General features: G+C 40.6%; 1 protein-coding gene and 1 pseudogene across 9 annotated transcripts; one reads left to right on the forward strand and one right to left on the reverse strand.

Moving 5' to 3' along the window:
* Nucleotides 1-24,710: 24,710 nt before the first annotated feature.
* ATP23 (ATP23 metallopeptidase and ATP synthase assembly factor homolog) lies at nt 24,711-46,279 on the reverse strand. 9 transcript variants are annotated; one of them, XM_036251693.1, is made up of 7 exons: nt 45,982-46,279; nt 42,439-42,484; nt 41,671-41,752; nt 37,932-37,940; nt 37,347-37,484; nt 28,722-28,805; nt 24,741-25,159 (listed from the first exon to the last, which is right to left on the reverse strand). In XM_036251693.1, the coding sequence occupies exons 1-7, from the start codon at nt 46,154-46,156 to the stop codon at nt 24,956-24,958; spliced, it is 738 nt and encodes a 245-aa protein (XP_036107586.1). In that variant the 5' UTR covers nt 46,157-46,279; the 3' UTR covers nt 24,741-24,955. The 9 variants fall into 9 exon arrangements, with proteins under 9 accessions (XP_036107587.1, XP_036107586.1, XP_036107588.1 ...); XM_036251695.1 differs by lacking the exon at nt 37,932-37,940 and adding an exon at nt 37,738-37,801 and having other exon boundaries at nt 45,982-46,019; XM_036251696.1 differs by lacking the exons at nt 37,932-37,940; nt 45,982-46,279 and adding exons at nt 37,738-37,801; nt 45,897-45,926.
* Nucleotides 33,870-35,470, forward strand: LOC118624686 (annotated as a pseudogene).
* Nucleotides 46,280-72,089: the final 25,810 nt, after the last annotated feature.

Consider the following 72,089-nt stretch of genomic DNA (forward strand, 5'->3'; position numbering starts at 1 on the left):
ACACCAATCAGGAAGAATATATGTACCCCCATGTTCATAGCAGCACTATTTACAATAGCTAAGATCTGGAAACAGCCCAAGTGTCCACCAGTAGACGAATGGATCAAAAAGCTGTGGTACATATACACAATGGAATACTATGCAGCGGTAAGAAAGAAAGATCTCTTATCTTTTGAGACGACATGGAGGGACCTGGAAAGTATTATCCTAAGTGAAAGAAGCCAAGCAGAAAAAGACAAATACCACATGATCTCACTTATATACGGAATATAATGAACATAACAGTCTGAGGAATACAGTAGACCCAGACACATGGAAGTAGGGCACAGACTGACATCCCTCAGAAGAGGGGATGGGGGGTGGGGGGGTGGGAAGAGATAAACCACAGAACTTATATGCATGTATGCATGACCAATGGACATGGACAACTAAGCCGGGGACAGGGTGGAGGGGGGTAGGGTGGGGGGTGCCAATGGGGTAAAAAGGTAAAATATCTGTAAGAAAAAATAAAATACAAAATGTATAATCATCATTTTATTATAACATCAGGCATTTCATGATTCATTGTTGAAAATGTTGTCTTTCACCCTGGCCGGTTTGACTCAGCGGTTGGAGCGTCGGCCTGTGGTCCAGAGAGACCCGGGTTCGGTTCCCGCTAAGGGCACTACCTCAGTTGCAGTTTGTCCCCGGCCCTGGTTGGTCGTGCGGGTGGCAGCCACTCGATGTGTCCCTTTCACGTCGATGTTTCTCTCTCTCTCTCCCTTCCTCTCTCTCCCCCTCCCGCTCTATCTGAACAAAAAAATGGAAAAACGTCCTCGGGTGAGGATTAAAAAAAAAAAAAAATGTTGTCTTTCATTTAACTATATTTTTTGAAGATTTAAAATGTGTCATTAAGTATATCAATATAATTTTTTATGGGTTTGTGATTTTTTTTATTTTACTTTAGGTTTTTCCATTATAAAAATATTTTTTAAATCCTCTCATGTCTGGCAAGTTTATCACTTTTTTTTTTTTTTTATCCTCACACAAGGATATTTATCTTTAGATAGAGCAGAAGGGAGAGAGGGAGGAAGAGAGAGAGAGAAACATCGATGTGAGAGAGACACATCGACTGGTTGCCACCCACGCAACCCCAACCGAAGCCAGGGACAAACTGCAACCGAGGTACATGCCCTTTGCAGGAACCAAACCCTGGACTGACGCTCTAACCGCTGAGCCAAACCGGCCAGGGCTGTCACTGTCTTTCTATTAACATCTTTGCTATCTCTGGGATTTATTTTGGTATAGGAATGAGTTAAGGATTTTACTTAATTTTCTCCAAATGTCCCCAGTTTTCCCCAAACCATTTACAGAATATTTCATTTTTTCCCACTAAGTTTACCTTTTTGATTTGAGACTCAGGTCACCTAGCTTCTCCTCTCCCTGGGAGTTGGATACAAGTTCCTTGGGAAGCAGGTAGTTTGTTCAACATTATCCCTTTCCAAAGCCCTTCTCCAACCGCCCCTGCCCCATCCTCAGGCCTTCACACAAAGGGTCCCCTATTGTCAGAAGTCTCCTTCCCCACCTCCTTAACTTCATACTTCAGGTCTCAGTTTAAATGTCACTTCCCCTAGGTTGGGTGCCATGTTATACATCACCAAATCACCCTGTACTTCTTCCTCTTTGGTGCAGCTGTTCCCACGATGACAAAGATCCGATCTACGTTGGTCACTTCAGTATCCCTAGTGCCTGCATCAGTACATAGCGGACAGTGAGTGCTCAGTAGATATTTGTTGAATGACTGCAGTGTCTATTTTTCCCTCAGAGTGATTCTCCTCCTCATTCTGTGGTTGGGAGAATGACGGGGGAGCTGTGGTTCCCAGTGAGCCCTGAGTCAACCTGACTCTTAGAGGCTCCTCGGGGCCTCCTACAAATAAGTAGCCACTCCAGTGGGCTGACTGGCCCCCTCCAGACACGTCTGGCTTCAACCCTACAGGCCCAGATCTGGAGGGTGCATATAGCTTTGGCCTTTGCTCTGGGACTCTGGGACTTACTAGTTTTCAGGAAAAAAAGCGTGATGTTAGGAGAGTTTCCTTAACCCAATTAGATTTTTTTTTTCCTCCTATTTTACCACCTTGGATGTGATGTAATATGAATGCAGTTAGCACTCAAGAGAAGCTGTCGCTTGCCACTTAGGATGTCACATGATTAATTTTTCCTTTTAACTAAGCATTGATACCTGTCGAATGAACAATATTGTCTTTCTTAAACCCCAGATATTCTACTTGGTAATTTTTATAGAACAAAATTCTGCTCTTGGGGACGCTAACACTTGCTTTGTAAAAGTTAGAAGTAGAAATCAGCAGGGAGGAGAAAGAAGAAAGACAATAATATGAAAACATGCAAATTATTAGCAGAATGCTTAGCTCTTGCTTCTCAAATATTTTAAATTCAGGAAAAAATGTATTTACGTACAATATTATTGTCAACATAAAGTAACATTTAATTAATTATACATTCAGGGTACTGCTCTGAAGGGAGTTTAATTAACAAACGACTAGGTTTGGTAATATCTTAGCTGGATATCTCTATCCCCTTGAGAAGGGGAAGTTGAATAGTTGAAATAGCATTGTCTGACTGCTGCAGACTAAGATTATCCTGTTTCATTCTCTGTCTGCCCTTCCTTCTCTCTCCCAAGGGCAGAAATGAACAAAAGAATGATTTTCTGATTGTTTAGCACTCAATTTTCTGCCTAGCAAAGACTGTGTGGTTAAGCTGTTTCTCATGTGATTTTAGTTTGTTCAAAAAAAAATTATTGCATTTAGAATTCAGTGCATATTAATCTTTAACTCATTTCCTCCAGTTTAAAAAAACAACTTAATTGTGGAAATTTTCAAACATGTCCGAAGTACACAGAATATTGTAAACTTAGATTTGACAATTATCAACATTATGCCATTCTGTTTAATCTATACCTCCACCTACTCTCTACCTGCCATTCAATCATTTTATTTAAGATCAATTTTACATATATTGAGATGCCCAAATGTTAACTGTACAACTCTGACAATGGATACACATGTGTAACCTACATCACAATGAAGATATAAAACACTCTCATCACCCCAAAAAGTTCCTTCTCCTTCGTCCCAGTCAATTTTTTGTCCTCTCCACCCACTCCTCCACCATGCCCCCAGGAAACCACTGTTCTGATTTTTTTCCAACATAAATTAGTTTTGCCTGTTCTATAATTTCATATGCAAAGAATCATCAAGTAAGTACTCTTTTGTATCTTAAGCTTCTTTTAATTAGCATATTGTCTGTGAGTTTCATTCATCTTATTGTATGTATCAGTAATTCATTCCTTTTTATTGCTGAGAAGTGTTCCATGATTTGAACATATTATAGTTTTTTTTATTTATTCTTCTGTTGGTAGCTATTTGGTCGTTTTCAGTTTTAAGGTTTTATAAATAAGGCTGTTATGAACATTCTTGTAAAAGTCTTTTTGTGGAAGTTTTCATTTCTCTTAAGTAAAATGCTTAGCTTGGAATAGCCAAGTCAAAGGATAGGTGTATGTTTAAGTTTACAAGAAACTGTTAAATCTTTTGTTGTTGTCGTTGTTGTTGTTTGTTGTTGTTCATCCTCATCCAAGGATATTTTTTCCATTGATTTTTTTAGAGAGAGTGGAAGGGATGGAGGGAGAGGGAGAGAGAGATAAAGAGAGAGAGAGAAACATCATTGTTAGAGAGGCACACTGATTGGTTGCCTCCCAAATGTGCCTCAACTGGGCCGGCGATCAAATCTGCATCCTAGGTACTGCCCTTGACCAGAAATCAAACTTGCAACCCTTAGGTGCGCGAGCCAAGCTCTAACCACTGAGCATCCCGGCCAGGGCTAAAACCTTTTTCCAAAGTGATTCTACTTATTGATGTTAGAGATAGAAAGGGAGCGGGAGAGAGAGATAAAAACACCCATGAGAGAGAACATTGATTGGCTGCCTCCTGCATGCCCCCACTGGGGATTTGGCCCACAACCTGGGCATGTGCCCTGACTGGGAACCGAACTGACCTCTTGGTGCATGGGTCAATGCTCAACCACTGAGCCACACCGGTCGGGCAATTCTACTACTTTACATTCTTTCCAGTAATGTATGAGAGTTTTGTTTGCCTCAAACCTAATAAATTTTTTCAGCAGTCTATTAAATTTTTTGCTTTTCTAGTGGGTGTGTAGTGATTTCAATTTCTATTTCTTTGATGACTAGTGATACTAAATATGTTTCATGTGTTCATTGTATTATGTGTTCAATTATGTATCATTCTATGTAAAGTGTGTTCAAGTGTTTTGCTATTTTTATTAGGTTGTTAGTGTTTTTGAGTTATGCAAAGTCTTTATATTTTCACATAAGAGGTCTTTCTCAGATATATACACATATTCTTCCAGTCCCTAGTTTGCCTATTCATTTTCTTAATACTTTTCAATAAACAGAAGTCTAATTGTTTTTCAATTTTTATTAATTTATTTTTCTTACAGATGTTTCTCTTATTCCCCCCTAGACATCCTCCTCCCATCCTCCCTCACCACTCCCCCCAGGATTGTTGTCTATGTCCACTGCTTATGCATACATGCATAAAAGTTCTTTGGTTTATGTCATCCATCCCCCCGCCCCCGCCCTCCTCCTCTGAGGTTTGTCAGTCTGAACTGTACTACTTTCTATGTCTCTGGGTCTATTATGTTCATTATATTCCACAAATAAATGAGATCATGTGGTATTTGTCTTTCTCTGATTGGCTTATTTCACTTAGCATAATGCTCTCCAGTTCCTCAATGTTGTCTCAAAGGATAAGAGATCTTTCTTTTCTACAGCTGCATAGTACTCCATTGTGTAAATGTACCACTGCTTTTTTATCCACTCATCTCCTGATGGACACTTGGGCTGTTTCCAGATCTTAGCTATTGTAAATAGTGCAGCTATGAACATGGGGGTACATATATTCTTTCTGATTGGTGTTTCAGGCTTCTCAGTGTATATTCCTAGAAGTGGGATCACTGGGTCAAATGGAAGATCAATTTTTAATTTTTTGAGGTAACACCATATTGTTTTTCATAGTGGCTGCACCAGTCTGCATTCCCACCAGCAGTGTATTAAAGTCCCCTTTTCTCCACACCTTCACCAACACTTGTTGTTTGATGATTTGTTGATGGCGGCCATTCTGGCAGGTGTGAAGTGATACCTCATAGTTGTTTTAATTTGCAGCTCTTTGATGATTAGTGATGTTGAGCATTGTTTTATGTCTCTTGGTCATGTATATGTCCTGTTTGGAGAGGTCTCTATTTAGGCCCTCTACCCATTTTTTAATTGGGTTCTTTGTCTTCCTTTTGTTGAGTTGTATGAGCACTCTATATATTTTGGACCTCATCTGATGTATCATTGGCGATTATGCTCTCCCACAGAGTGTGTTTCCTTTCCATTTTGATGATTGTTTCTTTCGCTGTGCAGAAGCTTTTTAATTTGATGTAGTCCCATGTGTTCATTTTCTCCTTTGTTTCTGTTGCCTTAGGTGATGTATCAGTGAAAATTCTGCTCTGTATGATGTCTGAACTTTTGTTGCCTACATGTTCTTCTGGGATTTTTATGGATTCACGGGTCACATTTAAGTCTTTTATCCATTTTTAGTTTATTTTTGTGTATGGTGTAAGTTGATGTTCTAGTTTCTTTTTTTTTTTTTCTTTTTTTTTGCATGTAGCGGTCCAATTTTCCCAACACCATTTATTAAGGAGGCTGTTTTTACTCCATTGTATGCTCTTGCCACCTTTGTCAAAAGTTAATTGAGCATAATGTCTTGGGTCAAATTCCAGGTTCTCTGTTCTGTTCCATTGATCTATATGCCTGTTCTTGTGCCAGTACCAGGCTGTTTTGATTACAATGACTTTGTAGTATAACCTGATATCTGGTATTGTGATCCCTCCTACTTTGTCCTTCTTTTTCAAGATTGCTGTGGCTATTTGGGGTCTTTTTTGATTTCATATGAACTTTTGAAGTATTTGTTCTAGTTCTGTGAAGTATGTCGTTGGTATTTTGATGGGGATTGCACTGAATCTGTAGATTGCTTTGGGTAGTATGGACATTTTAATGATGTAAATTCTTCCAATCCATGAACAAGGTTTTGCTGCCACTTTTTTATATCTTCCTCTATTTCTTTCTTCAATATCCTGCAGTTTTCTGCAAGTAGGTCCTTTACTTCTTTAGTTAAGTTTATTCCTAGGTATCTTAATTTTTTGCTGCAATGGAAATGGGATTGTTTTTTTAGTTTCTTCTTTGAGTTCATTATTGGTGTATAAGAATGCCGTCGCCCTGGCTGGTTTGGTTCAGCAGTTGGAGTGTCAGCCTGCGTTCCAGAGAGAGACCCGGGTTCGGTTCCCACTAAGGATGTGTACCTCAGTTGCAGTTTGTCCTAGCCCTGGTTGGTTGTGCGGATGGCAGCCACTCAATGTGTCCCTTTCACATCGATGTTTCTCTCTTTCTCTCTCTTCCTCTCTCTCCCTCCCATCCTGTCTGAACAAAAAATGGAAAAATCTCTTCGGGTGAGGATAAAAAAAAAAAAAGAATGCCGTCGATTTTCTTGTTTGTTTGTTTGTGGTATGTACCCCTAGTGGGAACCGAACCCAGACTCTCTGGTCCGCAGACAAAAGCTCAACCGCTGAGCCAAACTGGCCAGGACCAATTTCTTGATGTTAATTTTGTATCCTGCTATGTTGCTATATTTGTTTATTAAATCTAGTAGATTTTTGATGGAGTCCTTTTTTTGTTAATTTTTTATTTATTTTTTTGTTATAGATATTTCTCCTTTTTTACCCCATTGGCACAACCCTCCCGACCCCACAACCGCCCAGTCCCCGGCTTTGTTGTCTATGTCTATTGGTTATGTATACACGCATATAAGTTCTGTGGTTTATCTCTTCCTACCCCCCCCCACCCCCTCTTCTGAGGGATGTCAGTCTGTGCCCTAAATCCATGTTTCTGGGTCTACCGTATTCCTCAGACTGTTATGTTCATTATATTCCATATATAAGTGAGATCATGTGGTATTTGTCTTTTTCTGCTTGGCTTATTTCACTTAGGATAATACTTTCCAGGTCCCTCCATGTCATCTCAAAGGATAAGAGATCTTTCTTTCTTACCGCTGCATAGTACTCCATTGTGTATATGTACCACTGCTTTTTTATCCATTTGTCTACTGATGGACACTTGGGCTGTTTCCAGATCTTACCTATTATAAATAGTGCAGCTATGAACATGGGGGTACATATATTCTTCCTGATTGGTGTTTCAGGCTTCTTAGGGTATATCCTAGAAGTGGGATCACTGGGTCAAATGGAAGTTCAATTTTTAATTTTTTGAGGTAACACCATATTGTTTTTCATAGTGGCAGCACCAGTCTGCATTCCCACCAGCAGTGTATTAGAGTCCCCTTTTCTCCACACCTTCACCAACACTTGCTGTTTGATGATTTGTTGATGGCGGCCATTCTGACAGGTGTGAGGTGACACCTCATTGTTGTTTTTATGTGCATCTCTCTGATGATTAGTGATGTTGAGCATTTCTTCATATGTCTCATGGCCATTTGTATGTCCTGTTTGGAGAGGTGTCTATTCAGCTCCTCTGCCCATTTTTTAATTGGGTTCTTTGTCTTCCTTTTGTTGAGTTGTATGAGCATTCTATATATATTGGAAATTAACCCCTTATCTGATACATCACTGGCAATGATATTCTCCCATACGGTGGGTTGCCTTTCCATTTTGATGATTGTTTCTTTTACTGTGCAGAAGCTTTTTAGTTTGATGTAGTGCCATGTGTTCATTTTCTCCTTTGTTTCTGTTGCCTTAGATGATGTATCAGTGAAAATTTGCTTCATATGATGTCCGAAATTTTGTTGCCTACATTTTCTTCTAGAATTTTTATGGATTCACGGGTCACATTTAAGTCTTTTATCCATTTTGAGTTTATTTTTGTGTACGGTGTAAGTTGATGTTCTAGTTTTAGTTTTTTGCATGTAGCTGTCCAATTTTCCCAACACCATTTATTAAAGAGGCTGTCTTTACTCCACTCTATGTTCTTGCCACCTTTGTCAAATATTAATTGAGCATATTGCCTTGGGTCCATTTTTGGGTTTTCAGTTCTGTTCTACTGGTCTATATGCCTGTTCTTGTGTCAGTACCAGGCTGTTTTGATTATAGTTGCTTTTTAGTATAACCTGATATCTGGTATTGTGATCCCACCTACTTTGTCCTTCTTTTTCAAAATTGCTGTGGCTATTCGGGAACTTTTTTGGTTCCATATGAACTTTTGAAGTATTTGTTCTGTGAAATATGTCGTTGGTATTTTGATGAGGATTGCGTTGAATCTATAAATTTCTTTGGGTAGTATGGACATTTTAATGATGTTAATTCTTCCAATCCATGAACAAGGTATGTGCTTCCACTTTTTTATATCTTCCTCTATTTCTTTTTTCAATGTCCTGTAGTTTTCTACAAATAGGTCCTTTACTTCTTTGGTTAAGTTTATTCCTATGTATTCTAATTTTTTTGCCATGATGGTAAATGGGATTGTTTTTTCAGATTCTCTTTCTGTGAGTTCATCATTGGTGTACAAAAATGCCGTCGATTTCTTGACGTTGATTTTGTATCCTGCTACTTTGCCAAATTCATTTATTAAGTATAGTAGATTTTTGATGGAGTCTTTAGGGTTTTCTATGTATAATATCATGTCATCTGCAAATAATGACAGTTTCACTTCCTCCATCCGATTTGGATCCCTTTTATTTTTTCTTCATGTCTGATTGCTGTGGCTAAGACTTCCAGTACTATGTTAAATAAGAGTGGCAAAAGTGGACATCCCTGTCTTGTTCCTGTTCTTATTAGAAATGTTTTTAGTTTCTGTCCATTGAGTATGATGTTGGCTGTAGGTCTTTCATATATGGCCTTTATTATGTTGAGATATGATCCCTCTATTCCCACATTGCTGAGCGTTTTTATCAAAAATGGATGCTGGATTTTGTCTAATGCTTTTTTATTATCTATTGATATGATCATGTGGTTTTTATTCTTCATTTTGTTTATGTGGTGTTTCACATTTATCGATGTGCAAATATTGTACCAGGCTTGCGTCCCTGGAATGAATCCCACTTGGTCATGGTGAATAATTTTTTTGATGTATTGCTGGATCCGATTTGCTAATATTTTGTTCAGGATTTGGCGTCTAAGTTCATCAAGGATATTGGCCTGTAGTTTTCTTTTTTTGTAGTGTCTTTTTCTGGTTTTGGAATTAGAATTATGCTGGCCTCATAGAACGTGTTTGGAAGTCTTCCTTCTTCTTGAATTTTTTGAAATAGTTTGAGGAGAATGGGTGTTAGTTCTTTTTTGAATGTTCGGTAAAACTCCCCCGTGAAGACATCTGGGCCTGGGCTTTTGTTTGCTGGGAGAGTCTTGATTACTTCTTCAATTTCCTTAGTTGTTATTGGTCTTTTCAAGTTTTCTATCTCTTCTCGGTCCAGTTTTGGGAGACTGTGTGTTTCTAGAAATTTGTCCATTTCGCTTAGACTGTCGAATTTGTTGCCATATAGTTGTTCATGGTAGCTGTTAACAGATCTTTTTTATTTCTGTGGTGTTGGTTGTTACTTCTCTTTCATTTCTGATTTTGTGTTTTTGGGTTCTCTCTATTTCTTGGTGAGTCTAGCTAAGGGTCCATCGATCTTGTTTATCTTTTCGAAAAAAACAGCTCTTTGTTTCATCGATCCTTTGAATTGTTTTTTTGGTCTCTATGTCATTTATTTCTGCTCTGATCTTTACTATTTCCTTCCTTCTACTTGCTCTGGGGTTTTCTACTTGCTCTGTTTGCTTTCTAATTCTTTTTTTTGTTTGTTTGTTTGTTTTTTTTAATCCTCATCTGAGGACATTTCTCCATTTTTTGTACAGACAGAGTGGGAGGGAAAGAGAGGAAGAGAGAGAGAGGGAAACATCGACGTGAAAGGGACACATCGAGTGGCTGCCACCCGCACGACCAACCAGGGCCGGGGACAAACTGCAACTGAGGTACATGCCCTTAGCGGGAACTGAACCTGGGTCTCTCCGGACCGCAGGCAGACGCTCTAACCGCTGAACCAAACCAGCCAGGGCTGCTTTCTAATTCTTTAAGTTGTGAGGTTAGACAGTCAATTAAAAATTTTTCTTGTTTCTTGAGGTATGCCTGTAGTGCTATGAACTTCCCTCTCAGAACTGCTTTCGCTGCATCCCATAGATTTTGTGTTGTTGTGTGTTCATTTTCATTGGTTTCCAGGAAGTTTTTAATTTCTTCCTTGATCTCCTCGGTGACCCATTCATTGTATAATAACATGTTATTTAGCCTCCATGTGTTGAAATGTCTTTGCATGTTCTTGTTGCAATTGATTTCTAGTTTCATGCCATTGTGATCTGAGAAGATGCTTGATATGATTTCAATCTCCTTGAACTTGTAGAGATTTAGTTTGTGTCCTATCATGTGGTCTATCTTTGAGAATGTCCCATGTGCACTTGAGAAGAATGTGTATTCTGTAGTTTTGGGGTGTAAATCTCTGTAGATATCTATTAAATCTATTTGGTCTAGTGCTTCTTTTAGAGTCTCTGTTTCCTTGCTAATTTTTTGCCTAGAGGATCTATCCAGTGCTGTCAACGGGGTGTTGAAGTCCCCTGCTATGATTGTATTGCTGTCAATTTCTCCTTGGAAGTCCTCCAGAAGATTTTTAATATATTTTGGTGCTCCTATATTGGTTGCATATATGTTTACCAAGGTTGTATCTTCCTGTTGGATAGATCCTTTCAATATTTTGTAGTGGCCTTCTTTGTCTCTAGTTATGGCCTTCATTTTGAAATCTATTTTATCAGATATGAGTATTGCTACCTCAGCTTTTTGTTGTTGTTGTTGTTCAGGTAGAGTGGGAGGGAGAGAGAGGACCAGAGAGAGAGAGAGAAACATCGATGTGAAAGGACCACATCGAGTGGCTGCCACCCGCATGACTGACCAGAGCCGGGGACAAACTGCAACCGAGATACATGCCCTTAGCGGGAACCGAACCCGGGTCTCTCAGGACCGCAGGCCGACGCTTTAACCGCTGAGCCAAACCGGCCAGGGCTACCTCAGCTTTTTTTTGCTTTCCTTTTGCTTGGAAAATTTTTTTCCATCCCTTCACTTTCAACCTATGTGAGTCTTTTGTTGTGAGGTGGGTCTTTTATAAACAACATATAGATGAGTCATGTTTTCTTATCCAATCAGCTACTCTGTGTCTTTTCATGGGAGCATTCAATCCATTTACATTTAAGGTGATTATTTATATGTACTTATTTATTGCCATTTTTGTTTAGTGTGGTTCTATTTTTCTTCCCATTTCTACTGCTAATTACAGCAGTCCTTTTAACATTTCTTGCAGTGCTAGTTTGGTGCTAATGTATTCTCTTAGCCTTTTTTTGTCTGGGAAGCTCTTTATTTGACCTTCTATTTTGAATGATAGCCTTGCTGGGTAGAGTAGCCTTGGATTCAGATTCTCGTTTTTCATGACCTTGATTACTTCATGCCATTCCCTTCTGGCCTGTAGTGTTTCTTGTGAGAAGTCAGCTGAGAGCCTTATGGGGTTTCCTTTGTAAGGAACCTGTTGCTTATATCTTGCTGCTTTTAGGATTCACTCTTTGTCTTTAATTTTTGGCATTTTAATTACTATGTGTCTTGGTGTGGGCCTGTTTGGGTTCTTCTTACTTGGGACTCTCTGTGCTTCTTGAACTTGAATGCCTTCTTCCTTCACCAAATTAGGGAGGTTTTCTGTCACTATTTTTTTTAATATATTCTCTATCCCTTGCTCATTTTCTTCTTCTACAGGGACTCCTTTAATGCGAATATTATTACATTTCCAGTTGTCCCACAGTTCTCTTAAGCTGTCTTCCTGTTTTTTAATCGTTTTCTCCTTTTGCTTTTTCTGATTGGTTGATTTTTTTCTACCCTGTCTTCTAATTCACTGTTCCGGTCCTCTGCTTCCTCTACTCTGCTTTTTAAACCTTCCAATGTGTTTTTTATTTCTGATATGTCTTTTTTTTATCGCCTCTTGATGGGTTTTTTTTTTTATCCTCACCCGAGGATATTTTTCCATTTTTTGTACAGATAGAGTGGAAGGGAGAGAGAGGAAGGAGAGAGAGATAGAAACATCGACGTGAAGGGACACATCGAGTGGCTGCCACCCGCACGACCAACCAGGGCCGGGGACAAACTGCAACCGAAGTACGTGCCCTTAGCGAGAACCGAACCCGGGTCTCTCAGGACCGCAGGCCGACGCTCTAACCGCTGAGCCAAACTGGCCAGGGCTCTTGATGGTTTTTAATTTCCAATTGGCTTATTTTCAGTGTCTCTATGTCCTTACTCATGCTGTTGAGCTTCCTCAAGATCATGGCTCTGAATTCTAGCTCTGTTAACATGCCTAATTGTTCCACATTGATCTCATCTTTGGTGGAGGTCTCTCGTTCTTTCATATGGCTTCTGTTTCTGTATTTCACCATTTTTGCTATCACCATGGGCTTTGGAGCCTGTCAAGTTTTCCCTGTGGGTGTTGGTGTTCTGCTGTTTGTGGCTCCCTCTCCTGGGTTTAGATGAGCGAGGGAGGACCCATGTTAAACACCACTGTCAAGTCTTACTTTCCTGGTTAAAGTTGCTAGCCCAGGAAAGGTACTGTTATCCTCTAGCTTTTTGCCTGAGGCTAGCAGTCGAGGTTACTTGATGAGTTTTCGGTTGTCAGTTGATTGAAAAACTCCCTCAGGTGCTCAGCATAAGGGGATTTCACGAGGGTGGGGCAGATGCTGGTTGTTAATGAGCTTCAATTAGCACTTCAATGGCCCACAGGGTGGGGTTGGATCTCCGAGGGAGGGGCTGCTGCCTCTCCCCAGAGCCCTGGGAAGGAACAATATGGCCACCATCCTGTGTGGCTGCCACTCAGCAAAAGCTCTGAGTGCCCTCCAAATCCCGAGTGTCCCAACACAGTTCCAGTCCAGTCTGCCCTCTCTCTGCCAGAGCCAAAGGTGAGTGTCTGTGGCTGTTTTAGCCTCTGTCCCGGCTCTGCGCTGTGGAGCCGCCTGGGAGTGTAACGCGAGGGCACTGCTCCCAGCTGAGGCCGCTGCCGAGCTGCTGACCGTGGGCTCCCAGCCCCCGTCTCGCGCCTTCACAAGCCTACCGGGATCGAGTCAGTGTCCCTCGTTGTATGGTCCTCGCAAGCTGCTTTTCTGTTGGTTTTTCCCGTCGATTTGTCTGTTATAGTTGTAATTCCAGTTTGGTTCTGGGAGACGGTCTGTGTAGCTTCTGTTCACTCCGCCACCATTTTTGAATCCCCTTGATGGAGTCTTTAGAGTGTTCTATGTACAATATCATGTCATCTATGAACAATGACAGTTTCACTTTCTCCTTTCCAGTTTGGATCCCTTTTATTTTTTCTTCATGTCTAATTGCTGTGGCTAAGACTTCCTGTACTATGTTAAATAAGAGTGGTGAAAGTGGGCATCCCTGTCTTGTTCTTGTGTTGTTCTTGTTCTTAAGGGAAATGCTTTTAGTTTTTGCCCATTGAGTATAATGTTGGCTGTTGGTTTTTCATATATGGCCTTTATTATGTCAAGATATGATCCTTCACAATACCAGATTTCAGGTTATACTATAAAGCAACTGTAATCAAAACAGCCTGGTACTGGCACAAGAACAGTCATATAGACCAGTGGAACAGAACAGAGTACCCAGAAATGGACCAAGGCAATATCTCAATTAATATTTGACAAAGGTGGCAAGAGCATACAGTGGAGTAAGGACAGCCTCTTTAATAAATGGTGCTGGGAAAATTGGACAGCTACTTGCAGAAAAATGAAACTAGACCATCAACTTACACCCTACACGAGAATAAACTCAAAATGGATAAAAGGCCCTGGCCGGTTTGGTTCAGCGGTTAGCGCGTCGGCCTGCGGTCCTGAGAGACCCGGGTTCGGTTCCCGCTAGGGGCACGTACTTCGGTTGCAGTTTGTCCCCGGCCCTGGTCGGTTGTGTGGGTGGCAGCCACTCAATGTGTTCCTTTCACGTCGATGTTTCTCTCTCTCTCTCTGTTCCTCTCTCTCCCTCCCACTCTACCTGAACAAAAAATGGAAAAATGTCCTCAGGTGAGGATTAAAAAAAAAAAAAAAAAAAGGATAAAAGACTTAAATGTAACTCATAAATCCATAAAAATCCTAGAAGAGACTGTAGGCAACAAAATTTCAGATATCATACGCAGCAGAATTTTTACTGACACATCACCTAAGGCAATAGAAACAAAGGAGAAAATGAACACATGGGACTACATCAAACTCAAAAGCTTCTGCACAGCGAAAGATACAATCATCAAAACGGAAAGGCTACCCACTGTATGGGAGAGCATAATTGCCAATGATATATCAGATAAGGGGTTAATTTCCAATACATATAGAGTGCTCATACAACTCCACAAAGGAAGACAAAGAATCCAATTAAAAAATGGACAGAGGAACTAGACACCTCTCCAAACAGGACATACAAATGGCTAAGAAACATATGAAGAAATGCTCATCATCTCCAATCATCAGAGAGATGCAAATTAAAACAACAATGAGGTATCACCTCACACCTGTCAGAATGGCCATCATCAACAAATCATCAAACAGCAAGTGTTGGCCAGGGTGTGGAGAAAAGGGGACTCTAATACACTGCTGGTGGGAATGCAGACAGGTGCAGCCACTATGGAAAACAATATGGTGTTACCTCAAAAAATTAAAAATTGAACTTCCATTTGACCCAGTGATCCCACTTCTAGGAATATACCCTAAGAAGCCTAAAACACCAATCAGAAAGAATATATGTACCCCCATGTTTGTAGCAGCACTATTTACAATTGCTAAGATCTGTAAATAGCCCAAGTGTCCATCAGTAGACGAATGGATAAAAGAGCAGTGGTACATATACACAATGGAGTACTACGCAGCTGTAAGAAAGAAAGATCTTTTATCCTTTGAGACGACATGGAGGGACCTGGAAAGTATCATCCTAAGTGAAACAAGCCAAACAGAGAAAGATAAGTTTCATATGATCTCACTGATTTGTGGAATATAATGAAAATAACAGTCTGAGGAATGGGGTAGTCCCAGAGACGCGGAAGTGGGGTACAGACTCACAATCCCCTAAAGAGGGGGGTGGTGGGGGAGAGATAAACCACAGAACTTATATGCATGTATGCATGAACAGTGGACATGGACAACAATCGGGGAAAGGGCAGGGAGGGAGGAGGAGGGGGGAATCAGTGCGGGAAAAAGGAGAAACATCTATAACAAAAATTAATTAATAAAAAAGAAAAATAAATAAATAAAACAGAAAGCAAAAAAAAAGATATGATCCCTCTACTCCCACATTGCTGAGTATTTTTATCAGAAATGGGTGCTGGATTTTGTTGAATGCTTTTTCAGTGTCTATTGATATGATCATATGGTTTTTATCTTTCATTTTGTTTATGTGGTGTATCACATTTATTGATTTGCAAATATTGTACCAGCCTTGCATCCCTGGGATGAATCCCATTTTGTCATGGTGAATAATTTTTTTTAATGTATTGCTGGATCCAATTTGCTAATATTTTGTTAAGGATTTTGGCATCTATGTTCATCGGGGATATTGGCCTGTACTTTTTTTTTTTCTTTGAAGTATCTTTATCTGGTTTTGGAATTAGAATTATGCGACCTTGAAGTCTTTAATTTTAAATAAAGTCTAATTTGCCAATTAAAAACATCTTATGGTTTTCACTTTCTGTGTCTTTGATGCATTTTGATCTACTTTAGGTTAATTTTTGTATATGGTGTTAGATAAAGGTACAACTTCACTAGTTTGCATGTGGATATCCAGTTTTCTCAGCACCATCTTAGACTGTTTTTTCCTCATTGAATGGTCTTGGCACCTTTGTCGAAAATCATATGACCATATATGCAAGGGTTTTTGTCTGGGTTCCCTATTCTGTTCCATTGGTTTATAAGTCCTCCAGCTTTGAAGCTTTGTGTGTGTGTGTGTGTGTGTGTGTGTTGTTTTGTTTTGTTTTGCTTTTCAAAATTAGTTTGACCATTCAGGGTCTCTTGAGATTCCAAATGAATTTTAAGATGAGTTTTTCCATTTCTGCAAGAAAAAAAAATGTCATTGGGATTTTGATAGGGATTGCACTGAAGGTGTACATCACTTTGAGAAGTATTGGTATCTTAACAATATTGTCTTCCAAACAATGAACATGGAATGTGTTTCCATTTATTTATGTTTTCTTTAATATCTTTCAGTGATAATTTATAGTTTTTATTGTACAAGTCTTTTACCTGCTTGGGTAAATTAATTCTTAAGTACTTTATTCTTTTTGATGCTATTGTAAATATAATAATTTTTTTAATTTCTTTTTCAGAATACTTATTTTTAGTGTGTAGAAATACCACTGATTTTTGTGTGTTGACTTTGTATCCCGCTACTTTGCAGAATTTCTTTATTACTTCTATCAGTTTGTGTGTGTGTGTGTGTGTGTGTGTGTGTGTGTAATCGTAAGGGTTTTCTACATTTAAGATCATATCATCTGCAAACATCTTTTTATTTGGGTGCCTTTTATTTCTTGTTCTTGCCTATTGCTCTAGCTAGGACTTCCAGTAATATGTTGAATAGAAGTGGCAAAAGCAAACATTCTCTTGCTTTGTTCCTAATTATAGAGTAAAAGTGTTCAGTCTTTCACATTGACTATGATGTTCCATGTGGGTTTTCCATATATTACTTTTATTATGTTGAGGTAGTTTTCTTCTATTCCTAATTTGTTGAGTGTTTTTATCAAGAAAGGGTTTTGAGTTATTTTTCATTTCTTTTGGTACGTTTTTTTTATTAATTTATTTTTGTTACAGAATTTTCTCCTTTATTCCCCATTGACACCTTCCTCCCCAATCTCCCCACCCCGTCCCCAGTTTTGTTGTCCATGTCCATCAGTTATGCGTACATGTATATAAGTTCTGTGTTTTATCTCTTCTCTCCCCCCCCTTCTGAGGGTTGTCAGTCTGTACCCTACTTCCATGTCTCTGGGTCTACCCTATTCCTCAGACTGTTATGTTCATTATATTCCACAAATAAGTGAGATCATATGGTATTTGTCTTTCTCTGCTTGGCTTGTTTCGCTTAGGATAATACTCTCCAGGTGCCTCCATGTCATCTCAAAGCATAAGAGATCTTTTTTTTTTTTTTACAGCTGCGTAGTACTCTACTGTGTATATGTACCACAACTTTTTTATCCACTCGTCTACTGATGGACACTTGGGCTGTTTCCAGATCTTAGCTGTTGTAAATAGTGCTGCTATCAACATGGGGGGTACATATCTTTCTGATTGGTGTTTCAGGCTTCTTAGGTTTTATTTCTAGAATTAGGATCACTGGGTCAAATGGCAATTCAATTTTTAATTTTTTTGAGGTAATACCATAGTGTTTTCCATAGGGGCTGCACCAGTCTGCATTCCCACCAGCAGTGTGCTAGAGTCCCCTTTTCTCCACAGAAAGGGTGTTGAATTTTGTCAAACATTTTTTCTGCATCAATTGAGATGACCATGTGGTCTTTTTCCTTCATTGTTAATCTGGTATAATGTATTGATCAATTTTCAGATGTTGAACCATTCTTGCACTCCAGGAATAAATCCCACTTGGTCATGGAGCATAAACCTTTTAATATGCTGCTGAATTTGGTTTGCTAGTATTTTTTGAAGATTTTTTTTTTTTTTAACAATGGTCATAGAGCCTGGCCAGTGTGGCTCAGTGGTTGAGAGTCAACCCATGCACCAAGAGGTCACTGGTTCTATTCCCAGTCAGGGCACATGCCTAGGTTATGGGCCAAATCCCCAGTGAGGGGCATGCAGGAGGCAGCCAATCATTTGATGTTCTCTTTCATCAATGTTTCTATCTCCCTCTCCCTTCCTCTCTCTCTAAAATCAATAAAGAAAAAAAAAATTTTTTAAACAATGGTCATAATAGATATTGGTCTGTAGTTTTCATCAGAATAAATTTGGCCTCATGGAATAAATTGGAGAGGGTACACTCCTCCAAGCTTTTCAAAAAATTTGAGAAGGATTGGTTTTAGTTCTTCAAATGTTTTGTAGAATTCACTAATGAGGCTAGGAATTTTCTTTGTCAGGAGATATTTAATTACTGATTCAATCACCTTAATTATAGGTCTAATCATATTTTCTAATTCCTTATGGTTTGGTGTTGGTATGTTTTGTGTTTCTAGTAACTTGTTCATTTCATCTAGGTGGTCTAATTGTACGTATACAGTTGTACACAGTACTCTCTTATAATCCTTTTTATTTTTGTAGAATCAGTAGTAATGTCCCAAATTTCATTTCTAATTTTAGTAATTTGAGGTCTCTCTTTCAGTTCATCTAGCTAAGGGTTTGTCAAGGTTGTTGATTTGTTTAAAGAACCAATTTTTTGTTTCATTGATTTTCTCTTTTGTTTTTAATGCTCTGTTTCATTAGTCTCTGCTCTAATCTTTATTATTTCTTTCTTTCTGCTAGCTTTGGATTTAGTTTGCTCTTCTTTTTCTAGTTCCTTAAGTTGTAGAACTGAGTTGCTGACTTGAGGTCTTTCTTGTTTTTTAACATAAGCATCTATAGCTATAAATTTCCCCCTTTTCACTACTTTTGCCATATCCCATAAATTTGGGGATGTTGTGTTTTCGTTTTTATTCACATCTAAGTATTTTCTAATTTCCCTTGTGATTTCTTATTCTTTTTTTTTTTTTTACTCCTCAACCGAGGATATTTTTCTATTTTCTTCAGACGGAGTGGGAGGGGAAGAGAGAGAGAGAGAAACACCAATGTAAGAAAGACACATCAATTGGTTGCCTCCCATGCGACCATGACCAGGGCTGGGGACCCAAACCTCAACCAAGGTACATGCCCTTGACCAGAATCAAACCCACGACTCTCTGGTCCGCGGGCTGATGCCCTAACTGCTGAGCAAAACCAGCCAGGGCTTGTGATTTCTACTTTCTATTAATTTTTTTAATTGATTTTTAGAAAGAGAGGAAGGAAGAGGGAAGGAGAGAGAGAAACATCAATGAGAGAGAACACTGATTGGCCACCTCCTGCATGCCCCCTCTGGGGATCAGGCCAACAACCTGGGCATGTGCCCTGACCAGGAATGGAACCAGCGACCTCTTGATGCATGGGTGGACACTCAACCACTGAGCCACAGCAGCCGGGCTGTGATTTCTTCTTTGACCCACTGTTGTTTAAAAGTGTGTTCTTTAATTTCCACAAATTTGTGAATTTTTCAATTTTTCTTCAGTTATTTTTGTTGTTGTTACAGATGTTTCTTTTTCCCTCTCTTCTGGGGATTGTCAGTCTGTACCCTATTTCCATGTCTCTGGGACTACCCTGTTCTTCAGACTGTCATGTGATATTTGTCTTTCTCTGCTTGGCTTGTTTCGCTTAGGATAATACTCTCCAGGTGCCTCCATGTCGTCCCAAAGGATAAGAGATCTTTCTTTCCTACAGCTGCATAGTACTCCATTGTGTATATGTACCACTGCTTTTTTTTTTTTTTTATCCTCACCCGAGGACATTTTTCCATTTTTTGTTCAGGTAGAGTGGGAGGGAGAGAGAGGAACAGAGAGAGAGAGAAACATCGATGTGAAAGGAACACATCGAGTGGCTGCCACCCGCACAACCGACCAGGGCCAGGGACAAACTGCAACCAAGGCACGTGCCCTTAGCGGGAACCGAACCCGGGTCTCAGGACCGCAGGCCGACGCTCTAACCGCTGAACCAAACCGGCCAGGGCTGTACCACTGCTTTTTTATCCATTCGTCTACTGATGGACACTTGGGCTGTTTCCAAATCTTAGCTATTGTAAATAGTGCTGCTATGAACATGGGGGTACATGTATTCTTTCTGATTGGTGTTTCAGGCTTCTTCGGGTATATTTCTAGAAGTGGGATCACTGGGTCAAATGGCAATTCAATTTTTAATTTTTTGAGGTAACACCATAGTGTTTTCCATAGTGGCTGCACCAGCAATGTACTAGAGTCCCCTTTTCTCCACACCCTCACCAACACTTGTTGTTTGATTATTTGTTGATGGCAGCCATTCTGACAGGTGTGAGGTGCTACCTCATTGTTGTTTTAATTTATAACTCTCTGATGATTAGTGACGTTGAGCATTTCTTCAAATGTCTCTTGGCCATTTGTATGTCCTGTTTGGAGAGGTGTCTATTCAGCTCCTCTGCCCATTTTTTAACTGGGTTCTTTGTCTTCCTTTTGTTGAGTTGTAGGAGCACTCTATATATTTTGGAAATTAACCCCTTATTTGATGTATCATTGGCAATTATGCTCTCCCATAGAGTGGGTTGCCTTTCCATTTTGGTGGTTGCTTCTTTTGCTGTGCAAAAGCTTTTGAGTTTAATGTAGTCCCATGTGTTTTTCCTTCTATTATTGATTTTATTCCTTTGTGATATCTATATTCTTAAATATATTGAGACTTAATTTTTGGACTAATAAATGGTCTACCTTGGAAATTTTCCCATGTGTACTAGAGAAGAATGTGTACGCTTTTGTTGTTGTCTAGCATTCTGCACGTCTGTTAGATCTCATTGGTTCCTTATGTTATTCGAGTCCTCTATGTCCTTAGTTATCTTCTGTCTGGTTGTTCTATCTATTATTAAGAGTGGAGTAGTGAAGCCTCCAACTATTATTGTAAAACTTCTATTTCTCCCTTCAATTTTGTCCATTTTTGCTTCATGTGTTCTGATGATCTGTTAGTGTATAAACATTTATAATTATCTTCTTGCTCTGTTGAATTTTTATTAATGTATAATGTTCTTTGTCTCTTATAATCTTTTTTTATTTAAAGTCTATTTTGTCTAATGTTAGTATAGTTACCCCTGCTCTCTTCTGGTTACTTATTTGCATCCTTTAAACTTTTTTTTTTTATGTTTTTATTAATTTAAGAGAGAGAGAGAGAAACATCAGTGTGAGAGAAAAACATTGACTGGTTGAGCACCCTGACCGGGAATAGTGCCAACAACCCCTTCCTTGGTGCATGGGACGATGCTCAACAAACTAAGACAAATGGGCCAGGGCATCCTTTCACCTTTAATCTTTTTGTATTTTCATCTTAAGTGAGTGTTCTGTAGACATCCTATAGTTGGATTTTTTTCCCATTCTGCCAATCTGTCTTTTAATTGGAGAGTTTAATTCATTTACATGTAAAATAATTAGCCCTAGCAGGTTTGGCTCAGCAGTTAGCATCGGCCCAGAGACCAAAAGGTCTCAGGTTTGATTGCCAGTCAAGGGCATGTACCTGGATTGCAGGTTCAATCCCCTGTCCCTGGTTGGAGTCATGTGGGAGGCAACCAATTCATGTGTCTCTCTCACATCAATGTTTTTCTCTCTCTCTCTTTCTCTCTTCCTCCCTTCCTTCCACTCTATCTAAATAATCAATGGAAAAATAGCCTCAGATAAGGATTAACAAAAAATAATAATAATAATAAAATAAAATAAAATATTCTTTGAAAAATATTCTGGCCCTGGCCGTTTTGGCTCAGCGATTAGAGCATCAGCCTACGGACCAGAGAGTCCTGGGTTCAGTTCCCACTAAGGGCACGTACCTCGGCTGTAGTTTGTCCACGGCTCCGGTTAGGGTCATGTGGGTGGCAGCCACTCAATGTGTCTCTTTCACATCGCTGTTTCTCTCTCTCTCTCTCTTCCTTGCTCTCTCCCTCCCGCTCTATCTGAAGATAAATGCAAAAATGTCCTCAGGTGAGGATAAAAAATATATATATTCTGGGCCAGGCCGGTGTGGCTCAGTGATTGAGCATTGACCCATGCACCAAGAGGTCACCAGTTTGATTTCCGGTCACAGCACATGCCCAGGTTGTGGGCCAGATCCCCAGTGGGGGGCATGCAGGAGGCGGCCAATCGATGTTCTCTCTCATCACTGTTTATCTCTCTCTCTCTCTCCTTCTCCCTTCCTCTCTAAAACCAGTAAAGAAAAAAAAGAATTTAATAAAAAATTCTCCTTCTATAAAACTCCATCCCTACCCCTTTCAGTTATTTATTTCCCAAAACTATGTATTTATACATTGTGTGGCCCAAAACATAAACTAATAATTCTTTTAAATATATTAGTCTCTTAAAATATGTAGAAAATACAATGTGACATTACAAACCATTATTTCTTCAAATATTCTCTCTGCCCCTTTCTCTCTTCTCCTGGGACTCTCATAATACAAATGTTGGTCAATTTGATGGTATCCCACAGGTCCCTTGGGCTGTTCCATTTTCTTTAATCTTTTTTCTTTCTATTCCCCAGACTCAGTAATTTTCATTTTATCTTCAAGTTCACTAATTATTTCTTCTGCCTGTGTACATCTGCCTCTGAATCCCTGAGTAGATTTTTCATTTCAGTTATTGTACTTTCCAGCTCCAGAATTTCTTTTTGGTTTTCTTTTAAGTCGTCTCTTTGTTGATATTCCCATTTTGTTCATACATCCTTTCTTGGCTTTCTCCACACCTTACTTTAGTTCTTTCAGCATCTTTAAGACAATTGTTTTTAAATTATTTGTCTAATAGACCCACCACCAGATCTTTTCCAAAGAGACTAATGGTTTGTCTTAGTCTTTTGAATGGGCCATACATTCCTGTTTGCCTTGTGTATCCTTTGTATGCCTTGTGACTTTTTGTTTATAAAAACTGGACATTTCACCCTGGCCAGTTTGGCTCAGCGGTTAGCGCGTCAGCCTGCGGTCCGGAGAGACCCGTGTTCGGTTCCCGCTAAGGGCGCGTACTTCGGTTGCAAGTTTGTCCCCGGCCCTGGTTGGTCGTGCGGGTGGCAGCCACTCGATGTGTCTCTTCACGTCGATGTTTTTCTCTCTCTCTCTCCCTTTCTCTCTCTCCCTCCCACTCTATCTGTACAAAAAATGGAAAAATATCCTCGGGTGAGGATAAAAAAAAAAAAACTGGACATTTGAATCTAATAATGAGGTAACTCTGAAAATCACATTCTACCCCCTTCCCCAGCATTTGCTATTGTTTTGAGTGTGAGAGGGTTTGTTGTTTTTTGGTTTTGGAGGGGAGTTTTGTTGTTATACAGGCTGTTTGTGAACCAAAGATCTGCCTGAAGGTCTTCTTGGGTCTTTTCTGAGCCTACACCTCTCCCTGAGCATGCAGTGACTTTTTAATTCTCCCTGTATATGTTTTGTTATTTTTTAATGTCCTAGCCTACTATGTCTGGCTCACAAAAGGGGAAAAAAAGAAAAATTAATCAGAAAAAAAGACATCAGCCCTTTAAATACCATGTAGGTCATTTCAGCCAGATGAGCAACAGTTTATAAAAATGGGAGGAGGTGCAAGAATGCCACCATCTTTCTGTCTGAATCTCTATGAAAAGCAGCAGCAATGAGCAATCAGAGCAAATCCCAAATATATGGGGGATGGGGTGATTTTTGCCAACCCTTGCCCCCCACAGTCTGTACAAGCTATTCCAGGAAAACATGCAGATGTCTGCCACAGGGCACCTCAGTGGGAGATGGGTAGCCACTACTATGCTAAGAGCTGAAATTGACCAAAATTAGCTTCAATTTACAACCCAAGCCTCCTCCTGGGAGTCGCAAGCCTTCGATAGACTCCAGAAGTCCAAAATATTTACAGTAAACAGATTCTGCCAGTGCAATTTTGTCTAGGTGGGGAGACAGATTTCTGTTGTTCCCTATTCCTCCAACTTCCTAGAATCCTCAACCAATGTTTTAATGTTTAATAAGTTATTAAGCTTGAGTTATCACTTTATAATTTATATTTAATCAAATTTTAACTCCGAAGAAAGAACCCTGCTAACTTCATTATCACCTTTAATTAGCCTCTGCACACAGGCATTACTGTCTTTCAGTGTGGATGTAGGCCAAGAGATGTTTGCTGGGACCACTAGGAGATGCAGTTAAAGGGGATAAATAAAATGACCATGTTTTCTGAATTTGAAACTCAGATCAGGGCTTGACAAAAGATTTGAAAATATTATGGGAAAAAATTAATAAATATATAAAAATTAGCCCTGCCAGGTGGCTCAGTTGGTTGGAGCATTATCCGATCCACCAAAAAGGTTATGGGTTTGATCCCCAGTCAGGCTGCATACGGGAGGCTACCAATCAATGTTTCTCTCTGTCTCTCTCTCTCTCCCTCTCTCTCTAAAAATCAATAAAAAACATATCCTCAGATAAGGATTAAAATATATATATAAATTAAATTGCATTATAAATTTAATGCACTGGCCTTTACTAAAAGTAAAAAAAAAAAAAAATTTTAAAGAAAGAAAAAATCTAATCAAAACTGTCCCCAGAAAACTAAGCCATATAGTCTCTACATATATTTTGAAAGAAGAGCAGGGAGAGGGACGGCATTGATCATTGAATCAGTTCTTTTCAACTTTCATTCCTTGTATGTTTTAGTTATAACAACATCTCAGTAAATGTCCTATAATGAGATCAGTACATTTATCTTTACACTTAATGTGAATACCAACAGTGGTCTCTTACCAATATTATATAAGGACACCACTTCATTGTGTTAAAATAACCACATGTAATAAAAAATAAAATCACAACAATAAAAGTCACAAGTATAATGTAGAAAATACAAAAATGTAATTTATTTGCCTTATTTACCAAATGGTTAACGATAAAGATATAATTTTTGCCTTGAAGTTTAAGGCAGTTTCATTTTTCACCAGTTACTTTTTCTGATAATATGCCAGAATCAGCATCTTCTGTCTTATCTGTATTTAATTGATCATTTATGTTTTATGCATTTGTGCACTTGAGAACCATATTTTCTCCATGATCACTGAAGCTCTGTAATATAAAATGTCATTGTCTTCATATATTTGAGTAATACCGATCACGGTTTTGAAAGTCTCTATGAGCATATTTTGCATAAGTCTTGTTATGTGGGATCCTTCCAAAAGGTTCATGGTCATTGAAACAAGATTCAAAAACTTCATCAACAGCCTTTTCAGCTACTTCTTTGCTGATATTCCTAACAGCCAGGATAGAGAGAATGGCTCTGTCTCTCACACAAGTCTAAAGAGAAGGAAAAATAAGTGGCTTTAATTTTATATGAAAATGTAATCATGAAATAACATTTTACATAATATCTGAACCATAATAAAAATACACTTTCCTATTATTTTATTGTGTCATTCCAAAGAAGAAATTGGCTCAACTTACAATTATTTAGGTATAAATAAAACCTCCTCCAATTTTCTCATCCTTTCCAATAGTATCAGCAGATGTCATTCTCTGAGGTTCTAGGCAGTGTTTGCCAAACAATAACTCCCAATTTGTAAAATCATAGAAAAGTGAATAAATAAGGTTCTGGTTGAATTTTTAATAAAATTTAAATATATTTTACTTCTATAACTCTCTTCCTTTGCAGGTGACCAGTGCTAGGTAACTTTTCCTTCAAGACAAGCACTATCTCCTGTAGACAATAGGAAACCACAAATATACACACACAGTCTGAAGGTTTCTTCATTTTCCAGGGGGGAAAAAAATAAAAAAATTTTGTTTGTTTCTGAGTGTTCTTTGCATGGGTGTTAAAGTTCTCTCCCTAAGAAAATAATTTACCTAATGTTACAGAGTAATAGACTAGAATTTCTTAGTATTCTAAATATTTTAAGAAACATAAGGTCCTACCATTCCAATTCTTAGCTTTTACTCAATTTATTTCTCCACAGGCCCAAACTAATACTTAAAAGAATGGCATTTAACTTTTTCCTGAAAAATAACCCAACACTGGTTCTGATGGCTATGCATCCTGTCAATCAATTATTTTCTCTACGAGTTCCCAATTTTACTTCAGCCTAGTCAGCATGACCAACCTGGAGATGCTCACTAATTCTGCAATATAAAACAGTGCTTTTCAACCTAAGTTACACCAAACACTGATTTTATTTATTTTTTTTTTTTTTATCCTCACCCAAGGACATTTTTCTATTTTTTGTTCAGATAGAGTGAGAGGAAGAGAGAGAGAGAGAGAGAGAAACATCGATGTGAAAGGGACACATCGAGTGGTTGCCACCCACACGACCAACCAGGGCCAGGGACAAACTGCAACCGAGGTACATGCCCTTAGCGGGCACCGAACCCGGGTCTCTCTGGACCACAGGCCAACACTCTAACCGCTAAACGAAACTGGCCAGGGCCAAACACTAATTTTAAAAATAAACCCCAGGCATAAAGGAATAAGAAGGAGAGGAAGAATAGTATAGAGCCACAACTACAATCGCTGGGAAGAGGACATGTCTCCCCTCCAGGGGAAAAAAATGGTGGTAAAATTTGTCTCCTGGAGCCACAGGGAGACACAAATATAGACCACAATTCAGATTCACTTCTTTCTAGATATAATAAATTTCTGTTAAAAGTGTGCAATTTTACAATCAGTTACTGTACTTTATATTTCTTGGACTACATTCCCTAAATTCTTCTCCCTACACTACATTCCCTAACATTCTTCTCCCTAAACCAGGCGCCCACTACTTCCACATATTTACTATCCTGTTGCTACCTCTATTCATTTTCTGCTGCTGCCACCCAAGGTAAAAAAAAAAAAAAAAGGCAGGGGGAGACTTCTCTTTCAAAGACTCTGGGCCCTGGGTCACATGCTTTAACCACATTATCCTCTTCCCACTGGGAGCCAGGGTACACAGGCCATTCAAGTGCAGCCCAAGCTGAATTTGCCAAGGAGCAGAATCAAGGGCACAGTAGACATGTGGCACAAAGCAGCTAGTGTCATAACACTAAGCTGGCTTAGCACAGGCTGAAAGCATGACAGCCTTACCCAAGCCATCACCCTCTCCAGGCAGCAGGCTTCTCTTCTAGCTCCCATTTTTAAGTTCACAACTTCTCTTAGTAGTTCACTCTAACTTTCTACCCTCACCCCAGAGTTTAGTGACTCTTCTCTAGAGAGCTAAGGGCCTTTCTGTTGTTGTTCCAAGCCTATTCTTTTTGCATCTGCTAGCCAGTTGAAACTGCTATCCCGATGCCCATGACCCTCACAAATTGGCCCAACAAGCTCTTCCCATAAAATATCTCTGACCATCCTTTCTCCTAAGTGTGGACACAGAGCTCCTTGGTTGCTATGGGCAGAACTGCTCATATTCATTATCAGTCCATTGGCTCTATACTCCTCCCCATGTCCATCTATGGCAGATAGATGTATGATGTGATAGCAAAGCTTTCTAACAGGATGATCTTGCCTATATTTTTCTTTTTGGTTTTTGATATTGGCTTTGTTTAGTTTTGTTTGCAAAATCCCTCTCAACTCAGTTCATCATAATCAATCTGTGCGAATCCAAAACTTTGCTATGACATCATACATCCTTTAAAGGTGCACTAATACATATCCATAACCTGTGCTGCAATGCAGTCTCTTCTGAAAGGTATTACTTTTTTGTCTTGAGAATATGATATTAGTTTTATTTGTGTGTGTTTGCTTGTTTTTTGTTTTGGTTTTTGGTTTTTATTAATTTATTTTTGTTACAGATGTTTCTCCTTTTTCCCCCCAGACACCCTCCTCCCCATCCTGCCCCCCACCCCTCCAGCACTGTTGTCTATGGCCATTGGTTATGCGTACATGCATGTAAGTTCTTTGGTTCATCTTATCATTCCCCCCCGCAACCCTACTCTAAGGTTTGTCAGTCTGAACTATACTCCTTTCTATATCTCTAGGTCTATTTCATTCATCAGCCCACATTGTTCATTATATTCCACAAATAAGTGAGAGAATATGGTAGTAGTTTTAAAATATAAGTCCAGGCCCTGGCCGGTTTGGTTCAGCGGTTAGAGCTTCGGCCTGCGGTCCGGAGAGACCCGGGTTCGGTTCCCGCTAAGGGCGCATACCTCGGTTGCAGTTTGTCCCCGGCCCTGGTCGGTTGGGCGGGTGGCAGCCACTCAATGTGTTCCTTTCACATCGATGTTTCTCTCTCTCTCTCTCTGTTCCTCTCTCTCCCTCCCACTCTACCTGAACAAAAAAATTGAAAAATGTCCTCAGGTGAGGATAAAAAAATAAATAAAATAAAATATAAGTCCAGGACTACCAGGATAAAAGTAAGACAGGCTGTGATTTCACTTCCATTCCTTATCGACCCCCATTCAAAAGTATCTCAAGAGTGAGATCATAATAGTTTCTTTTCACTATTAAAAACCTCAGTCAGTCTGGCCAGTGTGGCTCAGCGGCTGAGCATCAACCCATGCACCAGGAGGTCGCCAGTTCGATTCCTGGTCAGGACACATGCCCAGGTTATGGGCCCAATCCCCAGTGGGGGGCAGGCAGGAGGTAGCCAGTCGATGTTCTCTCTCATCGATGTTTCTATCTCTCTCTCCCTTTCCCTTCCTCTCTCTCTAATATCAATAAAGGAAAAAAAAAATTCTTTTTAAATAAACCTCAGTCAGTCACATAGTTTGCCCATAATGATAAAACAAAACTAAATTCCATCTTTTTGGCTTAAACAGTATACAGTTTGCATTTTCTCATTTAAGTAGTTCTTTCAAATTTCAAATACTAAATGTACATCTCATTTCTTTATTCATTATTTCGACTCTTAGCATTCTTGAAGGTAAGTGATTTCATGTTAGTTTTTACCTGATGGTGTTGTTTTAATCCAAAATGTAACCTGAATATTTCATTTACAAGTGAGCAGTCTCCACTGAGGTTAGCAGCTCGAATCTATCACAAAGACAGAAGGCAAAAGAAATAAGTGTTCACACTCTATACCTTTATATCAACCAATTTTTCTTTAATTGTAAAAAAATAAACATAAAAGTAACATGTTTTTCTGAGATCAGAGTAACTGTGAGACTTTTTAAAAAGAATTTTTTAAACACATTGACTCCAGAAGTTCTTTAGTTAAGAAAGAGAGTGGCTATCCATAAACTTAGACAATGCCTAAGGCACTGGGCTGAGATATGCATGACAACCTGAAATTAGAACATATTTTCTAATTTACCACATTTTAAAAGTAAAAAGCAGCTTTAAAAAATGAAAAAAATCTTGGAACTACCCATACAGATTCCACAGTTAACCTGGCCACATGTTTGCTAATTCACTGCAAACAGAATGACCTACCTCATGTTACTTCACAGTAACACTGTCTTATTCCTCTGAGCTCAAGGCACTTACACATTGTAGGTAACAGGCATTAATCCTCCTATCACCCAAGACAGAGACCCATTTAAAAAGTCAGGATTGCCCGGCCAGTGTGGCTCAGTGGTTGAGCGTCAACCCATGCACCAAAAGGTGGCCAGTTTAATTCCCAGTCAGGGCACATGCCCTGGTTATGGACCCGATCCCCAGTGGGGGGCATGCAGGAAGCAGCCAACTGATGTTCTCTCTCATCGACGTTTCACTCTCTCCCTTTCTCTCTCTCTAAAATCAATAAAGAAAAAGTTTTTAAACTCAGGATTCACTAATAAACAAAATAAAGTGACGAACAAAAAAAACCGAAACAAAGGCATGGATACATGGAGCAGCCTGACAGCTGTCAGAGGAAGCGGGGTGGGGTAGAGAGTAGATGAAAGAAGGTGAAGGGATCAGCCAAAGAACATATATGCATAACCCATAGACACAGACAACAGTGTGGTGATGGCCAGGGGAGGGGGAGGGTGCAGAGCAGATGGAGGTGTGCAAAATGGGAGAAAATGGGGACATCTGTAATAGAGTCAACAATAAAAATAAAGTTAAAAAAAAAAAAAAAACAACTCAGGCCCGGGCCGGTTTGGCTCAGTGGTTGGAGTGTCGGCCTGCGATACAGAGAGACCTGGGTTTGGTTCCCGCTAAGGGCATGTACCTCGGTTGCAGTTTGTCCCCGGCCCTGGTTGGTCGTGCGGGTGGCAGCCACTCGATGTGTCCCTTTCACATCGATGTTTCTCTCTCTCTCTCTTCCTCTCTCTCCCTCCCGCTCTATCTGAACAAAAAATGGAAAAATGTCCTTGGGCGAGGATAAAAAAAAAACAAAAAAAACTCAGGATTTATTCTACTCTCCAAATAATAAGAATTATAATTAGATGCAGTGAAGGATTAGCTTATTAATTTCAAGGAAAACAGAAAATAATCTGAGTTATAAAGTAAAAGCTTAAAATTAATATTAGTTTTTTTAACCTAGCACATTGTACTCATGGATTAATGAAATGCAAGTATGAAACACTTATGTCTCTCTAGGAGCATATTTATATTTATATTTATATAATTATATTTATATTTATATTTATATTTCTTTCTGAGAGCAATCCAAAGTGCTTAACAATAAATATCTTTCTATGTTGTATTTCTGAGGCAATGTTTTTACTCTAGAGCAAGAAAGGAGCTTTACCTATACAAGGCAGCACAGAAAACCAGTTAAGAACCCCGGTTGGTGGGAAGAGATAGAAAACTTGAACAGACCAATAACAACAGAAGAAATTGAAGATGTAATCAAGACTCTCCCAGCAAATAAAAGCCCAGGCCCAGATGGCTTCATGGGGAGTTTTACCAAACATTCAAAAAAGAACTAACACCCATTCTCCTCAAACTATTTCAAAAAATTCAAGAAGAAGGAAGACTTCCAAACTCGTTCTGTGAGGTCAGCATAATTCTAGTTCCAAAACCAGAAAAAGACACTACAAAGAAAGAAAACTACAGGCCAATATCCCTGATGAACATAGACACCAAAATCCTGAAAAAAATATTAGCAAATCGGATCGAGCAATATATCAAAAAAATTATTCACCATGACCAAGTGGGATTCATTCCAGGGATGCAAGCCTGGTACAATATTTACACATCGATAAATGTGAAACACCACATAAACAAAATGAAGAATAAAAACCACATGATCATATCAATAGACACTGAAAAAGCATTCGACAAAATCCAGCATCCATTTCTGATAAAAACGCTCAGCAATGTGGGAATAGAGGGATCATATCTTGACATAATAAAGGCCATATATGAAAGACCTACAGCCAACATCATACTCAATGGGCAGAAACTAAAAACATTTCCCTTAAGAATAGGAACAAGACAGGGATGTCCACTTTCACCACTCTTATTTAACATAGTACTGGAAGTCTTAGCCACAGCAATCAGACATGAAGAAAAAATAAAAGGGATCCAAATTGGAAGGAGGAAGCGAAACTGTCATTATTTGCAGATGACATGATATTATACACAGAAAACCCTAAGGATTCCATCAAAAATCTACTAGACTTAATAAATGAATTTGGCAAAGTAGCAGGATACAAAATTAATGTCAAGAAATCGACGGCATTCTTGTACACCAATAATGAACTCACAGAAAGAGAATCTGAAAAAACAATCCCATTTACCATCGTGGCAAAAAAATTAAGATACCTAGGAATAAACTTAACGAAAGAAGGACCTATTTGCAGAAAACTACAGGACATTGAAAAAAGAAATAGAGGAAGATATAAAAAAGTGAAAGCACAAACCTTGTTCATGGATTGGAAGAATTAACATCATTAAAATGTCCATACTACCCAAAGCAATCTATAGATTCAATGCAATCCCCATCAAAATACCAACGACATATTTCACAGAACAAATACTTCAAAAGTTCATATGGAACCAAAAAAGTTCCCGAATAGCCACAGCAATTTTGAAAAAGAAGGACAAAGTAGGTGGGATCACAATACCAGATATCAGGTTATACTACAAAGCGACTATAATCAAAACAGCCTGGTACTAGCACAAGAACAGGCATATAGACCAGTGGAACAGAACTGAAAACCCAGAAATGGACCCAAGGCAATATGCTCAATTAATATTTGACAAAGGTGGCAAGAGCATACAGTGGAGTAAAGACAGCCTCTTTAATAAACGGTGTTGGGAAAACTGAACAGCTACATGCAAAAAAATGAAACTAGAACATCAATTTACACCATACACAAAAATAAACTAAAAATGGATAAAAGACTTAAATGTGACCCGTGAATCCATAAAAATTCTAGAAGAAAATGTAGGCATCAAAATTTTGGACATCATACGCAGCAGAATTTTCACTGATACATCACCTAAGACAACAGAAACAAAGGAAAAAATGAACACATTGGACTACATCAAACTAAAAAGCTTCTGCACAGTAAAAGAAACAACCATCAAAATGGAAAGGCAACCCACTGTATGGGAGAACATCATTTGCAATAATACATCACATAAGGGGTTAATTTCCAAAATATATAGCGTACTCATACAACTCAACAAAAGAAAGACAAAGAACCCAATTAAAAATGGGCAGAGGAGCTGAATAGACACCTCTCCAAACAGGACATACAAATGGCCAAGAGACATATGAAGAAATGTTCAACTTCACTAATCATCAGAAAGATGCAAATTAAAACAACTCACACCTGTCAGAATGGCCACCATCAACAAATCATCAAACAAGTGTTGGTGAGGGTGTGGAGAAAAGGGGACTCTAGTACACTGCTGGTGGGAATGCAGACTGGTGTTTGCTCAAAAAATTAAAAATTGAACTTCCATTTGACCCAGTGATCCCACTGCTAGGAATATACCCTAAGAAGCCTGAAACACCAATCAGGAAGAATATATGTACCCCCATGTTCATAGCAGCACTATTTACAATAGCTAAGATCTGGAAACAGCCCAAGTGTCCATCAGTAGACGAATGGATAAAAAAGCAGTGGTACATATACACAATGGAGTACTATGCAGCTGTAAGAAAGAAAGATCTCTTATCCTTTGAGACGACATGGAGGGACCTGGAAAGTATTATCCTAAGTGAAATAAGCCAAGCAGAAAAAGACAAATACCACATGATCTCACTTATATATGGAATATAATGAACCGTCTGAGAAATACGGTAGACTCAGAAACATGGGAGTAGGGCACAGACTGACATCCCTCAGAAGAAGGGCTGGGGGCGGTGGGAAGAGATAAACCACAGAACTTATATGCATGTATGCATAACCAATGGACATGGACAGCAAAGACGAGGGTGGGGCGGGGAGGATGGGGAGAGAGGTGCCAATGGGGTAAAAAAGGAGAAACATCTGTAACAAAAAAAAATAAAAAATTAAAGAACCCTGGTTGGCCCTGGCCAGCTTGGCTCAGTGGTTAGAGCGTCTGCTCATGGACCAGAGACCCGGATTCGGTTCCCGCTAAGGGCGCGTACCTCGGTTACAGTTTGTCCCTGGCCCTAACTGGGGTCGTGTGGGTGGCAACCAGTCAATGTATCTCTCTCACATTGGTGTTTCTCTCTCTCTCTTCCTCCCCCTCTCTCTCCCGCTCTATCTGAAGATGAATGCAAAAATGTCCTCGGGTGAGGATAAAAAAATAAAATAAAATAAAAGAACCCTGGTTGTAATTCTGCCTCTTCCACTTACTAAACCACGGAATCTAAACAAATGCCTCAGTTTCCACAGATTTAAAATGAGGATAGTAGTATCCACTTCCATAGGTTGTTGTGAAGATTATATAAGAATCTAGCCTTGGCCGGTTTGGCTCAGCGGTTAGAGTGTTGGCCTGTGGTCCAGAGAGACCCAGGTTCGGTTCCCGCTAAGGGCACGTACCTCGGTTGCAGTTTGTCCCCAGCTCTGGTTGGGTCGTGCGGGTGGCAACCACACTATGTGTCCCTTTCACATCAATGTTTCTCTCTCTCTCTCCTCCTCTGTTTCCTTCCCACTTTATCTGAACAAAAAAAGAAAAAATGTCCTCGGGTGAGGATAAAAAAAAAAGAATCTAAACACTTTCCGTGCCAGTGGCGCTCTCACAAACATGGTGAACGTCCCAAAAACCTACTGGACTTTCTGTAAGAAGTATGGCAAGCATTAACCCCACAAAGTAACAGCACATGAAGGGCAAAGATTCTCTGTATGCACAGGGACAGCAGCGTTGTGACAGGAAGCAGAATGGCTACGGTGGGCAGACTAAGCCGATTTTCCACAAAAGAGCTAAAACTACAAAGAAGATTGTGCTGAAGCCCTGGCCAAGTAGCTCAGTTGATTAGAGCATCATCCCAGTATGCCAAGGTGACAGGTTCGATCTCTGTCAAGACACATACAAGAATCAACAAATGAATGCCTAAATTAGTAGAACAACAAATGGGTATTTCTCTCTCTCTCTCTCTCCCCTCTTCCACTGTCTATAAAATCAATTTTTTTTTAAAGAAGATTGTGCTGAGGCTTGGATGCACTGAGCCCTACTGAAGATCTAAGAGAATGCTGACTACTAAAAGATGCATAGCAGCTTTATTTACAATAGTCAAGATCTGGAAATAGCCCAAGTGCCCATAGTAGATGACAGGATAAAAACCTATGGTACATTTACACAGTGGAATACTATGTAGTTGTAAAAAAGACGGAACTCTTACCCTTTGCAACAGCATAGATCAGTGGTTCTCAACCTTCCTAATGCCATGACCCTTTAATACATTTCATCATGTTGTGGTGACCCCCAACCATAAAATTATTTTTGTTGCTACTTCATAACTCTAATTTTGCTACTGTTATGTCAAAGGAGTTGCAACCCACAAGTTGAGAACTGCTGTCATAGATGGACCTGGAGATTATTTGCTAAGTGAAATAAGCCAGTCAGAGAAAAGACAAATACCATATGATCTCACTAATATGTGAAATCTAATGAACAAAATAAAACCAGAAGCATGGACACATGGAACAGAGCAGCTGGTGCCAAGGGGGTGGGGTGACTGGATAAAGACAGTGAAGGGATTAGCTAAAGAACATATATGTGGGGAATAGATACACCACAGAACTTATATGCATGTATGAATAACCAATGGACATAGACAACAAAGCCAGGAAAGGGGCGGGGAGGATGGGGAGGAGGGTGTCAATGGGGGAAAAAGGAGAAACATCTGTAACAAAAACAAATTAATAAAAATAATTTTGAAAAATAAAGAAAGAACATATATGCATACTCCCAGGACACGAACAACAGTTTGGTGAAGGCCAAGGGAGGGGGTGGTGGAGTGGGTGAGGGTGGGCAAAGGGGGGGAAGGAACACCTGCAATAATGTCAACATTAAAATGTTTTATTTTTTTTTTTTCCATTTTTTTTTGTACAGATAGAGTGGAAGGGAGAGAGAGGAAGGAGAGAGAGAGAGAAACATCGACGTGAAGGGACACATCGAGTGGCTGCCACCCGCACAACCAACCAGGGCCGGGGACAAACTGCAACCAAAGTACGTGCCCTTAGCGGGAACCGAACCCGGGTCTCTCAGGACCGCAGGCCGACGCTCTAACCGCTGAGCCAAACCGGCCAGGGCTTATTTAAAAAAATAGATTTGAACTTAAAAAAAAGAGATGCAAACATTTAGAACTGGGACAAGGTAAGAAGAGACAGGGCCAAATGATTTAGTTCTTTTTTTTTTTTTTTTAATATGTTTTTATTAATTTGAGAGACAGGGAAAGGGAGAGAGAGAAACATCGATGAGAGAAAAACATCCACTGGCTGCCTCCTGCATACCCCTCACTAGGGATCAAGCTTGCAATCCAGGCATGTGTCCTGACCAGGAATCAAACCCAAGACCTCTCGGTGCATGGGACGTTGCTCAACCAACTGAGCCACACCAGCCAGGGCAGTTCTAAGCTTCATATTTTGTTTAATTATGTAACAATAAAACCTTGAGGATATTTTCACTTCAAAAAAAAAAAAAAAGAATCCACAAACAGAACAATGTTTGGCATGTTAACTAACCTTTTTATGTTACATAGTTTATTCCATAAAAATAGTTTTTTATTATTATAATTAAAGTGGATCATTACTACTATTAGGATTAAAAGTTTATATTTAATACAATTCTAAAGAAATTATTTAAAATGTCTCTTGTTGATGAAACTAGACCATCAACTTACACCATACACAAGAATAAATTCAAAATAGATAAAAGACTTAAATGTGACTCATGAATCCATAAAAATCCTAGAACAAAATGTAGGCAACAAAATTTCGAACATCATACACAGCAGAATTTTCACTGATACATCACCTAAGGCAACAGAAACAAAGAAAAAAAATGAACACATGGGACTACATCAAACTAAAAAGCTTCTGCACAGCAAAAGAAAACCATCAAAATGGAAAGGGAACCCACTATATGGGAGAGCATATTTGCCAACCATACATCAGATAAGGGGTTAATTTCCAAAACATATAGAGTACTCATACAACTCAACAAAAGGAAGACAAAGAACCCAATTAAAAAATGGGCAGAGGACCTAAATAGATACCTCTCCAAACAGGATATACAAATGACTAAGAGACATATGAAGAAATGCCTCAACATCACTAATCATCAAAGAAATGCAAATTAAAACAACTATGAGGTATCACTTCACACCTGCCAGAATGGCTGCCATCAACAAATCATCAAACAACAAGTGTTGATGAGGGTGTGGAGAAAAGGGGACTCTAGTACACTGCTGGTGGGAATGCAGACTGGTGCAGCCACTGTGGAAAACACTATGGTGTTATCTCAAAAATTTAAAAATTGAACTTCCATTTGACCCAGGGATCCCACTTCTGGGAATATACCCTAAGAAGCCTGAAACACCAATCAGAAAGAATACATGTACCCCCATGTTCATAGCAGCACTATTTACAATAGCTAAGATCTGGAAACAGCCCAAGTGTCCATCAGCAGACGAATGGATAAAAAAGCAGTAGTACATATACACAATGGAGTACTATGCAGCTGCAAGATAGAAAGATCTCTTATCCTTTGAGATGACATGGAAGGACCTGGAGAGTATTATCCTAAGCGAAACAAGCCAAGCAGAGAAAGACAAATATCACAGGATCTCACTTATTTGTGGAATATAATGAACATAACAGTCTGAGGAACAGGGTAGACCCAGAGATGTGGAAGTAGGGTACAGACTGGCAACCCTCAGAAGAGGGAGTGGGGGCGAGGGAAGAGATAAACCACAGAATTTATATGCATGTACACATAACCGATGGACATGGACAATAAAGCTGGGGATGGGGTGGGGGGGATGGGGAGGAGGGTGTCAATAAGGAAAAAAAAGAAGAAACATCTGTAACAAAAATAAATTTTTTTAAAAAGTCTCTTGTTGATTCTCAAAAATTGTATTCAATAGTTAGAAATTCAAGACTAACGTGTAACTATTATGCCAGTTAGAAAAGGAGTATGTTTAAATAAATTATACTTGAATAAATTGTTCCAGCACAGTATTCGCAGGGGAAAAAAGATATCATTTACAATAAAACTCACCTCTGAGCAGGCCAAATGTCTGACATTGGTGAACCAGTCGACGTGAGCACGACAATGATCAAATGCATGAATGAGCTCGTGGGTGACCACTCTGTTCATATGGGCCTGATTACGGATATTATTCTGGCACAAAACAATCTAGGAGGCACCAAGATAAGACAAATTCAGTTATGTCTAAAATCTACTCTCATGAATTCTAACCTCTGTCTCACATGAGGGGCTTAGCTGCTTATATGGCCTCCACCCACATTTCCCAATGACCCCACACCTACCTATCAGTCTCGGCCCAGTTTTAACATCACACTCCATTAAGACTTCCCAACGACTAAATTCTCCTTTCTCTTCTCTCTGGATTGTAATAGCACTTAACTAAGGATACTTATTCACATACTGTCCTCATTGGGCTGACTGTATCCATGTGTCTTGGACTCCACAGCACTGAATGTAGGCGTGAACTTTGGAAGAAGCAAACAGATTCAAATTCTAGCCCCATTCCTTACTAATTCAGTGATCTGGGGCAAGTTTCTTAACTTCACTGTGCTTCAGTTTCCTCAACTACAAAAAGGAAATAATGAGAGTACTTACCTCATAGAACTGTGAGAATTAAATGAGAATATATATAAAATGCTTCAGATCAAGTTTCTGAATGAGCAATGAATCAACAATGAATGACCACCACTGTCCCCTCTACTAGATTTGCCAGGAAAAGTTCTCAGAAAGATGTGCTAAAAGCCCACAGCACACTGAGCAGGACCTTATAAGAATAACAAAGACCTGAGAGATCCTAATAATAATTACCATATAGTATGTGCTTTCTGTGTGCCAGGCACTGGGATATGTGCTACCTGGGCCTGTTTATGGATATTATTTCATATACATTCATTCAACATCCATTTATTCAACTAACAGTTATTGAGACCCATTAGTAAATTTAAATCTAATAATAGTTAGAAATTAATCAGTATTTATCAAAATGCTTAAATATCTGCAGTGACAGCTGTCATGGAGAAAAACCCAGGCTATCATGAGTACCTACAGTGTGAATGCCTGGCCTGGCCTGGAGGTTTGGGAATGGATTCCCTGCAGAAGGAATGTATAAACTGAGATCTAATGGATGAACAGGAGTTAAATTTGAGGAGAGGGGAAGGGAGCATACCAGACAGAGAGAACAACTGCTGCAAAGGGTGTGGGAAGGGTTGAAGAACAGAATGTTTGAGAAGCTGAAAGCAGGCCTATATTGCCGCAGCACAGAGTTTGAGGTGGCAGGCATCAGATAAGGCTGGTGAGGGCAGTAGTGGCCAAATAACTGAATACCCTGTCTTTATCCTGAGACCAATGGGAAGTCAATGGAAGGAGTAGTAAAATGGGAGGTGCTTTTATTTTGTTTTTATACTTTGACTATAATTGGAAAAATAAGCAAAAGATGAGCAAAACTGGGTGGAGAAAGACTAGCTGAGGCTAATGAAATATTCTGGGCAAGAGGTAGTAGTAACTGAGCTAGGACACTGGGGGCAAAAAATGGTATCTAGGAGGTAAATTAGATAAAATTTGGTGATGGACAGAATACGGGAAGGGAATCAGAGGTATCAAGAATGATCCCTAGCCCTGGCCAATGTGGCTCAGTTGGTCGGAACGTCAATCTATACACCAAAAGAACGATCCCTAATTTCTGGTTTGTGTAATAGGTGGGTGATAGTACCACTCACTGAAATATGCAAAACTAAAAGGCCAGGTTGGGTGGGGTAGGGAGTGGTAAAAATTTTCAATTTGGACTTGGACAGGTCAGGTCTGAGGTGCATTTAAGACAATCAAGTGTGAGCGTTAAGTGGGCACTTGGATATACAGACATGGAGTTCAAAAGAGAGTTCTGACCTATGAAAATAAATGAGATCCCCTTAGCAGAGTATAGAATAAAAAAAGAAGGGGATCTAACACTAACGATTAAGGGACTTCAACAATTAAGGGCTGATAGAGAAAGGTGAGCTAGCCTGGCTGGTGTGGCTCAGTGGATTGAACGTCATCCATGGACTGAGAGGTCCCGGTTCAATTCCCAGTCAGGGCACATGCCTGGGTTACAGGCTTGATCCCCAGTAGGGGACCTGCAGGAGGCAGCTAAATGATGTTTCTCTCCCACGTCGATGTTTCTCTCTCTCTTTCTCTCTCTCTCTCTCTCTCTCTCTAAAATAAAATATATTTAAAAAAAAAAAAAAGAGAGAGAGAGAAAGGTGAGCTAGCAAAAGAGCAATCAGAAGAGTGCTGTACACAGGGCACCATGGGAAGAAAAGTATTTGGCATTACCTGCTAAATTCAAATGTATGCATACCATATGACCCAGCAGTTCCACTCCTAAGCATATACCTTGGAGTATCTTTTGCACATGTACACCAAGAAAAAAGTTAAAGAATATTCACAGCAGCGTTGTTCAAAATAACAAAGTTGGAAAGAATCAAAATAGGGTTAACTATTGTATAGACACACAATGGAATACTATCCAACAGTGAAACTAAATAAATCAGAGGTATATACAACAATATGGAAGAATCTCACAATATTGAAGAAAAGAAATGTTACAGAAGATTTTATACTGTATGACTTCATAAAACTACAAAGTATTACCTCTCACTGAAAGTATTCCATGCAACTAAATAACACATTGTTGGGCTGTATATATAAATGGTAAAGCAATTCAGAAAGCAGGGAATGATTATCACGGGAGACAGAATAAGGAAGGAGAGGTAGCCCTGGCCGGTTTGGCTCAGCGGTTAGAGCGTCGGCCTGCGGTCCGGAGAGACCCGGGTTCGGTTCCCGCTAAGGGCACGTACTTCGGTTGCAGTTTGTCCCCGGCCCTGGTTGGTCGTGTGGGTGGCAGCCACTCGATGTGTCCCTTCACGTCGATGTTTCTCTCTCTCTCTCTCTCTTCCTCTCTCTCCCTCCCACTCTATCTGTACAAAAAATGGAAAAATGTCCTCGGGTGAGGATAAAAAAAAAAAAAAAAAAAAAAAAAGGAAGGAGAGGTAATATGATCCAAGAAGGGCACACAGGCTTCTGAAGTCCTGGCAATGCTCTATTTATCACGTCTGGGTAGCAGCTGCACAGGTATTCATTCTTTATTAAGACCAAAAGTGTACAATTAGGTTATCTACTTTCTGTATGAATGAGATACTTCACAATATAAATTTTAATTTAAAAAGAATGCCCACTGTGTTGAAAACTGCTAAGATGAAGGTTCAAACTGTCCACTCTACTTAACCCGAAGTGGATGAACTTAGCAAGACCCATTTTGAGAGCTATAGGAATTGTGATTACTAATTTACAAGTGAGGAAACCACGAATAAGGCAAATAAATTGCCCAAGCCCCACAACTAGTGAGCAGGAGAAGTAGGATTTGAACTCAGTCTATCTGACTCTAAAACCCAGACCCCTCACCCCATGCTATACTGCTTTTTCCATGATTACTGAGAAACAGCTATAAATAACCAAAATACATATAAAATTCTCCAGCAGGAAACAATTAAGTACAGTTAGATGTGGGTTATATTCAAGATGGAAATAATTACTTATAACACCTTCATCTACCCTCATCACATGACCTAATCTATCTACCACCTCCAAGATTCTCTCAAAACTCTTAATTGACTTAAAACTAACAATAACATGTACTGAATACTACTATGCTTTCTATAAGCACTTTAAAAGAAATGTCTCATTTAATTCTCATAGCTATTCTATAAGATAGGTACAATCATTACCCATATTTTAGAGATAGAAATCTCACTCCCCTAATCAAAAATTTTCAAAAGTATACAAGACTTTGCACCATGTAAAGGTACAACTCTTTAGCTTGGCATTCCAAGCTCCCCACCATATGTCTTACCCTTCTTTCCAATCCTATTTCCCCTATTTCCCACGCATTCCTGACCTCTAATAAACTAGACAACATGCCATTCCCCAAAGAGGCCTAGTTCTTTCCCAACATGCCACCTTTGCTCATGCTTCCCCTATTTGGGTAACTGTTTGTCTTTGCCCTGAAGAGCTTTACATCCTCCAGCTGAATCTGTTGGCAACTTTCATTCAATCATATCACTGTCCCACTGTGGTAACCATGCCAACCTAGAACCGTTTAACCTGCCTCAAATTTTGTCATTGTCTGTGTTCCTGTTTTACCTCCCCTGTGAAGGTGTAAGTTCCTTAAGAGTAAGGACCATGACTAATTCATTTATTGAATCCCACACAAAAACTACCAAACAGTCCCCAGCATGTGGAAGATCCTCAGCAAACATCAGGAGAACTGGAGGAAAGAAAACAACTTGGCAAAAATGCCTACCTGAGACATTGAAGCATCAAAACCTCCACTGACATTTCCATTACAATCTTCACAAGAAAAGTGTCTTTCTCTGTTAACAGCACTAAAAGGCAAGAAGGAATGGAGACAATGTCCAGAAGCAGTGTGCATGTGGCATAAGGAAACAGCCCTGGACCAAGAGGCCCAAGTCAAATCCCCTCCACCACTAACACATAAGAAACACTGAGAAAGCAACTTAAACCTCAGCACTCAGTTTTTTCATCTGTAAAATAAGGAAATTGTCTCTGAAATCTACTAGTTCAAATTCTATGAACTTTATGATTCCATAAAGCATTTGGTCAGCTAATTAAGATCATACTGTAAATATGATGGAGTTCCTGCCCTTGGGCCAGAAGGGTAAGAAGTGGACCTCAGAAGTCACTTCCTCTAATCCCCTCAGAGTTAAACAGCACCTAGACGGTTCTTACATAACAAGCTTGAGATTTCTTCTCCATTAAGGACAATGCTGAGGCTGGCACAGTGGAAAATCCAGGTTTAGTAATTACTTATAAGAAAGATTTTAAGTATTGTGCTTACTAAATAACCAAGGTGAATGGTAGAGCCAGAGATGTAGAGTTAGAGCAGGTGTCCAAAAAGAATAAGGCTTGTCTGGAGAGAATGCAGCTAATCACTACCACCTACCATATGGAAAAGGCTTCGTGGCCTAAAGTGATATAAGCGGTTCCAGTTTGGAGGGGTTTGTTTTTAGCACACAGAATATTGAGCAGCACTTCAAAAAGATTTACTTACCAACCTGAGTGCTTCATGGCATCAAGTAGAAGTTTCACATATGGATCTAAAAAGATATTGATTCAATTATGTATGCTAATTGGGGAAAAATAGCCAATTAAATTATCCAAATAGCAGTCTAAGATATAATTAAACAGCAATTCACAAACCTTAATGAAGTAATACTATATTAAAATTAGTTAAAAAGAAAAAGACAAGCTTAAATTAACATAAAAGCAAATCTTTAATTCAAATACCAAGAAGTCCTACCAAACATCTTAGATACTATCAAATATGTTTGTAAAGGCCATTTTTAGTTAAATGATCAAAGACTGATGGAACTTCGGGCCATATCCATAGAAACGAGTAACAACATAGTATTCAGATTTAGAGAAAGCCAGTAAGTGGCCCTACTACTGTCTATCTGGGTCAGATCACACTGGTAACAACACAGTGTCCCATTCTGAGTACCACACTCTGCATGGGACCTCCCAGCTGAAACTCTTCCACGAGGGAAGGCAATCAGAATAGTATAGGACTTTGTTCGGTAAGAAGCAAGAAAGGATTTGTGGGTTTGGAAAGGAAAAAGAAGATATAACTAGGTCCATAGTAGCTTCAAGTATTTGAAGGGGTGTCCATGTGGATGTAGATTCAGTCAATATTTCTTTTTTTTTTTAATTTTTTTTTTTTATCCGCACCCAAGGACATTTTTCCATTTTTTTGTTCCAATAGAGTAGGAGGGAAAGAGAGAGAAACATTGACGTGAAAGGGACACATCAAATGGTTGCCACCCACACAACCCCAACCAGGGCCGGGGACAAACTGCAACCGAGGTACGTGCCCTTAGCGGGACCGCAGGCCAATGCTCTAACCGCTGAGCCAAACCGGCTAGGGCCAGTCAATATTTCTTAAAAGGGTAGAACAAAGACCAAAGGGTAGAAGTTAAATGGGGCTGATTTCAACTCAGTATGAGAAAGGATTTTTCCAACAATTCAAGCTTTTGATACAACAGACGAGCAGTCTCAAAGAACAAATAACCTATTCTAGCAGAAGTCTATAAATGCTCTGGTCTGTGAGGGCCCAGAGATTTTCCTATATGGGGGTAGAAAGGCCTATGACTCCTAAGGGCCCTTCCACTTCTAAGAGTGTATGAACCAAACACAATTACAGGAAAGTACAATGAACCCAAATGTCTTTAATGACATTTCACATAGGTGTCTTGTCTAAGAGTATAAAAGCACAGCAAGTTATAAGACATAAGCAAAAAAAGAAAAGAAATCAAGCCCTGGACAACTTGGCGCAGCGGTTGGAGTGTAGGCCTGCGGACCAGAGAGTCCCAGGTTCAGTTCCCGCTAGGGGCACGTACCAAAAAGAAAATCAACATATGCTTTTTACAGTGTTGAAAGCAAAAAAACTACAGTAAAATAAAAGTAGTAGTTGCGATGATAAAGTTAAGTTAGGGTTACTGCTTTACTAACTTGCCTCCTCTTAGGAGCATTAACAGTAATATTGTTATTATTATTAATGATAAGTATTATTTAGTGTATATCAGGTGTCTGGCACCATATCAAGAATGTTATTATTCAAGCAACTAAGAGACTTTTACAAGCTTGAAGTGAGTTCAAAAATCTATAATCTTCTCAATTAAAAAAAAATAATTGACTGCAAGGAGCACAGTGGTTTTGTACTTCAAAAAGGACCTGCAGTATTTTAGAATCAATTTGCTTTGAAGAAAAAGAAAAGAAAGGTCTCCCATGAGGTTTCTCCCATCACCCCTGCCGCAGGTATAGAATTTCAAAGCTGCAGGTTGAAGCTTTAATACCACTAACAGTTTCCCCAGTAGCCCTCCCTGTGGAAGGTTAAGACCTGTTAATCCCTACTGGGGCTCATGTTCAGCACCTCACATCCTATTTCAACTTTTTCCTCCACTGTTTGGCTCTTCCGCTGCAAGTACAGCTACCCTTCATTCAGCTCCTGATACACTGGCACTTTACATTCATAAAATCTATTCCTTACAACCCTAAAAGAGGTCATTTTAACCCTCACTCTCCCCCCTTTCTTTTTTGCAGATAGGAATAGAGAGGATCAGAGAGTTAAATTACTCTTCCACACCTAACAGGGAGAGGGACCAGAATTTGAACCAATGTCTACCTCTTTATCCCATGTTCTTTCCACTGTGTTCCATTGAAACATCTTAAAGTCAAGGTCTTGCCCTGGCCGGTTTGGCTCAGCGGTTAGAGCATCGGCCTGTGGTCCAGAGAAACCCAGGTTCGGTTCCCACTAAGGGCGTGTACCTCAGTTGCAGTTTGTCCCCGGCCCTGGTTGGTCGTGAGGATGGCAGCCACTTGATGTGTCCCTTTCACATCGATGTTTCTCTCTCTCTCTCTCTCTCTCCCTTCCACTCTCTCCCTCCCACTCTATCTGAATAAAAAATGGAAAAATGTCCTCGGGTGAGGGTAAAAAAAATAAAGTCAAGGTCTTTACTCATCTTGGTATTTCCCATGCCAGGACCTAGGAGGTATTCAATACACACTGTAAATACAATTTCATGTTTCCCTCTACTCCCTTCCTCTTCCCACCTCCCGTGATTCTTTGTATGCAGATAATCAAGGTTGAAAAATCTTTGGGTGGTCGATTTTTTTCTTTTTTAATTTGGGAGGGGACGACGATTTGTTGTTCCACTTATTCATGCATTCATTGGTTGTTTCTTGTATGTGCCCAAACCAGGGGTGGAACCTGTAGCCTTGGCTATGGGGATGACACTCTAACCAACTGAGCTACCAGCCAGGGCCAGGTGGTTGATTTTAGAACTGTGACTGGCCAGTTATGAAACAGTAACCTTGCTTTGGGAAAAGAACATTTAAGACTTTGACTTCTAAATGAGTTGAAGTAAACTTAAGAAGTCTATGTAAATGTAAAAATAAATATAAGAAATCTCTAGTGCAACGACACTGGGAAGAGAGAAATTGGTCGGCAGGTTTTGTGTCCTTAATGAACGCACAGCGGTAGCTCTTCACCGTTTGGGGGTCGTGGGCCTCTAGAGAATATGATGAAGCTATAAACACTCTCTCCCGAAAATGCACTTAGGTGCATGCACACACGATTTCGCAGTCCATTTCAGGGGTTTCTACACGCTGAAGCCCATCCATGAATGAAGGCTAAGGATCCCTTCCAACGAAGGGCGGGTTTGTAAAACTATAGTTTTTTTGCACTGCCAGCAGTAAGTATGCCTTAATTAACGTGGCTCTTCAAAACTCTGCTTCACCCAGACTCTAAAGTTCCCATATTGCTGCATAACTTACATAAATCAGACTGTCAGTCAGACCAGTGAGGGTGACAAAACAGGGCAAACTCCTAACCCGACAACCCGTTCATTCCACAGGCAGGCACAGTGCCTCCTTTGATAAGGACGCTGAGGCCCAGACCCCCACTCCCACTCCCATGACGCGCTGAGGGGCCTAAACCCGGCCCCGCCGCACCTGGGCCTGCACCCGGACGCAGGCCCTTTCCTGCCCTCCGGACAGTCGCCACCCGCCGACCCCCAGCCTCCGGGTCAGCTCCTACTTGTCTGCAGAGTCTTCAGGAGCATGAGCTGGCACTTCTGGTGGCTGGAGAAGAAGCTGGAGAGGAACCCCTGCTCGGGCTTCCCCGGAGCCGGCCGCTCGGGGAAGGCTTGGCAAGCCACAGGAGGCTGCCGCAGCTGCTCTCCCGCCCCGCGCCCGTCCGCAGCGCCTGCCATGCCATCCGCACGCCGCGGGGCCCTCCCTCCCGCCTCCGGCGGCGGGCTGAGACTAGGAGAGGTAACCACCCGCACCAATCAACCGCCCAGGCCCTTGGTCCGCGTGGCCGACCTGACGCTGGGCCGGGGAGGTCGCAGGGCGTGGCCAAAAAGGTTGGGCCGAGGGGATCCCCTGCCCGCGAGGGCCGCTGGGCGGGACGAAAGGCGCGGGGCGGGGCGGGGCGGACCGAGAAGTTCTGGGCGGGGTGAAAGGCGCGGGGGCGGAGCGAGGAGCTCTAGGTGGGGCTGTGGGGTGCGTGCGGGCGGAGGAGCTGGAGTGGGCGTCTGCTCTTGCAGGTTGTACCCGGCTTCCGGCGGTCTTCGCAGCTGCCCCTCCGGGCTGTTGCCGGTGCCTGACGCGACGTCCTGCAGCCCCGCCTCCTCGTGGACACCTCCTTCTGAAGGTTTCTGCCCTCTGCCCTCTTCCCACTCCCTCTCGTTTGCACCAGCAAGCTATTGCAGTCTTTGTCCCACCTCTCCCCTGACGCACCAAGCCATATTGAAAGGAGTGTTTTTTCAGAAACGTTTGAAAGCTACAATTATAACGACTGATCACATCAAAATGCTCAAACTGTAGGACCCAAATATTTTTTTCTGCCTCATCTAGGCTTATTCACCCATTCTGCTATCTTGCCACACCAAATAACTCTAATAATAAAACACAACCTCTTTATGTCTACCTCCAAGCCCTAACTGATACTTCGATCTCTAAGCCCCTTTCCTCAGTCCTTACCTAGGTCCTCATCCAGCTCCACAGAGCATTCCCAGAAACCATAATCAAAATCAATCTCTCATCTTCCAATGTACAAAGTATTTTGCACCTGTTATGGCTTTCATCACAGCCTGTCGAGTTTTGACTTAATTGAATTTCTCTTTTCACACTAAATTACTCAGTTCAGCTCACACATTTATTCAGCACCTACTATAAGTCAGGTATAGTGGCAGAAACAATAATAAGAGAATTGCTGAGGGTGAAGATGATCATATGTGTTGTAACCCAGGAGACCGACCACACTCAGACTCAATTTTTCAGTTTTGGGGGATGTTTTATTACCTGCGCAGGGACTGCAGCCAACCTACACAGAGGAGAACTGCAGCCCCGAGCTCAGGGGGAGGGTTGCTTATATAGGGCAGGGGTCATTCAAGAGTTTAGCAGAGCAAGCAAGCTGTTTGTACAGAAGCGGAGGCAGTTAGCAATAAGCAGGAGGGAACGGAGGTGGGAGGGAGCTGAGGCGAAAGGGAACTGGGTGAACTGGGTCAGCATACATCTATCCTGCTATTCATTCCATTATCCAAGTTTTAAAAACTAACAAATTCGAGACGGATATCAGCGGTCAGTCAGGTGCAATACACGCATGTTTAACAGTTACAGTTTTATGGGGTAAAGGGGGCTTCAGTTTCTCCCTATCAGTTTCTTTACAGAGCATGCAGGACACTCTGGCCTTGGGGCCATTTCTGTCCTCCCTTTTCCTGAAGGATGTTGCTTTTCAAATTCCCAGTGAAGGTCAAACTCTGGTTAATTTTTATGGGGCTAAAGCCCTCTATAACATTCCCCAATGTTCATCTTGCTGTCTCTGAGGTTGTTAATTAGGGCAGCTTAAAGACAAGTTGGATTCTAAGGACAGTGAGCTACAACAATATGGTTTATGTAAGAAATGTATCTAAATAATAAAGGCTCAAAAGACCTTAAGGATTATAAATAGTGCCTTATGTGTCACAGATGCTTAATAAATATCTAAATCGGATGGGATGTTGTCTGGACAGTGTGGTTCAGTGGTTGGGTGTCGACCCATGCACCAAGAGGTCACGGGTTTGATACCTGGTCAGGACACATGCCCAGGCTGTGGACCCAATCCCCAGTGGGGGGCATGCAGGAGGCAGCCAATAGATGGTCTCTTTCATCGATGTTTCTCTCTCTCTAAAATCAGTAAAGGAAAAAAAAATTTTAATAATAAAATAAATTGGATGGGATGCTAGGATTATTCATTTATTTAAAATATTATGAAAATATGAACACTTCCTATGTACACAGAATGCTAAAGCTATAAGGAAAAAAAGCCACTTTATATTGAGCTCACCTTGAATACATTATTTCTAATTCCCACTACAACCCTGCAAGATAAGTATTACTGTCACTATTTTGCTGATAAGGAAAGTGGGCTTGGTAAAATTGAGTAATTTATCCGGACCACACAACCAGTTTCCAATCTAGTTAGGGAATGAAACACACATATATGCAAAACTAGACTATTGCAAGTTAGTGTGTTTTGTATGGAAAACTCAAGGGAGGCTAGAGAGAGAAAATGGGACCTGAAATGGACCATCGTCTATAAACATTTGAAATATTATTCAACTACATGAATAAGCAAAGAAATGCTTATCTTTTAATTTTAAAAGATGCCTTTTTCTCTACCAAATTAGCAAACATATTTTCAATACTCATTCTGGCTGGGAGGGAAGGGGGCATGTTTAATCCTCACCTGAGGATGTGGTTTGATTTTTTTTTTTTTCATTGATTTTATCAAGAGGAAGAGAGAGAGAAACATCGATGTGAGAGAGCAACATCCATCAGTTGCCTCCTGTACACACCCCGACCAGACCAGTAATTGAACCCACAATCTGGGCATGTGCCCTGATTGGGAAAAGAACCCATGACCTTTTAGTGTACCCAATGATGCTCCAACCAACTAAGCTATATCAGCCTGGGCTCAATATTCATTCTGAAGGGTACAGAGAAACCTAGAATAAAATTATGCCTAAATATAATCAATAGTTGTCTAGGTCTTGGGATATTTTTATTACATGCTGAATTTTCCCAATGTTCTACAATAAGCATGCATTACCTTTATAATCAGAAAAATTAAAGTTTAAAAATTTAGTAGGCTTTGGAATGCCATGTGGGTAACTTCTCCAATTATAGTATAAAGGCATAGGAGTAGAATGGGAAGGCATTAGGGGAAAGATAGGGAAATGCAAATCCAAATGATTAAGTTAGAAGAGAAATATAATTACCACAAAGAAATGAGAGCATGGGCAAAGATTTAGCTCTAAGGATTTTTATTGCAGCACTAATTAAAAGCAAAAAGGATAAAGTTTAAATGTACAAGAGGGACAATGAAATACATGCAGCCATGTTGTTGAAATGTCTTTTCTCAAACGTGTTCATAAAAGTTTTTTCAAGTTATAAAACAACGTGATTCTGTTTTGAAATTTTATTATATGAGTAGAAAGGTCTGGAAGACTGCTTCAAAGTGTTCAGCGTGGTTGTTTCTGATGGATACGTTTTCTGTGTACTGTTCTTCGTGCTTGCCCTCATTTTATAATGCAAAACGAACTGCTCTTTTATAGGAAGTTGTTCAAGTTCTTTAAATATATCACAGCAACAAATGACATTGCAAGCAATTTTAAAGTTCTTTACGCCTTTCAGCTTTTTAATAACTAACATCTAATCCATTTATCGAGTCCAACAAAGATTCGGTGAGATTATAGCGTTCCCTCAGCTTTCCTGTTATTTTGAAAGTTGCGAAAGAACCAAACACACCCCGCGCTCCCCCCCCTCCGCCCCGCCCCGCCCCGCCCCGCCCCGCCCCGCCGTAATACGTCACACTCACCTGGTAAATTCAAAAGGTAGGGATGACACGCATCTACTTCCGGGAGAAGTCAGCCCTCGGAACCGGAAGTGAGTGAGAAAAGATGCGCAGCATTCTGGGAAGAGTTGTGAAAACTGTGTTGGACCCCTCCCCTTCCGCTAGCTGTTACCAGGGCAACCGGAAACGATTGACGGTTATGCGAGGTTTGGCGCGGTTGGCAGGATAGGCGGAGATGCTCAGAGGTTATTTGGGATGAACAAGAGGGTATGAGGGCCTTTTTTAAGGGGAGATCGTCCTAATCGGAGGTTCAGTCGTATCCCGCGGGAGCGTGGGGCCTGGGGGGCTGGGTCACACCCTCTTGTTCTTCTCTGAGCCTCGCAGCCAAAGGAAATGCGGCCCAGTAGCTACTTATTATCTCCTCTAGTTTTCTGCCTCCTTTTAGAAAAGGTTAAGTTGATAATTTCTAATTTACATTGCAATGTGGTCTAAAGTCAAAGTAAATTATTCTTGTTTTTTAAATTGTGGACGTTTTAAAGAAAACTCACCATTTAACTACCCAGAAGGAACTTGAAATGTTCATGTGTTTCCCATCAGTTTTTTTCTCTGCATGAATAGTCTTTACATAGTTGAGTTTATTTGGGGAAAACCATTTTGTATCCTGCTTTTTCACATATATATATGTCTATGTGATATAATTCTGATACTGAAATCTTTGCAACGAAGGCATTGAAGATCTTAATGTAAATCTTACTGAGTTGAAGAGACAGAAATGAAGTGGACACAGCATGTGAAGACAATTCTTTCAAGAAGTTTGACTAACAGAAAAGAAAAAGATCAGTAGCCAGAGGAGAATGGCAAGGGGAAAAAAAGACTTGGGGCTTTTCTTTTTTTTCTAATCCTCACTCGAGAATATTTTTCCATTTATTTTCAGATAGAGCAGGAGGGAAAGAGTGAGGAAGAAAGAGAGGGAGAGAAACATCGATGTGAGAGAGAAATATCCATCAGCTGCCTCCTGCACTACCCCTACTGGGGATGGAGCGGAAACCGGGGCATGTGCCGTGTGGGGGAACTGAACTGGGACCTCTCAGTCCATGGGACCATGCTCAATCCACTGAGCAACACTGGCTGGGCTAGAAATACTTTCAACAAGTGGAATAATGGTCCACCCATTTGTAAAAGGGGATGTTAGTCTTCTTTTACAGATGAAGAAAATGAGGCTTACAGAGACTAGATAAATTTTCACATGGCAGGTAAAGGACAGAGCCAGGATTTTAAACTAAGTCTGTTGCATGCTGACTACCTTTTCAACTACTAAACTTTATGGAAGAGACACCATTCAAGTAGCCTTTAAAGGATGGCAAAAATTATGTCAGGCAGAGATGGGGAATGGTAATCTAGGTGGAGAGAAGAACACTAAACAGTCAAGAAGGTTGGAAAGTATAGGGTATGTTTTGGATAGAGAAACATCAATGAGCTGCCTCCCACATGCCCCCTACAGGGGATCACAACTGGGACAGGTGCCCTGACCTCGAATCGAACCGGTGACCACTTTGGTGCAGAGGACAATGCTCAATCCACTGAGCTACACCATCCAGATGGGGACAAATTAAGATTTGTAATCTAGAACCTCAGGGAAGTGGCCTGGCAGCTTAGTTTACTTGATTAAGGTCTCAGCCTCAGGGCCTGATAAAGCAAGAGTTTTAAGCACAGAGACCTTGAACCTGAAAATTTTTAACCTCAGACCCTGTATTAGGGACTTACCTCACAAAGGCCAAGGTGAGGAAGGGGTCTAATGGCATATACAGTGATACCTCGGTTCTCGAACGCCTCGGATTTCGACCAAATTGGTATTCGACCAGGAGATTCGAGAAACTTTTGTCTTGGAATCCGAACAAATATTTGGAACTCGAACTTCCGAGATGAGCCGAGTTGAGCCGAATGGCGTTCATTCGACCCAGCGCGCCTTGCTTGCGTCATCAGTGTGAGTGCAGAGAGAGAGTCACGCTTTGTGGAGAGAGTCACGCTTTACACTGAATTTAACCCTTAGACATACTGTACACTTTTATTTCTTGTTGAGACTTATGTTTTTCTACATATTATATACAAATTAGGCCAGTAAATAGGCATTTTCTGGGGCTTGGAACGAATTAATCCAGTTTCCATTATTTCCTATTGGGTTTCATTGCTTTGGTTCTCGAACAGTTTGGTTCTCGACCGTCCTCCTGGAACGAATTATGTTCGAGAACCGAGGTATCACTGTAATAAAATCCTATTCACATGAGCTATATAAAATTGGTCAGGTGTGTAAATTCTTTGGACCTCAAGAGAGGGGGAAGGAGGCTGCTAGACAAGATGATCTCTTATTATCTCTTCCAGTACTAGCATTCTGTAATCATCTAGGCCAGCAATTATAGACTCAAGCACCTAAATTAAAGACTAAGAAGTTTTCATAAGTGAGGAAATAGACTAAATATAGAAAAATAAGGAGTGGTAGAGAATAAAGTGGTAGTTTATATGTCCCACCTAAATTCCAGCCAGTTCTTGCAGGAGTGAGGACTCAGTGTTGCCAGATTTTCTGATTTTTTATTTCTTCATGAAAAACAACACTATATTTTTTAAAATATTATACAGAACAATCAAAATACCTCTGCAGGCTAGATAAAGTCCATGGGTCAATAATTTTCAACCTCTGCTATAGATAAAGGGACCTAAACAAGAATAAGTATTTGGATGCAAAGAATTAAATATGAAGAAAGAGGAAAAAAATCAAAGAGAATAGCAAGATTTCCCCCTGGGTAATGAGGGGGAGGTGGTAACAATATAAATACTAAAATCAGTAGAAGGTTTTGAAATAGAAGGTGCTTAGCTGTGAGTCTTTTAAACACAGGACCAGTTTCTCAATCATAGGTGTCCACAGCATGTGTATAGAATTTAGCTGTTGAGTTTGAGAGATCTGTGGGACTTTTCTGGAGAAAGGGTGCAGGAAATGTAGTCAGGAGTCTGAGGAGAGAAGATGAAAGAGGAGTTTAAGATACAAGATTCATTCTCTCAAACTTTTATTAAACATATATCACAAATATTTGTTATTTTATGAAATTATAAATCTGATGAGGGCAGAAACCACAAATATTTTCTTCACCACTTATCCAGTATCTAGCACAATGCATAGTATGTGCTAAATGTATAAATGAATATACAAGCCACTGCTTCATAGTATAGGCAATGCAGGGTTGAATTAAAAAGTGTTCTTAAGTTTTTGGTCAAAAAGTAGGACAAGTCTTATATGTAAATAATTCAAGTAAAAAAGTCGTGCCATTAAAAAGAAAAAGAAGTGGGAGCACCATGGGATTCAGAAGGAAAAACATTTTTTCAGAAGTTTAGCTGGACTTTGATAATGGATAGTTAGGATTGGGTCATGCAGATGTTGGAAGGAACTGATCAGAATCAGCTAAAGAAAAGGTGCATAACTTTCTTTTGAAAATGGGGAATGTTTTATTTCAGACTGTACTATAGTGAATAGAGAAACAGCTTGAAGCCAGAACTTTGAGAATCACCCACATGTAAGAAGGTAAGGAAAAAGACCAACAACGTAAACAAGAAGTCATCAGAAAGCTAAGAGAAACATCAGGAGAGTGAGTTTCATAGAAACTAAGATTCCATCTTTATAAAAAGAAAGGTTAATCAGTATTATCAAATACTACAGAGACAGCAGGCCAACAAGGAAAAGGATCTAAGGCCATTGGATTTGATGATTAAGGAAATTATTGATGACTTTCAACTAAACAATTTATTTATGGTTGACCAATGACTATAAGGAGAGGAGCTTAAAAGACCAGTAGAATTAAGAGGCTTTTGATTTGTTTAGGGAGACAGGGAATAGAGTTCCTTAGGAGCAGGGAAAACTAGAAAGAGGATCAAGTTACAAAAAAAGGATAAATGTATGAAATAAGATTTTGGAGGATCTAAACAGTAATTTAAGAAAGGAGACCGGGCCCTGGCCGGTTTGGCTCAGCAGTTAAAGCGTCGGCCTGCGGTCCTGAGAGACCTGGGTTCGGTTCCCGCTAAGGGCGCATACCTCGGTTGCAGTTTGTCCCCGGCTCTGGTCAGTCGTGAGGGTGGCAGCCATTCGATGTGTCCCTTTCACATCGATGTTTCTCTCTCTCTCTCTCTCTCTCTCTCTCTCTCTCTCTCTCTCTCTCTCTGTTCCTCCCTCTCCCTCTCACTCTACCTGAACAAAAAATGGAAAAATGAGGATTAAAAAAAAAAAAAAAGAAAGGAGACCGGCCAGTGTGACTCAGTAGTTGAGCATTGACCTCATGCACCAGGAGGTTGCCGGTTCAATTCCCGATTGGAGCACATGCCCAGGTTGTGGGCCCGATCCCCAGTGGGGGGCATGCAGGAGGCGGCCATTCGATGTTCTTGCTCATTGATGTTTCTATCTCTCTTCCTCTCTCTCTAAAACTCAATAAAGAAAAAAAATTTTATTTAAAGAATGGGGAGGAGTCATTTGTCAAGAATCAGCATTATAATTCTATCAAATATTCATTAACAATGATTTTTTTAAATCTCTCAGTATATTTTTTTACCCAGTAACCTGGTTTCTTTTTACATTTATGGCCCCGAAGTAACTTTTGATATGCTGAAAAATAGTGTTAGAACTTCAACTTAGTAATATTCCTTAATGCTTTCTTAAAATCCTCTTTTTATAAGTAAATAGGTATGATAGTATATAACTTCTGTATTTTTGGTTACTCAAGTCACTTCCTTTCAAGAAAGTGCTCCTCCCCAGCTGTAGCTTGTGGCTGATTCCCATCTTCCCACCCTGCCCCCACTCCTACACTTGATCCGGGTCTGGCCGTCATTGGTACTTTTTACTGTAAGGAAAAAGACTCTCTTCCTCTGATGTTGCAGGTGCTAAAGACTAAATAAGCATGGAACAGACAGTCCAGCTTTGCTATCACATGGAGGTTTGTCTAAAATTAAAGCTAAAAAAGCCAACCTGGAAGATAGGAACCAAGTCCTGATGATATTGAGTCCAGAGATCCAGACTTGCCTAAAGACTAGTTTTTCCAAAGGAGAAACATCTGTAACAAAAATAAACTAATAAAAACTCAGAAAATAAATAAAGTGTAGAACATGTAATTGGGGGGGGGGGACTAGCAACCAGCTTTTCTACTGGACTTCTCAGTTGTGAGTCAATAAACTCTCTTTTATGCTTAAACTTGTGTTTTATCTGGATTTTTGTCATTTATTACCCAAAACATTCTAATACAGGTATACCTCGTTAAATAAACATCATTTCTTCTATGACATTTTAAATTTGTTACTCTATAATGTATTCAGTTCTGCCCTGGCCAGTTTGGCTCAGCGGTTAGAGCGTTAGCCTGCAGACCAGAGAGTCCCAGGTTCGGTTCCCACTAAGGGCACATACGTTGGTTGCAGTTTGTCCCTGGCCTCAGTTGGGGTTGTGTGGTTGGCAACCAGTCAATGTGTGTCTCTCTCACATTGATGTTCCTCTCTCTTCCTCCCTCTCTCCTTCCCGCTCTATCTGAAGATAAATGCAAGAATGTCCTTGGGTGAGAATAAAAAAAAAAAAAATGTATTCAGTTCTCACTGAATTAATCCACAAATTTAGTACAATCCCAATCTTAGTCCAATAGTATTTTAAGAGCTTTTTTGTTGTTGTTTTCTTGTTTTAGAACTGAGCAAAATTACTGAAAAATTCACTCAGAGAAAAATAATTAACTGTACCAAGAAAATGGGAGAAATTCATAAAAGGGAATTGTATAATCGGATATCAAAGCATATTATAAAGCAAGAATAATAAACAGGATGGTAATGGAGTAGGAATAAACAGTCGTGGAATAGAATTCAAGCCTGAGTACATACATATAGGTGTTTTTCCATATTTAATATATGGGCAATCAAAAGAAGATTAATTCAATAAAGTATTTAGGGACAATGAGCTAGATTTGGGGGAGAAAATAGATTTTTACTTTATTCACTATCCCAGAATAAATTCCAAATGGATTGATGACTTACATGTAAAAATTGAAGCCAGCCTTGGCCAGTGTGTCTCGGTTGGAGCATAGTCCCATACACCAAAAGGTGGTGGGTTTGATTTCCAGTCAGGACACATACCCAGGTTTCAGGTTTGATCCTTGGTCAGGGCATGTGCAGGAGACAATGTTTTTCACATTGATGTTCCTCCCTCCCTCCCTCCCTTCCTCTCTCTAAAATCAATATTTTAAATATTGAAGCCAGATTCTCAGTAGATAATAATGGTATATGATTGGTACAATCTTTAGCAATATCTACTAGATTTTCAAAAATAACTTTTTGCACAGCTTTTCTTTCTTTTTTTAAAAGGTAGTATAGCCTTGGCCGGTTTGGCTCAGCAGTTGGAGCATCAGCCTGTGGTCCAGAGAGACCCGGGTTCGGTTCCCACTAAGGACGCGTACCTCAGTTGCAGTTTGTCCCCGGCCCTGGTTGGTCATGTGGGTGGCAGCCACTCGATGTGTCCCTTTCGCATGGATGTTTCTCTCTCTCTCTTCCTCTTTCTCCCTCCCACTCTATCTGAACAAAAAAATGGAAAAAAATGTCCTCAGGTGAGGATAAAAAAATAATAATAAAATAAATAAAAGAAGGTATTATAGCCCTGGCCGGTTTTGCTCAGCGGTTAGAGCATCAGCCCACAGACCAGAGAGTCCCAGGTTCAGTTCCTGCTAAGGACATGTACCTCAGTTGCAGTTTGTCCCTGGCCCTGGTTGGAGTCATGTGGGTGGCAACCACTCAATGTGTCTCTTGCATCAATGTTTTTCTCTCCCTCCCTCCCTCTCTCCATCCCACCCTATCTGAAGATAAATGCAAAAATGTCCTCAGGTGAGAGAAAATAAATAAATAAATAAATAAAAGGTATTTTATTATTGTTGTTGTTGTTTTTGAGAGAGAGGAAGGGAGAGAGAGAAAGAATCATCAATGTGAGAGAGAAACATCGATTGGTTGCCACCCATATGCACCCCAACCAGGGGATCGAACCCAAAACCTGGGTATGTGCCCTGACCAGAAATCGAACCTGCCACCTTTTGGTGTATGGGAGGATGCTCCGACCAATTGAGTCACACTGGCCAGGGCCACCTTTTTTTAAATTAAATGTCTTGGGGTGACATTGGTTAATAAAATTATATAGGTTTCAAGTGTACATTTCTATAATACATCATCTGTATATTGCATTGTGTGCCCACCACCCAAAGTCAGATCCTCTTCTTATAGGAACAGCTTTTCAATTCTAGTAATTTATCTTATAGAAACACAAAACATATGTATAAAGATAAATGTGGGTAATATCACATTGGAATATCAAAAATAGTATACACATGTATGATATGGTATAGAATATCTCTATACCATGCATTCTCAAAGGGGTGCTATCACAACCAAGAAGCATATGAAAATATTTTTATTCTTGCTAGTTAAGAAATACAAATAATCTGAACAATCAAATAACATGTTTACATTGTATTGGCAAAGCTGATTAACAAAGATTGGTGTTGGCTTAGATATGAGTACTGTCAGAGTATAAATAGTTTCAACCTTTCTTAAGTGCAGTTTGGCAACATGTATCAAAATGTTAAATATACATACCTTTGAATCAGTAGTGATACAAATCAGAAAAGATACATGTGCAAGAATGTTACCATAGTATTTTAAAATCAGAAACAATGTCATCCCATGAACTGAAAGGTCACCAGTTAGATTCCTGGTCAGGGCATATGCGGGCTCGATCCCCAATAGGGGGCATGCAAGTAGGCAGCCAATCAATGTTTCTCTTTCACATCGATATTTCTCTCTCTCTCTCTCTTTTTTTTTTTTTTCCTTTATTGATTTTCTTAGAGAGAGAGGAAGGGAGAGGGAGAGATAGAAACATCAACGAGAGAGAACATCGATTGGCCACCTCCTGCATGTCCCCAACTGGGGATTGGGCCCACAACCTGGGCATGTGTCCTGACCCAGAATCAAACCAGTGACCTCTTGGTGCATGGGTCAACATTCAACCACTGAGCCACACCAGCCAGGCTCGATGTTTCTCTCTTCTCTTCTCTTCTCTCTCTCTCTCTCTCTCTCTCTCTCTCTCTCTCTCTCTCCTCTCTCTCTCTCTCATCAATTTTTTAAAATTTTAAAACAACCACAGTGTAGCTCTGTGGTTGACATCGACCCTTGCACCAAGTCACCGGTTTGATTCCTGGTTAGGGCACATGCCCAGGTTGTGGGCCCAATCCCCAGTGGAGGGCATGCAAGAGACAGCCGATCAATGTTCTCTTTCATCGATGTTTCTATCTCTCCTTTCCTCTCTTTCTAAAAATCAATAAAGAAAAAAATATTTTAAAAACTAAAAATAAATATAATAAAATGGGAAACAATATAAAGGCTTTTTATATATAATAAACTAAATGTACCTTTGAGTGAAAAGAACTTGTCACAAAACAAATTCATTGTGATCCTATTTATATAAACTCTGGGTAAGTACACACAGAACATTTAACAAAATATTAGTAATGGAAATCTGGTGTCATTTCAAGTGAGTTTCAAGCTTATGCAAAAGTGAGAGAATGGAGGAACTCCTGTGTATCCCCACTCAGTTTCAACTCACACCCAGTTTTGTTTCGGCTATATTCCCACTCACTCCCTCCTGAACCCGTTTTTGCAGCAAATCCAAGATCTTATCATAAAATCCTATAGAACCATAAGCACCCTTGTGTCCATGGTTTTCATTATATGGATTTGGAACCGTATGGACTTTTTACTTGGATTTTGCTTTTTATTTTATCTTTTTTTTTTTTTTTTTTTTTAGTCGTGCTTTAGAATAATGTGGTCGAGAGTCTGGAAACAGGAATGGTGTGTGCCCAAAACCAGTCAGTCTGGCTGTCACCCAGCAGCAATCTTATGCCCTGAGGCTAACTATCACCTTTATATCCACACACCATCATTATCATGTCTCAAAGACTGGGTATTATATTTATCTTCCCTGCAAAGTGTATCTTAGTTTCATTCACATATTTTTATCCTAGAAGAAAATAATTTTCCTTTTTGGGAAACTGGCACAAAGAAACAAGGAAAACTAAACCTATGGGTATGAAACTAAATGTCACCAACAGATGTGCAAGAAGACAACAGATATTAGATGTTTCTTGGGTCTAACGAAATGCGTGCTGCAAGTCCCAAGAAGCTCAAGGATGTGGAATGAATAGAGGGTGTGTGCCTTTAACCCTCAGAATCCCAGGCAGGGTAAAGCCTGGCTGTTGAGGATAGGCAAACATTGCCCCAAGGCACAGACAGCTCCTCGGTAAGGGAGTCAGGCAAGTCACCAATGTCTTCCTCTTCCAGCTCCTCAAAGCCCGCTCACCTGGTGGGCTGTCAAGAAAGGGCCTTCAGCCCTGGCCGGTTGGCTCAGCGGTTTGAGCATCAACCTGCGGTCCAGAGAGATCCAGGTTCGGTTCCCGCTAAGGGCATGTACTTTGGTTGCAGTTTGTCCACGGCCCTGGTTGGGTCGTGCGGGTAGCAGCACTCAATGTGTCCCTTTCAGGTCGATGTTTCTCTCTCTCTCCCTCTCTCTCCCACTATATCTGAATAAAAAAATGGAAAAGTGTCCTCGGGTGAGGATTAAAAAAAAAAAAAAAGGAGAGCCTCAAAGCCATCAACCTATGGAGAGTGGAAGAAACCACCCTACTAACTCCAGCACTGCGTCTAACACCCTTGCCTCACTTACGCCATGCCTCTACCGTCTTTCCTTTTCTCTCTGGCCCTTCACCCCACCCCCTTCCCTTGGCCACTTCACCAATCCTTCACTAGTACCTCAACAAGCCCGCCAGGGTCCTCTCCTTCCCGGCCTGATGGAGCCCTCACGGCACATAGTAGTCCCCTCTTGCCCAGTTTTACTTTCAGAGGTTTCAGTTACCTGTGGTCAACCACAGTCTAAAATATTAAGTGGAAAATTCCAGAAATAATTCACAAGTTTTACACTGCCCTCCATTCTGAGTAGCATGATGAACTCTCATGCCATCCTGCTCCATCCCACCAGGGACGCGAATCATCCCTTTGTCCAACATATCCACCCTAGCTGTCACTTAGTAGCCACCTTAGTTATCAGATCGACTGTCACGGTATCACAGTGCTTATTCAGGTCACCCTTATTTTACTTAACAGTGCCACATTCTCCTTACTCTAATTACAATATGTCATTATAATTTTTATTTATTTATTATTGGTTATTACTGCTCGTCTCTTACTGTGCCTAATTTATAAATTAAACTTTATGATAGATATGCATTGTACTATTGTGGTTTCAGGCCTCCACTGAGGGTCTTAGAGCAGATCCCCCACAGGTAAGTGGGAAGTTGACTGTGTTAGAAACAGTACAGGCTTTGGACTAGAAAAGCCTAAGTTTGACTCTTGGCTACGGATCAATGAACTTTATGACCCTGGACACATTGTGGGTCTCGTTTCCTCAACTGTAAATGGGGATAATAAGATCTATTTTGTAGAGCTGTGGTAAAATTAATAATGATGGTTTTAGTGTCTGACTTGTTAGGAGCTCAATAAATAATAACTGGTATTGGTAATGGGGAAAGAAAGAACTAAAGCTTCCTCCATAAAAACCCCAGGTGAGAAAGGCCTAAAAAGTATCTTTATTCTTTATTTTCTTTCCATCTTCTAGTCTGTGTTTTCCTCACTTTAAAGAGTAAATGATTTTAGCCCTGGCCAGTTTGCTCAGTGGTTAGAGCATCAGCTGATGGATCAAAGGGTTTGATTCTGGTCAAGGGCATGTACCTCGGTTGCAATTCAGTCCCCCACCCTGGTGGGGGTTGTGTGGGAGGCAACCAGTCGATGTGTCTGTCTTTGGAATCCATGTTTCTCTTTCTCTCTCTCTCCCTCCTTCCTTCCCTCTCGCTCTGTCTGAAAATAAATGGAAAAATATCCTCAGGTGGAGGATTTAAAAAAAAAAAAAGTAAATGATTTAAAAAGTTTTTCCAATACTAATTCAATTTTTTAATGGCAAACATTAAACATATACATAATAAAGGCCTATTGTGTGCAGAGAATGTCACATTGATTTTTTTAGGTCAACTAGATTAAATTAAAATCTACTGAAAAAGTATCTTTAGATTTTCATTATTTTTATTCCCTCACACAATATTGCCAGTAGGGTCACCACCCATAGGATCAAAGAGAGCAGCAAGTGACAGTCATTCGCTAAATAACAAGTACTTTGGCCTCTGAGACTCTTTTCATATATATTTACATATGTGCATGTATGTGTTAAATAATGTTTACGCCTCCAAAGTTGGGTTTTAATGCTTCATTGTTTTCTGAACCTTTACTGTCTAATATGATTGCCACTAGGCACGTGTGGCTACTGAGCACTTGAATTGTGGCTCGTCTGAATTGAGATGCTCTGTAAGTGTCAACTACACACTGGATTTCAAAGACTTAATTTGAGAAAAAACAATGGAATATATCTCACTGATATTTTTATATTGATTACATGTTGAAATGATAATATTTTAGATAGATTAAATAAATATATTATTAAGATTTATTTCCTCTTTTCTTTTTACCTTCTTTAATGTGGCTATTAGAGTTTCCTAAGTAGCTCACATTATATTCCTATTGCGCTAAACAAATAGGACATCTATATCACGTTCGTAATCTCCAAAACATTATTGTCACTAACTTTTAGTAAATTTCACTTACTATGGTATAATAACTATAAAGTTTTTTTCTGTGCATACCCTCTGGGGAATAAAATCAATGCCCACTCTAGTGAGTTTTATATTTTACTTTTTTGGAGTGATCCTCAAATCACTAGATATCAGTAGCTATCTGGTGAAGACCATCATACTCGACAGTGTGGCCTCATTCCAAGGAGTCCGTCAATGACAGCTCTGGCTGAGGTGGTTGCCTCTCAGCTTCAGCATCTAGGAAATTCATTTCATTAAACCTGAATTTGTTCAATGTAATCCAGCTAAGCGCTCTCCTGGGTGCTGTGACAGCCTTCGCTGGAAGCTAACAAGGTTATCACTAGGAAGCCTCCTTTTACCCTGCTTGTCTCCTCTGAACATTACCATTGAAAGGTGTTTAGCCTTGGCCAGGTAGCTCAGTTGGTTAGAACACCATCCTGATACACCAAGGTTGCAGGTTCAATCCCCTATCTGGGCACATACAAGATCAGCCAATGAATGCATAAATAAGTAGAACAACAAACCAATGTCTCTCTCTCTCTCTCTCTCTCTCTCTCTCTCTCTCTCTCTCTCTCCTCTCCCCTCCCCCTTCTTCTTTCTCTAAAAAAAAATTTTTAAGGTTTTTTAACCTAAGTCTATGAAATGTGCTTTGATGGGTTCATAAACCTCTTTAACTGCATTCAGTTTTGTGTATATAATGAGTTCTTCTAGATAAAGATCCACAGCTTTCATCAGATTTTGCAAAGGGGTCTATGACCCTCAGAAAGTGAAGGGCCACTGACATAGGAAATTAAGCAGCACCCTACCTGCTATATTAGTTTTCTATTGCTGCAGTAACAAAATACCATAAATTTAGCAACTTTACACTAGTTTATTATCTTACAGCCCAGCAGGCCAGTAGTCTGACATGGTTTCACCAGGCTAAAACCAAGGTCTTGGCAAGCCTGCACTCCTTTCTGGAGGCTCCAGAAGAGAATCCATGTGCTCGCTCACTCCGGTTGTAGGCAAAATTCAGGTCCTTGCAGTTGCAGGACTGGGGTCCCCATTTCCTTGCTGGCTTTCTGAGTGCTGTTCCCAGCTTCCAGAAGCTACCCACAGTCCTCGGCTCATGGCACCTCCATCTTCAAAGCCAAGATCTGAGTCCTTCTCATGCTTTGAGTACTCTTCTCCTTTAGTCTCTTCTTTAGTCTCATCTCTCTGACTATTTTCCTGTCTTTCTTCTCTTCCACTTTGTGGTTACAATATGGTCACATGAGGCCCGTCTGGATAATCCAGAATAATCTCTTTATTTGAAGGTTTATAACCTCAATTCCCCCTCAAAGTCTTTTTGATCATGGATTTTAACATCCTCATCGATGCCAGGGAGTAGGGAGCCACACTTTCCCACCCACGTTTGTGCTGCGTGCTGCACAGAGAAGGTGAAGCTGGTGACTACCGCGTGCAAGCTGACCCTCAGCAAAGAGTGTGTGAGGTAGTTTGCCTTCAACAGCTTCCCCAGTCTTCTTTTAGTTACTAATTAGCAAAGGACCACCCACGTGCCCCCACTTAAACACTCAGTGCACCTGGGCCCCACAGCACCTCACTCTTCTGCTCCTCCGGCCGGGCTGTGACCTCCGTCTCTTTACCTTTCCTCCTTTTAAAAAAATAATGAAGTCCCACAGTTACTAACTGGAACAGATCTAATAAAATAAGTCCCTCTAAATTGTTAAAGGCTGATGAGGAGTAACCCTTCCCTAATAATCTCAGAGAAACAAAAAGATTTGTAAAATTTATTAAATTGCAAAGAAAATGTGTTACTAAATTTCTGTGTATTGTAGGTAAGCTGTATCCAAGGCTTATTAAATGCTTCTGCTCACTCGGGTCCTCTTTGTTTTCTTCTTATCAACAGCAATCAACACCATTCACTTGGTTTTATGTGAGGACCTTGAGTTATTCCTCTCCTTTCTAAGGGTCTCACCTTTTATGCCAGACCTTCAGCCCCAGCTCAACTCACAGGTCTCCCAGAGAACATTGTGGTCTGCCTATTGCTGAGATCACAGACAACCAGGGAAGGAGGTCACATCACAGAGGGAAAGGTCCGGGTTTATTGGCCTAGAACACCTTCAGCTGTCTCCTTTGTAGATGAAATCTGCCCTAGATATTTTCTCATACCATCCTTGTTTTATAGAGAAATAATCAAATGGTAAAAGGTATTGAGAATAATTGTCTTCATCAGTATAGCAGGTCTTTTCCTATTTATTTAAAACAAGATTTAGTGCCCTGGCCGGTTTGGCTCAGAGGTTAGAGCGTCGGTCCTGGGACCAATGAGCCGTGTGTTTGATTCTGGCCAAGGGCACGTCCCTCATCCCTCGGTTGTGTTAGTCCCCAGCTCTGGTTGGGGTCTTGCGGGAGGCAGCCAGTTGATTTGTCCCTTTCACATAGTTGTTTCTCGCTCTCTCATCCTCTCTCTCCCTCCCATTCTATCTGAACCAAAAAAATGGGGAAAAAAAGTCCCCGGGCGGGGGGGGGGGAGGATAATAAATAAATTTAAAAATAAGATTTAGCACAATCTAAAAAGTTTTGAAAAGTTCAGAGATTGAACCCTGGCATTTTTTTTTAATGTTTTTATTGCTTTCTTAGAGAGATAGGAAGGGAGAGAGAAACATTTACAAGGGAAAGAAATATCGTTCAGCTGCTTCCTGCAGGCCCCCTACTGGGGATCGAGCCCACAACCCAGGCATGTGCCCTGACCAGGAATCCAACCAGGACCTCTCAGTCCATGGGCAATCCACTGAGCCACACTGGCCAGGCTCAATCTCTCTCTCTTTCTCACTCTCTCCCTCCTCCCTCCCCCCTTCCCTCCCTCTCTCTCTTCTCCTCCCCCTCTCCCTTCCTCCCTCCCTCTCACCTATTTCTTCCATACATGGTTGCAATAAAGAAAATTAAAACACTGAAACTGTTTTGTTGCTGACAGACTGTTTTCAAAACTCAAAGTCTCCAGGTATTCTTCTGTTAAACCATCTCCTGCCACACCAGACAGCATGGCAGCTCCCCAGGCCACACCTGCTCTTCTGCTAGAGTTCGCTGTGGAAAGGGGGACATCACAAAACAGGGCTGTTTTGACATGGGACTATTTTTTTTTTACAAGGTCTGAAAAACAAGACATCATTTCTCCTCACACTCTCTCCCCATCCCATTCATTGTTTGTTTGTTTTTTAATTTTGCTCCCTTTATTAATTTTAGAGAGAAGAAGGGAGAGGGAAAGATAGAAACATCAATAAGAGAGAACATCGATTGGCCGACACCTAAATGCCCCCAACTGGGAATTTGGCCCACAACCTGGGCATGTGCCCTGACCAGGAATTGAACTGGCAACCTGTTGGTGCATAGGTTGCCGCTCAACCACTGAGCCACACCCCATTCATTGTTTATCATCAGGTAAAGTGTACAATCCACATCCTTCTCCCATCTCTGATCTCTACCCCATCCCTCACACCACACCATAGCCACCTCCAAGGGTGGTTCACAGTGAGGCTAACACCTGCAGCCCCAGGGCCACCATCTGGGAGGCCTCTGCAGTGCTGGGAGCTATCGAGGGGTCTAGGTCGGGAGGTGAAGCCAGGTTGCAATCAAAGCATTTCTGTGTGAGCAATTCTGATAAATTGCCTAAAAAGACATCAAAAGAAAGTATTCTAAATCTCCAAAGCATCAATAATCTGTTGTGATTTTTTTTTCTCATTCTAAATAAATATAAATAGGCAATTTTGTACGTAATTTTGCATATTTTTTCCTTAGAAGGCCCCCAAATTGTAAAAGCTTCAGCCCCACAAAACCTAGTTCTGCTTCTGCTCACCTTATCACAGTTCCAGGTCTCAACCCATTCTTACTTCCTTCCTTACCCCCACCCCAACTCCCTCAGCCATGGGAACTGTAAGGTGAGAGGTCAAATTAAATATTTTCTACCACTTATTAACCATGTGCCCCTGAGGAAGACACTTAAACTTCACCCGTAAAAGGGGGATACTATCTATCTTCAAAGGTTATTTTTGAGGATAAGAAACAACGGATGGAAAGTGCCTGTCACCTTGCTCAGCAGTAAGCACTGAGTTTGCATCACCTACGAGATCCCTTGCTGTGGTGTGCGCAGCCGTGGAACACAAACTGCTCGAGCCAGGTAGATTCCATGAACAGCTTCAGTCCACTAGCTGGTCACAACTTGGACATCATCAAGCTTTTGACAGGGTGTTGCTGTAAGTTAACCATCTTGGGCCCAACCTTCGTCTCAACCTCTGTAGTCCCCAGATCCACCTCTTTGTCCTTTTCTTGAGGGACCTGACCCTGCCTCAGAGGACTGCCCCTCCCAGCACCTCTTTCCTTGTGCTGCTGCTCCAACCCTTTATTCCTAGCCTGAAAATACAGGCATTCATTTTCCCGCTCCCTCCGTGCCTTGGTTTGTTAGGACTGCTATGACAAAATAGCACAGACAAGGTAGCTTATTAACAATGTGAACCTGTTGCTGGTGGTTCTGGAAGCTGAGAAGTCCAAGATTAAGGCGGCATGGTCAGGTGAAGCCTTCCTCCTGGTTCACAGCCCCTTCTCATGTGTCCTCATCTGGCAGAAGGGGCTGGGGATCTCTCCACAGCCACTTTCACGGGACACTCACCCCCCTGGTCAGAGCCCCCCCTCATGGCTTCACCTGCTAATACCATCAGGCATTAGGATTTCAAGGTGTGAATTTGGGGGGTACACAAACATTCAGAACACAGCACCCTACTCAAGCACTTCCTCGGACTTTCTATGTAATTAATTATTCCTCTACTGTTCAGTGAGCATGTGTGTATGTACAAGGCATTGTGTTAGGTTCATGCGAGAAAACATGGGAAATAAGAACTGTCTACCTTCACAGGCTTACAGGAAATAAAGTGGATTCAAAATGACTACAAAGGAATAGAGTATGTGTTAAGTGCTACAGAAGTTCTAAAAAGTAAAAACATTAGTTTGGGCTCGAAGAATTAGGGAGGTGATGGATATTGACACAATTTATTATAATCATTTCACAAAATAGACATATATTAAATCATTATGTTGTACACTTTACACTAAAACAAAGTAATATGTCAATTATATATTGATAAAACTGGAAAAAATAGAAATAAAAATAATAAATAGTTCCCAAATTCCTTCCTTCCTCAATGTTCCCATTGCCACTGTCTTGGGCCTTCATCACCATTTACCGAATTATTATAACAGCCTCCTAATCTGCTCCAAGATGACTTTTTTTTAATGTTTTTTTCTTTATTGCTTTTAAGAAGAAGGGAGAGGGAGAGAGAGAGAACATCGACTGGCCGCCTCCTGCATGCCCCCCACTGGGGATCGGGCCCACAACCTGGGCATGTGCCCTGACCTGGGATCAAACTGGCCACCTCTTTGTGCATGGGTCAACGCCCAATCACAAGCCACAGGGGCTGGGCCCAAGATGACTTTTAAAACATAAATCTCACCCTGACCTCTTTGGCTCAGCAGTTAGAGCATCAGCCCGCAGACCAGAGAGTCCCAGGTTTGGTTCCTGCTAAGGACACCTACCCTGGTTGCAGTTTGTCCCCAGCCCCAGTTTGGGTTGTGTGGGTGGCAACCACTCCATGTGTCTCTCTCACATGGATGTTTCTCTCTCTTCCTCCCTCTCCCCCTCCCACTCTATCTGAAGATAAATGCAAAAATGTCCTCAGGTGAGGATAAAAAAAATTTAAAAAAACATAAATCTCATTCTATAATTTTGCTGCTTAAAATCTTCAATGGCCCTCCACCTTACGCTCCCTCACCTCTTCCAGCAGAACATTTAGTCCTTAGTGTTATGATCTGCTGCCCATGTAACCTCTTCACCCTCCTCTCTCGCCACCCCCACCATCATCAGTTACTCATTTTCATTCAGCAAGGATGTATAGACCACCTACTAGGCACCTCACACCATACGCTACTTGCAATACCTGGACACTCCATGCAATGTCCTGCCTCCTGTGTGAGCTTTCCAACTGGCTGAGCCTCCCTCTTCTATCTTCACCCTCCCCAGCCTGCCAGGAAAGCTCCCTATTCTGCAAGACACAAAGCAGGTGCTACCTCCTCTCCTTCAAGCCTTCACTGTCCTCCAGGTAGAAGTGGCCCTCTGCCTCTCTGTCCTCACAGCACGCCTGCTCTTCCGCTGTCATTGCACACGACATGGCCAGTTACTTGTTCACTTATCCGTCTTTACCTCCACATTTGAACTCCTTGAGGACAAGGTTCTACATATCTAATTCATCTTAGGTCCCTAATGACACATAGTGCAGAGGCTAAAAGTAAAAATTCAATACAATTTTGTTGACTAATTTCTCAGACCTTTTCCGGCTCTAAAATTCTGTAAATCTGACACAGAATAAAGATTTTAAAGTAATAATTGAGACTATGTCATATAGTCACACCCCACTCCACACGTAATTGTTCATTTGAATTTTCATACTTGGGGTTTTTTTTAACTATCCTACAGGTAACAGGCAGCAACTTGAAGTGGTGGTACCGGTGTTGGCACTCTCCTGACTCATTCTGCGCCCCATCTGTTTCATGGGCGGTAAATAAACGTCAGCTGTTAACTCACTTCCTGGTCTGAATCTTTCTCTCTGTGATCCTAAACAAGGCAGGGAAAGGATTCCTAAGGTGTCTACACCACCTCCCGCCACGAGATGGCATCAAGGAGACCCAGTTTGTGTTAAAACTCTTCTGGCCACCAGATGGTCCCCAAACACCGGCTTAACCGAGGCAAGGATTTAATTTAGATCAGATGTATTTCGATTAGGCTTTATTTCCTCTTCTTTAAAAGTGAAATCTCTCCCATAGGTGACCAGACAAATACTTGGAAATTGTGTAGAGATATATGTTACCTTTCTGAAGAACAGGAAACTTAGGAAGAAAGAGGAGCAACATTAAAAACTTCTAAAATATTGGTTAGAAAAAGAGGCCCTCTTCAAGTCCAAAGAACCAGAAATTTGAATGTGGACTGAGAGGGCTTAGGTGAGTCCAAAGAATTATCGTCAAATTTTTAAGTGTGTTAATGGTGTTTTGGTTAAGAAAATAACAGCCCGGTCTCTGTGGCTCAGTGGTTGAGTGTCGACCCATGCACCAAGAGGTTGCTGGTTCGATTCCGGTCAGGACATATGCCCAGGTTGTGGGCCCAATCCCCAGTGGGGGGCATGCAGGAGGCAGCCAAGATGTTTCTCACACTCTCTCTCCTTTCCTTTCTTTAAAATCAATAAAGAAAAAAAAATTAGGAAAAAGAAAATAACAAATATACATAACTAAAAGCAAAACTAACTAAAAGTCCCCCCAAAAGTCCTGGGAGATGGGTGGTGATTCCTAACCATGATCATCAAATTATATTCCTGAAAGCCTGGCATCTCATTGTGCCTCCAACATACCAAAATACGAGTCCTCTGTGAACTGAGGAAACGCCATCAGAGTTTCGCTGGGCCAGAAGAGCTGGGCCAGAAGAAGGTTAAGCCATGTCCTGCTCCCCAGACCCTGGTGGACTGGCCTGTGGGAAGAAGAGTGGGGGTGGGAGGCAGAGAGCAACCCTGCAAACCTGCAAGGCATAAACTGCTCTATCTCAAAAGGCAGCAGACTCAGAAGAGGAGAAGATTTTTCCTGTTGTTTCCGGACAGACCTCTGGTTTATATTCTCCTTAAATGCTTTCAGGTCCTCCCATTAAAGATGGGAGGTCATTATTCACCTCAAGAACTCTCCATTAAAAATCAGATTCCCACCCAGGTAGTATGAAAAGATTGCACTAGGCTGTGTGGTGCTCTCATTCAGAAGTAAGGAGGAGGGGCTGACAAGGGAGCCTCCTCATTAATTGTGTAGCCCCCAGAAGAAATAATTTCACGCCCTGCTTTTCTTCATAGACTGGTGCTGTTTTTTCTGTGCTAAAAGAAATTTGTTTATAGGGAGGCAAAACTATGTATAGGGGTCCTGATTATAGGACATATTTTTAACCAAAAATATAAACATTAATCGCCATCACCCACAAAATGTATGTGACATTCTCCGACTCCTCCTATCTAAAGCCGGCCCCGGCACCTGTATGTGTCCTTCACGGCACTTATGACAGTTCTTCAGTATTTCATTTGTATGTTAGCTTGTTTCTTGATTATTCTCTCCACTAGACTGTAGGCTCCATGAGGGCAGGACCTGGTCTGTTACATTCACTCCTCTCAGCTCTTAGCAAAATGTCACCAGGTGTGAATTTAGTTAATAGTTGTTGAAAGAAAAACATGAGTGGAGAGGAAGTTTTTTTGTTTGTTTGTTCTTTTTTAATTTTGGAAGGCAAACCTTTATTCAGATGATGTGATAACCATGTCACAGTTACACCTTACCTTTTTTTTCCTGGTCAGTGTAGAAAATGCTAGCTGTTTTAACAACACTCTTGTACTGTTTTCTTCCCACCGCTAGATATAGGGAAAAAAGAAAAAAAAAAAGCTTTTAAGATGTAAGGAGAAGATGGAATAACAAATGGAATGAAGTATTCTATCTGTTTAGACATTTTACATTCAAATTTCTCTACAGTATCTGAAAGTTGCTAGTAAAAACAATCAGATTTTGAGTTCCACAAAATCCTTTTGAAGTTATTCTAGTGATAACTGAACATGAATGTGAAACACATTCTTCCTAAAAGCTACCACAGGTAGGTTTCAAGAAAAAGGTCAGAGTGGAGAGAAAGTTTAGTGTTACCCAAATTCTACCAAATGCAAGGGGGGGGGGGATGGAATCCTGGCTGGTTTCTATATTAAACATTCTTTCAGAACTGAACAGGGCTATTAAGACTCTTGCTATATTCAATAGCGTCCAATTACAATTACTGTTCATTTACCTGTGTTCTCCTAGAAGGACTACTTAAGCCAATTATCAACATTAAAACAGAAATGTGAAATTTCACTGTTGAGATGGCAATATATTTAAAATATGTCCTAATTTTACTCTCTTGATAGATGGCTCTCCTGATGAATCTCTTTATAAAAGCCAAGATCTCCCCTAATTGAGCCTAATCATAGGAGAACGATTCCTCCACTGCAAAGAGCTGGGCGGGGGGCGAGCTGAGTCCCGGCTCGACCACTTACAGCGGTGTGACCGGAGCAAGTTGGGGTTCTTGGGTTTCCACTTCTCCACCTAGTGACGCCTTCCCTCAGGGCTGTGTGCCTGGCACACGCTGGACCCTCGGAACTATTCCCCTTCTCTCACCACCAGCCAAGAGTAGCCAAGCTACCCAAGACACCTCACACTTACTTATCCAAGCATCAGTAAACATTCCACTTAAGAGGTAAGAACGCAGGCCACATCCCTGTCGCCTCAACTCAAGCTTTCTCTACAGCCTCCATTTTTATATACACTTCAAACCAGATAAACACTCACGTGCACACGCTCCCCACCTCAGTCACCCTGCTTTCACTGGTTCCCTTATAGCCCCCCCAGTGTCCAGTCACAGCTTTTTTACTTTATTGCTCAATATGGCCAAGTGTTCAAGGGCTTACGAGGGTAACGGTGTTATAGACACTACGGTTTCCCTAACCCCATCATCAGCGGGCTGCAGATAAAGGCTGTACACACGGCATATAGCCACACACATGGCAGAACAGAGGCAGGTTTCCTTAACATTCGGAAACCACACAAATCAATAAGGAAAATCTGTTGAGAAAGAGCAAACTACCGAATAGAAAAATGAAGAATAAAAGCAGAAGAAGAATGCAAAAGGCCAGTAACCCTGTGAAAATGTGTTCAGGCTTATTCATAATTAAGACAATAAGACACCATTTTTCACCCATCACATTAACAGAAATTAAAACTGATAATGCCCAGTGTTGGCAAGAATGTGGAGAAACCAAGTACTCTTTTTTTTTTTTTTAGTATGTTTTTATTGATATTTTTAGAGAAAGAGGAAGGGAGAGAGAGAAAAAAACATCAATGAGAGAGAGAAACATCATTTGGCTGCCTCCTGCATGCCCCCCACTGGGCATCGAGCCCCAACCGGGGCATGTGCCCTGATCAGGAATTGAACTGGGACCTCTCAGTCCACAGGACAAAGCTCAATCCACTGAGCCACACCAGCTGGGCCCAAGTACTCTTATATACTGTTGACAGAAGTATAAACTGGGCAATTAATAATATCAAAAATTTAAATACAAAACTCAACTTCATTAAAACAACATCTGTTCACTAAAAGTCACCCAATTTAGCCCAGCCAGTGTGGCTCAGTGGTTGAGTGTTGGCCCATGCACCAAGAGATTCCCAGTCAGGGCACATGCCCAGGTTGTGGGCAAGATTCCCAGTAGGGGGCATGCAGGAATCGGCCAATTGATGTTCTCTCTCGTCCATGTTTCTATCTCTCTCCCTCTCCCTTCCTCTATCTCTAAAATCAATAGAGAAAAAAATTTATTTAAAAAAATAAAAGTCACCCAATTTAAAAAGTGAAAAGACAGTCAACCTATTGAGAGAAGATATTATTTAGCCTATAACAGACCAGTAAGCACAATATATAATGAAATTCTATAAATCAATAAGGAAAGTACA

This window comes from Molossus molossus, unplaced genomic scaffold, assembly GCF_014108415.1.
Source record: "Molossus molossus isolate mMolMol1 unplaced genomic scaffold, mMolMol1.p scaffold_m16_p_10, whole genome shotgun sequence".
Lineage (NCBI taxonomy): Eukaryota > Metazoa > Chordata > Mammalia > Chiroptera > Molossidae > Molossus > Molossus molossus.

Bases quoted from the DNA above. Each gene is read 5' to 3' on its own strand.
- ATP23 (XM_036251693.1), bottom strand. From the start codon at position 46,156: ATGGCAGGCGCTGCGGACGGGCGCGGGGCGGGAGAGCAGCTGCGGCAG. The intron at 42,485-45,981 runs GTAGGAGCTGAC...ATATCTTTTTAG, and splicing joins CCTGAAGACTCTGCAGACAA to ATCCATATGTGAAACTTCTA. The intron at 28,806-37,346 runs GTGAGTTTTATT...TCTTTGTGATAG, and splicing joins GACATTTGGCCTGCTCAGAG to ATTCGAGCTGCTAACCTCAG.